At 42.3% G+C, this 69,234-nt stretch overlaps 2 protein-coding genes across 4 annotated transcripts in view; both read left to right on the forward strand.

Moving 5' to 3' along the window:
* Nucleotides 1–779, forward strand: part of LOC112974977 (gamma-aminobutyric acid receptor subunit rho-2) — a 43,713-nt gene extending 42,934 nt beyond the window's left edge. Inside the window, exon 9 of the mRNA XM_026084509.1 lies at nucleotides 471–779. Within this exon, the coding sequence (XP_025940294.1) occupies nucleotides 471–779 (309 nt within the window). The remainder of the gene's footprint in view (nucleotides 1–470) is intronic.
* Nucleotides 780–24,292: 23,513 nt separating this feature from the next.
* LOC112974973 (gamma-aminobutyric acid receptor subunit rho-1) lies at nucleotides 24,293–58,277 on the forward strand. Of its 3 annotated transcripts, XM_026084504.1 has the most exons (11): nucleotides 24,293–24,414; nucleotides 29,794–29,800; nucleotides 39,900–39,943; nucleotides 42,907–43,013; nucleotides 44,526–44,593; nucleotides 49,723–49,946; nucleotides 52,106–52,188; nucleotides 53,413–53,553; nucleotides 54,301–54,453; nucleotides 56,239–56,435; nucleotides 57,317–58,277. In XM_026084504.1, exons 1-11 carry the CDS (start codon nucleotides 24,293–24,295, stop codon nucleotides 57,602–57,604), a joined length of 1,434 nt encoding a protein of 477 aa, XP_025940289.1. In that variant the 3' UTR covers nucleotides 57,605–58,277. The 3 variants fall into 3 exon arrangements, with proteins under 3 accessions (XP_025940289.1, XP_025940288.1, XP_025940290.1); XM_026084503.1 differs by lacking the exon at nucleotides 29,794–29,800 and having other exon boundaries at nucleotides 39,890–39,943; XM_026084505.1 differs by lacking the exons at nucleotides 29,794–29,800; nucleotides 39,900–39,943.
* Nucleotides 58,278–69,234: the final 10,957 nt, after the last annotated feature.

The following is a 69,234-nucleotide window of genomic DNA, read 5'->3' on the forward strand; positions in this document are numbered from 1 at the left end:
GTCCTTTCTTTGGTTTAAAATCAGATTTACAAAGGAAATATGTACATCTATGAAATCAGAACCTGGCTCTTTTTTCCATAATATTTACTGAAAAAGCTGTTTCCACAGATATAACTGCATCTTGCCTTTGTATATTTTTTGAAACAAAGAATACGTAACAAGGCATTTCAAAATAGCCATCCTGAACAGAGCTAGCTAAAAAAAACCTTTTGGTTAGCTTTTATATCCACTAAAGCACTTTTATAATCACTTGTTCTGAATCAGCTTGTCCAAGCAGTGTAGCTAAGCTACATGTCTTTCTTTTGGAACACGAGCATAAAAATGGGAGTTTTGCTGAAAGAGAAACTTACTGAATCTCAGCTAAAATTTCAAGTTCTACTATTTACAAGCTGTCTGTAAAAAGAAGGCATCATTTTTATTGCTAATGTATTCTTCCAGTGTTCAGCTATATTTCTTGTTTGTGCTCCTAGTTTCCATGTACGTGTGGGATACCTCATTCAAAAACTATGATGCTGGATGGAAACTACAGTGAATCTGATGCCAACAGCCTGGCAGGTTCWACGAGAAGCCAGATGGTCCCAGAGGAAGAAAAACAAGAAAAGATGGTTGTGCACCTGACTATGAGCAATGAATCTAATTCATCAAGGAAGAGAGGCCTGAAGGGCCATATGGGCCTGCGCATCATCCAGAATGCTCATGCAATTGATAAATACTCAAGATTAATATTTCCAGGCACCTATATATTTTTTAATTTGATATATTGGTCTGTCTTTAGCTAGGCATGCTGTGGCAGCAGTGACTGAAGCAGAAAACATTTACAAAGCTCTCTTTTGTTGGTTCTTTTTAAACCCAGTTTGGATGGGAAGCTAGAAAACTGATCATTTTGCTACTTCTTTGAAAGGTAGAGTGGAAGACACAGCCTCCAGTGGGCTCCATGCACAGGCATCATGGAGAAACCTGCCATGCTGGTTGCTGTCCAGCCCTCACCCCAGCTCCAATTCGCTTTATGATACATGCTGTTTCTCATACTTGAACATATGCACTCACTGTTTGCCCAAAAGATGCTGGACATACATTTGGAGCTGGCAATGCTGCTGGTGCTTGCCGTGCAATGCAAAACTACAGATAATGCTCACCTGGGCTGTCCTGATGGATTAGACTTGGTTTATGAACATCATGTGTCTTTCCATTGGCTTAGGAACAAGACCTCTTTGCAGCATGCAAATTCTGCTCTCTGGACAGGACTTGCATTGATGTCAATAGGACTATTGACTGGACAGGATCAACAGGGCTGGTTACAGAGTGCAGGTGACATATTTGAGTCTGTGGTCATTTTTTTCCAAATTAGAAGTAGGGAGTGATGATAAAGCAAAGCAGAGAAAACCATGAACTCGCAGAGAATGGCTTCCAGGGTTCATGGATAATCAAAAAAGGAAGTTTAGACAGGTTTAGTTAGTGTTCTCCCTTTAAGTGGAGCACAGCATGTGATATGTAGCACCTGCCCTCTAAAATGAGGGGAAACTGGTGTGTGGCATGCAGTTATTGCACAGGARTGGGCAGTGTCTCTGGGATCATCACTTACTCATTTCACAGCTGAAAGCAGAAACCAGTGTTGTTGAGGGCAGCGCTAGTAGCTTTCAAGGACTTTCCTCATCCTTATGAGGAAAGTGCAGCCCACAGGGAAACTGTGTATCCTGATATGCCTCTCCAAATATACACATTGTCCTTCAGTTTAGGCATTTTGGATCAGGAGGGAGAGATGCCTTCCAGAACCTCTCTCTGCAGAAGTATAGGCATTTCAGAAATGAAAGTGGCCAAAAATAATACTATGGGATTCAATCACGCACAAGCCTCTGGCTCGAAGGCCAAAATAAGTCCTGTGAAGCTGCTGGAGAATATTGTAGCAAGCTTCTGTGCTTGGCATTTCATTCTCCATCCCATGATATCTTCCCTTCCTTTGCTAAAGATGCTGACAGCAAGACACAAACGTTCCTGCGTGATAGCAGCAAGACAATGATGGCTGGGTTTGCGTGCTCTTTACTTTTAAATAAACACCATGGTTTTGTGGGCTGTGGAGGAGATTACGTTTATCAAAACATTTGGTTATCAAGCTGAAACTCAGCAGTGTGGGAAGAGCTTGAAGCGCGAAGACCCAGTATGGAAGTTAGAAGCCAATTCAACAATATGCTTAAATCATCTGACTAGTGTTTTGGACAGGGAGATTCAAATAAATCACATGGGTAATGGTACAGGCATTAAATCTCTAGCAATACCCTTGCATATACCAGATGTAACATCCACACCCCCTTTACCAGAAAAGCAGACAAAAATACTAATAAAACTGTAACTATTGACCGGGCTTTTAAATCTTCTGCTGACTGTAGCAGTAGTACTTACATCTTAAATCTGAAGGGGATTTAGAAGCAGACTTGGAAGTGTCAGCTCCAGAATACCCAGAATTTACTTATTGCCTCAAATATTGCTGCCTAAGTTGAAGTCTATTTCAATGGTCATACCAGTTTAGTGGAAACAAAATTGATTGATTAGAGAAACTAAAATCAAGAACTGTGTCCCGCTTTCATCACTCATGTTAATAACTGACATAAACAGAGTTCTGTGTGGTTATAAAAGACAAAAGTACAGCCTGGAATTGCTAGAGAGAACAGAAGGGAAGCCATGAAAAGACAATATCTGGAAGGAAGGCTTGTCCTATATGCCAGCCTGCTGTTTCTTTCCCGTGCCATCAGACCAGTGTATTGACCACACATTACTCTTCTCAGAGCTGAAACCTGGATACCTCTCACATTTACCGGTGGAGGTAAAAATTAACTACTATAACGAGGCAAGAAATATTAAAGAAATAGCCTACTCAGCTTTTGAGAGGTTAAAACCCCTACATAACAAAATGCATTTCTTTAATATTAGCCCTTTTAAAACAAAAAAACACTGCCATGTTTAGAAAGCAAGAGGGAGCAAACTGAGGGGACTGTTCTTAGGCTGTCAGATGTAAGCTGGAAGAAGGTATCACAACAGTATGGTTAAATCACTGAGACAGGAAGTACGAAACTTGGTCTCATTTTGCCAGGATTTCTACATTGCCCTCAGCATGCCATTTAGCCTCTCAGTGCCTCAGCTTCTCCATCAGAGAAATGGGAAGCAATAATACTTACCTACCTCAGGAGTTGTCAGGAAGCTTAACTTACATACGTGTGAAGAATGATTGTGATTTCTGAACAGGAAACCTTGTGGGAGTCTGAAGTATTTTCTCTCAGTTACCAGTGAATTCTTCAGTTGTGTCCTCTGAATCAGTCCAGCTGGAAGAAATCAAAAAGATCTTATCAGATATAAACATGCACAAGATAAAATTGTTTCAGTTATATCAGCCATTTGGAAGAGTAAACAGGTCACTTTTAATTTGGGGGGAGGGAGTGGTATCTAAATATAGCCCAACAACCGAAAAATAAATATTTTCCATAAGTAATGCCTTCTGCCATACAAAAAAAGGTGTAGTGCTTTACTTTGCCATCTGTTTTTATTACGTCTCTTTTTCCCTTAAAATTTATGTGGTGACAGAGACAGTTTCTTATATCCTATCATCACCTTTTGCACTAGTGCTACCTATAGTTTGAATGCTACTTAATAAACCTGTTTTGAAGAGGCTACCTTACTCTTATATGCATGTATGCATAACTGATAGAGGTTGGTGTGTAACAAAATATCTGTGTTTGTTTCTACCAGACACAATTACACAGCCCATAAAATCCTCAAGGAGGGTTTTTGGGTTTTTTTTTAAGGGAAAAAGAAGTCTCTATCTTGGGCACTGCTTATGCTCATTGTTGGTTAAAACAATAGATAAAAAGCATAGATGCAAATACAGCAAAGACGCCTTCATCCTATAGCTTATGAATTGTATTTTCTTGCTTACTAGGAGGAGACTGGCCAGGCATGAAGCCAGAGCAAATAGCTGGAGTGTGATTACTGAGCGCGCATTTCACCTTTCATCTCTCCAGGGTTAGAAGAGGCTTCATTAGCACTGTTTAACTTCCAGTTGCTAGATCCAACCAATGTTTTGAGAAACAGTGCCTTAAGTTAGCCTCTGAACACTGTTGGATGGATGCAGCCCAATTCGGTGAAGCACTGAGCATCTGGACAATTAACTTACCACAGGACAGGATTTTCGGAAGTGCGTAAGGGATTTGGGTGTATTGGCCCATTGGTGAATGTACCATCTCTGAATAACCTAGTCCAACTGTGAAGAGAGAAAATGTCAGCCCAGCTCATTCTGTATCTGGCCAGATAGTACTTTTACTTACTTCTGTCTAACCAAATCATGTCTTTGAAAGAAAGCAACTATATATATGTTTGCATATGTATAATGTACATGCACATAACTTATAACAAAGGAAGACACTGGGATGTGTACCTATGTTAAATAGTGTACATACAAGAAATTGTAACATATTATATGTAAACTACCATCTATTATGCGCAGGAAAGCTTACAGACTATGTTGGACTGAAGAAAGGCTTTGAACTGGCCAGTCAAGGGCTAAGAAATGGGGCACTGGCGAGTTATTCCATAATTAAAAATTATGGGTTCTCTTAACCTTTTTCTTCTGAAGAAGGCTGTGTTGAGAAGTGTGCAAGGAAGGCTGATGCTAAATTGGTTGTACGGTTGGTACAATCTTGGTTATAAAATAACAAATGGAAAGGGTGTGGAAATGAGCCCATTACATTGTGTGAAGTTTAACACGTGACTTAAATTCTACATGGAGCTCTGTTAACTTAGAGTTAATGCCTACTGGTAAAGAATTTGAATAAACACATAATTTTTAACTGAATTTAAATAAAAATCAGTCTCAAAAGACAGAAGAAATTCAGTGGAGGTATGCAAGTACTTTTAAGTATGCCAGGCTCCTTGGCAAAACTGAGCCATTAATTATAGCTGTAAGCTGCAAAGACCTTTTGTAAAAACAGCAACCCACAATGGAAGAAATTTTAATAATTACTCCAGATTTAAGGGGACATTTTCAAAAGCCCAAATGGCAGGTAGATTTCTCAGTCTCCGTTTGACTATAAATGAGAACTGGTCATTTAATTCCTCCTTTGTGCCTCTGAAAAGATTGTCTCCACAATCACTAATGGAAGCTAAAACTGCTCTTAGATCCCAGCTGCCAGATCTTAGCTATTATGCCTACAGCAGATAATAAGACTAAAAAGAAATGCACACAGACTAGATTGATACCAGGACTACTGAATAATGGCTCTTGTCTATCAGATTTCCATGATGAAAAGATTACAGTAAGGCATGGTGTAGCAAAGTGAGATACTGCCCTGCTAAAATTTAAAAATAACAAGACTTCAGCATTATTAAAATTAAAATATCATTCAGTTTCACACTAAGCTGATAAATTCCTTTACAAAAATGATATTTAAAATACACTATCAGAGTCAGTACTTTCCTGGGTAGAGGAGTTACCATTTCAGATGAAGCAAGGATGGTGGAGAGAGAGGCCACACATGAGAAGGGCAGGGTGCTGCTCTCTACGTCTAGCTTTTGCAGAGGTGCAGGAGTGACCACGGGGCTCAGCAGCGCTTGCCGTGGGGGCTGAGGCTCAGGGGACCAGGGTTACGTTTTTCTGATTGCAGTGAGGTTGCTGGGGCAATTCTGGCACATCCTGTGGGTGCCGCTGCTGGGGTGAGTGCTGGGGTGCCTTTGGGACATTTCTGCCCAAGGTTTTGCCTTTGCTTGCTGCCTTTGCTCAGGCCCTGCTCCACAAGTCCACCAAGGGCCAGGGCCATATATTCCTCCAGAAGCATCCCTTGGCTCCCAGAAGACTCTCAGCTTTGAGGTGAGCATCTGTGGGAGCTGGGCTGGGGCCCTGCCGGGGCCTGAAGCAGAGGCACTGTGAAAGACAGGCACAATTTGCACCCCCAGACAGACCCCCACACAATTTTCTTCAAATAAACCGTGCCCTCATGCCGCCAGCTTTTGTTGGTAACCTGCATTGTGCCCATAAAAAAAGGCTACATTTGACCTTGTACATCAGCTGGTAAATTGAGGCTGGGACAATGCAATGCAGCCCTTCCCCATCTCGTCTTGGGACCATGTCCTGCTCCTTGGAGGTAGTCTTTTAGGAGTCAGAGAGGTAGAGACAGCCCAGTTTTCTTTCCTCAACGCCATCCCCATCCCCAGCGTGCTGGCCCAAGCAGGAGGGAGTCTAAAAGGTCGCAGGACAGAAGTTTTGGGGTAGAAAGTGACTGGCAGAGATGCAGGGAGCTGCACACACTGCCCAGTGTTGCCCATGGGGGCAGCACAGTGCTGAGGTGTGTAACCTCTTCCACCGCCTCTCTCTTCTGCCCCAGGAACAATTTGCTTTTGCAGCGCTGTTTTGCTGGGCTGCCATGAGGGACTCTGCTGCGTGGGCTTAGCTGGCCTCATGCCTGTCATGCTGGGCTGCCTGTGAAGCAGAAAAGGAGATTTATTTACCATGTAAGCAATGCTACGGCAGCCCTGGCTCCGCTGCAGTGGCTCCCTGGGAGCTGTTCCCTGAAGTAAGCTGCCGCTCACTAGCATGTCCTGCAGCCCAAAGCGCTGCGTAGTGCAACGAGACTGGGGTGAAAACAAAGTCACCCCCAGCTCGGGGTGCAGAATTGCAGCTAATGAGCAATATCTGGGCTGGAAGCAAGCCCACTGTGCCTGGCCACAATAGCTGCCACGGGCACTGTTTTGGCTACAGGTTATGGATCACTTCTGGCCCTGTGCAGCCGAACATGTGGTTAATTATCCTTTAGTGAGTGTTTGAGGCAGGAGCTGCTGGCATCCTGGAGGACCCCACACAGGAGAGTGGTGGAGGCTGCAGAGACGTGGTCTGCCATGCTGTAGCTGCTGGAGCCCCAGGTGGAGAAACCCCTGGGAGAAGTCTCTCTGGAGTGACAGAAAGCACAGTGAGTCCTGGACAGCCCCAAGGTTTCCCTCCAGCCTCCTGGCATGTCCTGCATGCCTCTGGAGAGGCAGGGCCACATTGTCTTCAGGTCGCGAAGACTATCCCCCACCCTCCCTTTGCAAGAGATTCATGAAACAGGACACCCCTGCTCCTCGGAGCAAGCAGCAAAGTCCTTAACAGACTATTGGAAGACCAATTCTTAAAATTTCCTGCCTTTGAGGAAATCCAGAAGACTTGTCTCGGCCAGTTTTCCAAATTGAATCTCTCCCCTGGGTCTTTTAGGGGGCTCCAAATGTTGTTCCGTGCACTTGGAACCATAGAAATTAGCTTAGGAAAAGTGCTTGAGAACTCAGTCCATGAAAAATGCATATAAATGATGTGGAAAAGAAAAAAGATTTTACTGCTCTACTTGTCACACAGGTTTATAGAAGAAAATTGCACGTTTAGCTTAGAGGGAATTCAGGGAGGGAAATGAAAGGGCAAGTTAATTGTAACAACAGTTTGAATTACTTGAACAAATATATTTTGGGAAATGGGACCGACCATTAAAGTTGTAAAACTCTCTAGCCTCCTAGGTCTTTCCATTTTATCTGGATTTTTAGTAGGGTCCAAATTCATTTCAAACAAGAAATTTTAAACCTTTTTCAGTAAGGTACATAATGACCAAATTTTTATATGGTACCATTGGAAAGAGACCTTCGATGCTGTGTGTGTGTTGCAATTACAATGTCATGCCATTTGCAACAGAGATTAGCCTTGGCATTTAATGCATACTGAGAGGTGCTCATATGGGGGCTGAGGAGGATTTTATAAGACTGTATGCAGAGGAAAGGAAACTCCTTACTGGAGACCATACCATCTCAGGGTGGTCAACCCACAGCCACATTGGTGACGCTGATGCACTCTGCCACCTGGGGGAAGGTGACAATGGACATTTCCTCCATGCTTGGACCTCAGGGGCTGAACAGTCTTTTCTGGGTCAGTATCTGCCTGCCCCCAAGGGCTCTCTAATCTGATCAACATTTTGCGCTGAACACTCCTCTTCCTTAGGGGGGCCTATCTGTATGATTTTTCTCCATGAAAGAGAGCGGGGCCCTGGTCTGCAGAAGTGACTGCCATTTGCAGGATTTTACGGTCAGACATCTGCCATGTCAGGCCTCCCAAAGATGGTCCATTGGAGGAGGAGGAGGAGGACAACAGCCCTTGCTCAAAGTGTTGGCTCATTTGGAGAGGCGCTGGCATAGAGACAAAGAAAGCAGAGGAAAGGATTGAAATGGGGGGGCCCTGCTCATTACTTTGGGCCCGGTGGTCTGCCCTGTGCTCTCAGGTGCTCTTTACTGTAGCTGACAGAGGACATGAAAACTGCAACTGAATTTTTAACTGAACCGTTAAATGGAAATGGAGCTTGCTGAGCTGCACAGAGCCCTCCCTGAAATTCATACAAAATCAGATTGAGACTGAAATGTGAAAGAGGAGCCTTTGTATTCTCTCCACACAACCCAGCAAAGAAGTGTTTTAATTAAATTCCTTAAAAAAAGAAAAAAAGGGAAAGGAAAAGAGGCAAGACAAGGAAAAAAATCCCAACCAAATGGAAGTAAGTATTTTTGTAATGGTGCCAAAACCAATATTTTGCCAAGCCATTAGCTGTTCCTCACTTTTTTAGCTTTTCTTTACTCACAGCTATAATGTTTGTGCTTTCTCTTCCTTAGTCCTCTGGGAGCTAACGTAAATAATACAGCCTGTCAATATTCTTCCCACGTCACAGCTGGTGACAAAAGCCATCAAAATCTGTGACTAAGAGCTCCAATGCAAAACACCTTTGTGCTGGTGCACTGCAGCTGTTTTCCAGGTATGAACCTTGTCTGTAGGGCCATTCCCTTACTGTGTGAATCCAATAAACCAATTAGTTTAACAATCTGTAACAGGGTAATTGGAAGGAGGTAAAACAGCCTGTTACGAATAGAAAAAATATTCTATTTGATTTCATACAGGGAGGAAACAGCCTCAGAATGAAGTCTAAGGCTTAAACTCAAGTGAGTTTAAGGTATCAAGCAATATCATAAAGGTATACTGCATTGCCAGATGCTGGACTATCTTTCCTGGGCTGATGAGGAATTTAGGCAGGTAGTTACTGAGCTTTTCATCCACTGACCAAGGGAAAAGCCATAAGAGAGGCCTGGCCCAGCTGGCTCTCAGGTTCAGGCCAGGGTGGCAGCCTGCCTGTGCTGCAAACAGTATTTGAGTGCTTGCAGGTGCAGGCTGTCCTCTGCTGCTAGACCCAGCAGTGTAATCAAGATGCCAGCAGCCACCCAGGGGGCGGTTTAAATCCAGAATTTCATTCCTCAGCTTCTCCTTGCCTKGCAACTGAGCTGCTGCCCAGCCCCTAGAAAGCCCACACTTACTCCAAGACATCTCTGTTTGCAGTATTGAGGCTCCCCAGAAGCCTGATGGTTGCTGCTAGACATGTTCCTGGTCTCTTGGCTCAGCCTGGACAGAGCTGAATACCCATCTCACGCAAATCCCATATCAGGATTCACAGACTACACTTGCTTCCATCTCCCTTGCCTTGTGCAGACTTGACCAGTATGCATTCCCAACACGTGCCAAACTGGTGGCTGCAAGAAGCACTCAGAGATGGAGAAATCTTAATCTATGTGGCTCAATAGTTAGAGCAGTCTCTCCTGAAATGAGCAACCTGGGTTCAATCCTCTTCAGTGTTTGAGAAGGTTGCAAGGCCACATGTGAGCTACTTGTACATTCAAGGCTCTGCAGTGCTGGAAAGAAAAGAAAGCCTCCTGCCAAAGCTTTTCCAGTTTGCATAGAACAATTTAATATAGATTAAGCCAAGGAAAGAAGAGGAGGGAGGAGAAGAAGAAAGAGAAGGGGGAACTTTGCTATGGCCTGGTACTCACCTGGGCAAGGGAAGAGAGAGAGTTCAGGCTCTGAGCCCATATTCGTGAGTGGAGGGGAGCAAACTAATCTAAAGCTAACTCAAGGGTTTGGATGCTGCAGCAGAACCTGGTGTCGGCACAGTTTTATGTGCCTTCCTCTCTCCACGGGTTTTATAGGGAGAATTCRGGCTGCTACAGCCTGCTGGCTATCTAGTTACGCTCAGTGCTGTGATGCCCAAACTGCCTTTGGTTCTCAGACTAGCCTTCCCCTCTGTCCACTCTAATTAAAGCAGATAACAAACTTGGAAGCGAAGATTTCACATGCATTTACTGTCGAGCAGCCAACCCTCTTCTGGTGTCTRCCATGATCAGTGCTGTTTGGGCCCTGCTGCATTTTCCATAGGGAAATGTTGCCGTCGGTGTCTACCCCTTGTTTCTTCTTCCCATGAGGTACAAGTGGGTTGTGAAGGAGAGCAGGAATGACCCACAAGCAGGCTAATGGTCGCCGTTGAGAAGGGAAAGACAAGCAGGACAGAGGGAGCAGGGAAGAGGCAGCTGCTACTGGCACGGTGTGGCGCAGCAAGGCCCAGCCAGGCTGCGCGCTCGCCTGGGCTCCTACACCAACGCCTTGCAGCCCAGTGCAAGGGCAGATGAGGGAGGTGGCCCTGCAACGGGAAACGGGCTGGTGTGCAGGGCTCTGCCACAGCAATCTTACAGAGAGTAGTTTGGCAGGGATGTCGAGAGGTCAGCTAGCCTGTTCCCTTGCCTGAAGGCAGGATCGACTGTACTTAAATCATTTCTGACAGATGCTTGTCCAGCCTGTTCTTAAAAACCTGCAATCCCACAACCTCCCCAGGCAGTTTATACTTGTGGTTAACCAGCATTAAAATTAGAAAGTGTTTACTGGGAGCCAAACTAAATCTCCCTTGCTGTAACTCAGGCCTGTTATTCCTTGTCCAACCTGCAGTGGATATGAAGGAAAGTTTTAATACTTTTTATGCATCTGCAGATATCTGTCAGGTTTCCTGTTGTTTTTCCCTCCTCTGGACCAAACAGCCTCCTCTCTGTCTGCATCCCTCTTCAAAGTGTCCCTAGCTTGTTTATAGAAAGGCCCTGCAAAAGCCTTGTTGCAATCAAGCTGTGCGCCCTCAACTAGCCTGCATCATTTCCTTCCATGCAAGAAGTAGCAGGGCAGGGTCTGGGGATGGGTATCAGCTTCTTAGATTGGTCTAACAGAACTTTGTGCATTTCTCTAGCTCCATCTGCTTTTCTGCTAAATAAGCTACAGCTCTGCCCACGTACCCTGTGTATTCATAACAGCCAGCGGTGCTGACACGGGCATCCTCTGCTGTGCTGTTACTCTTCTTTCGGCCCACAGGCAGCAGCACCCAGCACAGATGGGAATGATAACCAGCAAAGGAGAGACTGTGCACTTCTTTTGTGTTAAATCTCAATGACTAGCAAAAAGGATGAGGTTGCTGTGGTGAGCAGGCCGGTTTCTGATCCTATAGAGACTCTCCTGGAGCTGTGAAGGGAACAGATTTATTCTTTCACCCCACTTCCCTGCACAGAGCAGAAGACATCTTCACAGAGAGGGCTGACTCTCTGCACAAAGTTGGAAATAGTGGTTGAGGTTGAGGTTGGAATTTGATTTTTTTTTTGTGTATTTGGTTTTTGATCCATTTCATTAAATGTCATTATATTGCTTAGAGATGATAGCTCCTCCAGGAACAACACCCCATCTTTTTCATAAAACCTGCTAAGATTTTTTGGCAGCTCAAAAGTGTCTGCTTTTTGAACGTTTACAAAAACGTTATAGGGCAGAATAAACCCCTCACCTGACTTAACCATAAGCAAATTCATGCATCCCACAGATGCCTATAAGGGTTCTTCCACGCCTTCTGCATCGCAGCAAACTTTAGTTCCTGCTGTGGTGGCGAATAATGCCAAATCCCGCAGTATACTTCAAAGTGGGGTTTTCAAGAGACAGGCGGGTTTTCTCAGCTCTGCTTTCCAGTGGAGGCAAGTGAGGCAAGAGAGGTGGGAGCAGGGCTGGGCCCCCGGCCAGCTGGGTGCTTCTGTGTCCACCCTCACTCTCCTAGATCAGCGCACATGTGGGCGGACAGGCCGCAAGCCCATGTGTATCTCGGATATATATAAGTGCATTTTCATATCACATCTAATGTAGTAAGTCAGTTAAATGCCCCTAGTTCAGCAAGGCAGCATGTTAATAAATTGTCATTACCAGCAGTTGACAGCTGGTTAGCACAGATTAATTCCTAATGAAGAAAAAGACCTCTTTATGTAATGTAATGCTTTTGGCTGTGGATCGAAGGTTACAATCATCCACCCACAGCAGACCTTTAAATCCGGCTTTGTTCTGCAGGAAAAATAGACCAAAAAAAAAAATCCTCTTGTTTTTAAAGGTTATGATTCAGCCAGCCTAAGTCAGATCCTAATTCCAAGAGGACTGAATTTATTTCCTAAAGAGTACAAGATGTTAAATCATCTCCTGGTGATGCAGATGTGCTCCGCTCCTCTGCGGGCTTTGCGGAGGAGCCAGTGGCTGGTCGTGTGAGGCACTGCATGGGCCCCTGCGTCCAGGCTCTTGGACGACGTCAGTTTATCCCTGCCGCAGGATCTGTCCCGCAGTCCATCCCGGACACACAGCAAGCTAAATGACTGAAATTTGCCTCTCCGAATCCCCGCGTAACACCCACAGGCTTTCACTCTCACAGCCGTCAGGAGGCTCCTGGTACTTTTCTTTCCACTCAAAAGCAACTGCATTTAATAATGGCCCATTTAGTTTCCTTGTCCACCCTTAAGACATTCCTCGAGATGTGGCTTTAGGAGTTGACTTCTGGGCTCCTCTTGGCGGGGGGAAATACTTTGTTTTACTGCTTCTCCAGGCTCCCCTCTCAGGTGAGGACTTACAGAGGCATCTGTATCCCAGCCCAAGAGGCTGAGATACTCTCCTAAAAGCCTGAGATCAAAAGCAAAACTAACTGGAAAGCCAAATCCACAGAAATGTCAATAATAATCACTGGTGAAGAAGAAAAAGCATTATGTTTATCCCGTGAGCCTAGAATATTGATATAATAAAACTGACTCACATACTGGAAAGCAAGCATGACTTATACTTGTGAGTATTGGTTTTTATTACTATTTAATTTTGCTGATAACCTGATAGGAATCATCCTATTGAATTGCTGGTGATCTCATAGAAAACATTTGGAAAGAATTTAATATTATAGATTAAAGAAGAATTATTCCATTTTATTTCAGCATTTTAGATTTTACAGTATCTTGATTTACTCAAACTAAATACTCATAAAGCAGGAAAAAAACCCACAAAGCTGTACCATATATACAGGACAAACAAGGCTTCCCTGGGCTGGGCAGCAGCCTGAGTGCTGCTGAGTCTCAGCCGGGAAAATGAGAAAAGACTGGGACAGCCAGAATCTTGTTGACGTTGGCGTTTGCTTTCTTCTCTTTTCCGTTTCACCTCACTTTCCTCCAATGCTATCAAGCTGCAGAAAACAGATTAAACATGTAAGCATGAGAACAAAGTGTAAATATATTACTGTGAAAGTAATTTAATCCGTGTGGGCGCCTTGTGTTTCTACAAATCTCCGCCCCAGCGATTCATTCAAATTTTTGCCAGTTATTTGTATTATTGGGACCTGAAAAGAGCCTGCAGCCTATGGGCGTCCCTGGGGCACACACTTTCTCAGCACATTGCCAAACCCAACTTCTTTTTGCTCATGGCTGAGGCTACCTGTGCTGCAACAGGAATTACAGGCCACATTCACAGCTATCAGAAAATGTTGCTGCAGTAAAATAGAGTAATGAGATGAAAGCATTTGACTGTCACATCAGAGATGGAACAGACCCATTAGATCACCTTAATCATCTCTCAAAAATGCTGAACTGCTCTTTATATGTTTTCTAATGCTTTGTCTGCCCTGGAAAAGAAGTTGCTGTTAAAAGGATGCCAGCCTGGAGGCTGGTAATTGCCTTTCTGCACCTGGCACACTGGACAACGTACTGGATGTCAAGTGGAGAGAGGAGCTTTCTGATATAGCTGTGGAAGCCTTCACAAAAAGCAGGCATGCGTTAATGACTATCATTTTTTTATTTGSTCTGGCACTAGAGAAAGACAAAAAAGAACAGATAATATGTCAAAGAAATGCCAATACATTCCTGATTTGGGTGTTTCAAAATAAGCAGGTTCTAAAAAAAAMCAATATCTGTCTCAAAACACTCTGTTTCAGAAATGTTTACTTTGTAGTTTTTTTGTTTTTATTTCACTTCCTTGCTCAGTTTTGCTATTAAAAGAAGCTAAGAATGAAGGAAGAGAGGGGAAGGAGGGAAAAAAAAAATTGCAAGGTTTGCTGAAGTTATTTTCATGCAGGGTGGAAGAAGATTCTGGGTGTTTGGGGCTTTTTGCTCTCTTTAGGTGAAATTGCTGAGAAATACAGCCTCCTCATGGATCCGCTATAGGCGGTAATGCAGGAAATCACATGTGGCCAAACTGATCACCATCTACGTACTGGGGCATCATGGACCCACGGGGCAGTTAGTGTTCTGCACAGCGCTCTCATGTACTTGTCTATCACTACTTTTTTCTCTGCCAGAAATATGGTGATCCTACCTAGGCTCCACTGTGTACAGGGAGCTCTCAGTTTGTCCTTTAGGGAGTCCAGAAGGAAGCACATCTGTCTCTGCATCCTCAGAAATCATATGCGCAGAGGAGCAGAGTACCTTGGTAAGGCAGTATTCAGGCACTGAGGTGGGTAGGACCAACAAAACAGTGAAAGCACATCCCAAGACTCTTTGCCACACTTTGAAATATTACATATTTGAAAAAAAAAAAACCTCCACAACTTAATTTTCTACAGTGATTCCAGTTTTATAATCCATGGAAGAGTGTAATCATGTTATATTTCCATTTTTGGTCATGGAAATTCAACTTTCTCATTGAAATCAAAACCCAAGTCTGCTCTTAGAATCGTCTTTCTTTTGGCAAAGGCATGTTATTTTCCCAAGCATGTTATGCTTCATATATTCAGCACAAAACTCAGCCATCCTATTCCTACATACCAAGGGCTGAATTTCCTGAGGAGATTTCTGCTGTTCCTGACTATTTCTGGGCTGCAAAGCCACAAGCTTGCAATGATATAGGCCCATAGTCTTCATTTTGGGTTCTTGCCCAGAGCATCTCAAACCACTGTCTCCTCTTCTATTAGGCAGGTCTGCTCTGGGTTTCTCTCTGAAATAATTACATTATTTTCCTGTAATGATATAGCAATCTAATGCTGTTAGTATCAAGACTTCAATAACAAATTCATTTTTGCCAGGGAAAGGGAAGGGAAAGAGCTTGGCCTAAGAAATTAGAGACCATTTTCAGGTTTGAAAGAGTTCAGCGAAAACCCTGTTCACACCAAACCTGTAAACAAAAACATTAATGTTAAGCGGCTTTCTGCAAGGAGTGGTATCTTTTGAAGGAGGGGAGGGAAGAAAGATTTGATTTTTTTTCACATCTCTCTATGAATTTTAATGCACATGGAAGCTGCTATACTGGCTACCCTGAAGTCTGTTTATCCACATATTAGGATGGGTGGGGGACTGTAGCAACCTGAATTTTTTCTCATTGCCTTGCACTGGGCAGTTTTATGGGCCTTGAGGGATGGGCCTTTCTTATCCTCTCTCTTTCCTAGAGGGTACCCAGAAGGTGTTGTTTCCTTCCAGATGCAAATACACATCGGGTAACATTTGCTCCTTCATGCTAGGGTTAATTTGCCTAATATGCCAAATCACATGAGAGAGAACCTCTTAAGCCACAAGCTTACTAAAGAAGGGTCTCCTAGTCATGTTTCTGCATGAAAAAACGACCTCCCCCCTCCCTTGTGAGGGAGGTTTGCATTGCTTATCTGCCCCTTTCCCTTTTCCACTCCACTGCCACAAGTTGCCCAGGGCAGCCAACATGTGAATACCTCAGGCCTGCTCCACCCGAGCTGCTTCCAAGTCACCATCCATCTTCTCCCTGACCTCCCCTGGCCCCATGTCAGGTGCAGCTGGGGCTGGGCAGTATGGCAATGCTGAGAGCACCTATGTGAGGCTTTTATGCTTTCTGGGAGGGATGGACCTGTTTATCCAACTTATCGAAAAAAAAAAGAAAAAAGTTGGTGGATAAAGAAGGAAGCTGTTCCTGGACTGGAGGTCTCTCAGGAAGAGAAGTTCTGGCTTCAAGGCCAGGAGGTAAAGGCTGTCTGGCCTCTGGGCCGTGAGGTGAGCTGGCATGATGCAGGTGAGCATGTGTGGTGGCTGGGTGCAAGGACTGGTGGAAGAGAAGCTGGGATTGTGCGGCCACAAAAAGAGAAGGTGAGGGGGGATATACCTAACCAGCGTCTAAAGGAAAAGATGTGGCCAGAGTCTTCTCAGAGATGCTTGGCAAAAGGACAAGAGGCAACAGTCACAAGTTGTAGCAAGGGAAATTGCTACTAGATACAAGAAAAAAGCTGGAGTAGCCATGGAAACTTCATCCCTGGAGGTATCCAAAATTCAGCTGTACAGGGCCCTGAGAAACCCTGTCTAATTTGGATATCCCAGGTGTAAGAGCAGAAAGTATCATCAAGATTTTTTAGTAGATCATAAAGGAAAACAAACATTTTCTTCACTGTATGCTGATCAGAAAAGAAATGCAAACATTGAACTTCCTCTTATAGCTCAGTTTATACTTGTATAAAAGTTCGAATACCCTAGCAAACCAAAGGAAGAAATTAAAACCATGTCATGGGATAAATRCATCAGCTTTAGACAGTGGTTGTGTTATTAAAAAGTCTAGCTCTCAAAACCATCTCTTGAAATAGCAAGGAACCAGATACCGAGGCTGACAATCTCACGTCCAAACCCCGTTGTTTTATGACATTGATGTGAAAAGAGCCTATCAAATACTTCAGAAAGTCTCAATGGATAAATGATAATTTGCGCTGCAAAAGGAATGTCAAAATTCCACTATTAAAAGTTTGTAAATGATGTGAAGACTGAAATTAATAAAAGCTCTATTCAAAATATGAATCTGTGACACCACTAAGACTTGACAGTTAATAGCAGCTTCTGGCCACATAGTCTGGGAAATGACAGGATTAAAAGTCATGAGTCGTTGAGTCATGACTCAAATCAGTCCCTGAGAAATCTCAGCAGCCTCCATGCAGGCTCTGGGGGTAACACTTAGAGAAGAAAAAGAAGCTAAGCCAGGGAAGGAGGCACCTCCTAACACTGAGCAAGCTGCCCAACACCACAAATCCCACACTGGTGGTGTACCCAGAGTGGATAGCACTGCGCACATCACCTGTGACTGGACAGATCTGACCATAAGTGGGAACAGAYCTGGGCATCTAGTCCAGGTAGGGCTGTTATGCCCTACAGTCTTACCACCCGCTGTGTTTCATCAAGCACCACTTGCCATTTGCACACTTTTGAGGTCCTTTGAGAGGTTAGATGAGTTTCATCATGCAGCCCTCCTCTTCTGCAAACCAGGTGTGTTATCAGAAAAATTCGAATGATGCTACTAGTTTCTGGACTTTTCCCTATGTTATTCCATTTGCTCCTTGTCAGTGATCCCTCAGCTTTCCTGATCTTCTTTATGTCACCGTAGGCTTAGTCAGGAAACAGTTTCTGTTTTATCCTTGCTCATTGACAAGAACAGAACAAGAGAAAAAAACCATCTCCTTGGGGAGGTATATTCTTGGAAATATGCTGGAAACATATTCTCCTGATGAAGTTTTACCATTTACAGTCAAATCTGAGATGCATTTACCATCCAGTTTATAAATATTTTCATTATTTTATCTTCATATTGTATTCTTGCAATTGCTTAATCACAATGCCACATGGTGCAACACCAAATGCCTTACAGAAGGCATAATGCCTTACATTACATAGCTTCATCTCCTCTAGCAAACATATTTTAAATTAATCAAAAAAGGATTAGCTTGGAAAGAACTATTTTCTTTAAAGTCATGCTAATTAACATTAATTAAATTACCCTCTAACTCTTTATTTATTGAGTGTCATATCAGCCACTCTAGTAGTTTGCCTGGGATCAGTGTCAGGCTGACAGGGCTGTAATTACTCCAGTTGTTCATTTAATTACCCTCTAAATATTGGCAGAATAACCCTCTTATAAAGCACCACCTTCTCTGAATTACTATTGACAATTCTGTTACTGTTATTTATACTTGCATCATCTTTTGCCTTGAGATGGCCCTGTCGGGTTTCCTGTGTTCCTGTTGCAAGAATAGTTGACCCTCTCTTCTGCTGCATTTTGTTGCTGTCTTGTTAAAAGCATTTTGAATTCTTCCTCAGTAGACAGGCAGGGACATTTGGTGTGTTACTGATGAAATTCCCGACTGGGGTTATGCTGGCCCTTGAGAAGAGAAGAAGAAACTGAGAGACCCTTTTTGGCTGGAGATGTGCATATTGCAAAAAGGGGGAATTGAATGGGCTCGATAGGAGGGATGAAAAACAGAATCTAGTAGTCAGAGCAAAATTAGGGCCTAGTCAGGATGTGCAGAGTATAATTTCAATCCTGTGTGGATGCTTTGATCCCTTTTAGTTCCAGATCTTCCAGCTCAGCTCACACCCTTTAAGGAGCAGCCCCTCCTGGTAAAGGAGCGTATTGTGCTCAGCTCAAGGATTAGGACATATGGGGAATGTCAGGGGAGTCCTTAACACCCATAGCATCCCACATCCTCCTTCTCTAGTATACTTGCTAATAACAGACAAAAATACTTCCCAAAGGGTTGCAGTATGCACTAACGTGTGCATATTTCAATATTTTAACCCTCTTAAAACTGTTAAGAGTAGTTATATTCTATTCCAGTTTTAGTAGCAGAGGCTTGGTGCAAAAGGTCTAGTGCCTCACTGCTGAGTGCACACTAAACCGCCTAATCCAGCTAACACAGTGCTGGGAAATTGCGAAACGGGCTGAAGCAAAAGGATATGGCTCAGCACACAACGCACATAATCTCTCAGACAGAGTGTAAAACTACCTAAAGACACTTGCAAACTCAAATAAGTCTCCCTGGGCACAGCAACGCATTGTGTGGGGAGAATAGAAGCATTCAGTGCTGTCCACTGAGAAAAGAGCTCTAATGAAAACCGGAGTGGTATTAAAGACTTGCCTTGTTGTGGTGCTGTAACATTGTTATTCATTTAAGCAGTGAGGAATAGCATCCAAACGCATTAGTCCTGAACCACTGCAATTCACTGAAGCACATTGTTAGCTACAGCCTTYCAGCTTTCTGCCCACTGCAGGCTTGGCCTATTTCCCCTTCCTTTTATACAGTGTATAATCCATTTAGGGATTTATAGCGACTTAGAGGCACATGTCCTGTGCCTTGCCTCTATTTGGTTTTTATTCTGTGATAAGAAGGCTTGGGGTTATAGATTCTTTGGCATTTCTCTCCCCTCTGCCATTCATGCTGAATAGAAATCTAATTCATTTTTGTTTGTGATTTCTTGAGGTCCACTGAAGTGCTCATCACTCACAGGAGAAGTCCAAGTGTTTGTCACAAAGACCATGCAGACCTGCTCTGATGTGATGGTGTAAGCAAGAGAGACCAGAGAGGAGCAGAGGCATAAAGGAAAATATGATAATAAAGTGGTGGGGGGAAATCCCTGGCCAGTATAAAGTGACATGATTCCCATGCAGGTGCACACTAATGCCAGTTCATACACTGACTTTTAACACTTAAAAGTAAAATCTTCCTGCTAGGACATTCCCCCTCTGCCCTTTCCCAGCAGCTCTTGGTCTCCCACAAATGTAGCACTTCAGGTTACAGATCGGAGAATTTGTATTTGTATTTGCCTCTTGTGCCTGCAGAGGAAATATTCTTTCTCCTTCTGTCTAGCCTCCTTTAGTTTTAATCATTGCAATGCAAATGCATGTTTCCGTGCTTCACTCTGTCCACTCAGCTCCCTGCAAAGTTTGATTTTAAAGCATGTAAAGAACGGAGCTACGAAGGGAATGAACAGTCACCGGCACTGCTGACACCACCATAGTGAAATTCAGTGAATTTACCACTCATCCCCAGGTTGTTCAAATTTTACGTAGCATCCATGTTAATACCTCTTTGGAGATGGTTCTGTATACAAAAAATATGAAGTATCCAGCTGATGTATTTGCTTACACAGAGTGTATTGGAGGCTATGAACTTCCCAAAGAAGGTAAGTACACCTGTTAAAAAGGGACACAAGATTCAGAAACCCTACTAACTCTATATTAAGCCTGATTTTAAAAGTCTCCAACAACGCCCTGACCAAAAGCACTAATGGAGTAAAAAACAAGTACTCTGACAGTGTGCCCCAGAGGCACAGAGAACTGTTTCTGAAAGAAAAAGAGCTGCACAGGGTAAATAACTTTCCAGAAGCCAAAAAGCATTGTATCAATCAGGCAGGTACCCTTGTACTCCTCCAGCTATTGCAAACTTAAGTCACTGCACAGATGCAGTGACACATTCATCTTTGTTTGCATTAAAAGCCTTCAGATAAAGGCTGACACTCAAAMGGAAGAGGATAGAAAATGTAAACACTACTGGGTCTTTTATGTGTGGCTGCTGCAGTCTCATTATAGCTCCGGGTGTATTTATACTGTGTATACTGCGTATTATTGTGATATTTAAAGCTTTGGGTACTTACCTGAACAAGAGAAAGCCAGGTTCATGATTTGACTAGTTAGCTTTGTGGCAGACACACTACGTTGTGCCTTGCTTCCTGGGCACTGACAGTACTCCTGGTTCCTTAAAATTGCTGGTGGCTTGTATGACCATTCTCCAGACAAGATTTCTACTTCTGACAAGATCAGGATCTCACTATACAGCTGACTTAAAGACAAAAAAGAAAAACTTAATTTTTTTGTTCTGACTATGCTCTTATTTTGAAAACAGTCTACCTATAGACTGTCTGAGCAACCAGGTAGCTGGGAACCTACTCTAAAGATCGAAAACGTATTAATTTCTGTTTGAGTTCTGTTTTACCTTTTAATGTTCAGTTTTCATTTGTTTCAGCTGCCTGAAATATTTTCCTTTTTAGTGGATTATCATTTATATTCAGCTCCCACTGCAACCCAGATAAGCACGATATCTGACTTGAAGCACAAAAGTGTTTCAAGAAAGATAACTTCAGCCTTAAAAGGAAACAAATGGCCCTGCCTGTTGTGAAGCTCAAAATTGCTCGGTTGAGCAATTCATGTCTATAGTCTATCCCGACTTCCTGATCTGTTCCTGGATCAGATACTAACTGTCTAAGAGGGATCTGGCACAACCATTTCAGGCTCTGATGACCATCTCCTATCCAGAGAATTGGTGATATAGTTATCAAACTCAAGGGTATTGTAACTTTCAACTATATTTTAAAATTTGCTCTGAGATCATCCAGTGAATGTTGTCAGATGTGGGTGGAATGTAAGTGCTTAAATTATTACTAATGTGGAATCTGGAACGCAGATGGCATGTTTAATTTCATATTTGTGACCACTAGTTTGATGGATGAACAGGAAAAAAATGCCATGAGATTATCAACCCAAGTAAAACTAAATAGTTGTTCAAATTTACACTATTTTGTTATGAATTCCTAGGAAACAAAACAAAACAAAACAAAACAAAAATGTATCAGTCCATAAACTGAGGTAATGCAGCAATTTGGGGAAACCACAATCTGCTCACAGCTAATCTACAAGCTGTAAAATTAGATGAATTTGTTGAATACACTGTTCATTGCAAATTACTCATTCTGTTCTTCAGCGTCCACAGGGCTTTCTATCTACTGAATGAAAATAGTGCTATATCTTTTAATCGYTAGTTGTGGTTTTATGCCCCTCATAGTGAAAGCAGGTAAAATTAACTCTTCACCTACTAGTAAGATCAAGATTGAGCAGAATTTGAGGGCAATATTTAAAAATATATTTTGTTCAATTTTTCTTTTTTCTTTCATTTTTCTTGTATCAGTCACATAGTCAGCTGCTCTCTTTTCTGCTGATGTTTGAATTTTCCACCTTTGTTCTAATTTTAAGATACCAACTTCCCATCATTCTTCTTCTGGGAAAATCATAAAGAAATAATTCTGGAAGGGACCCTGAGAAGTAATTTAGTCTAGCCCTTTTTTCTAAGACAGGATCAACTATACCTGTCTTAATGACTTCTAGTGCTGGCAAGTACAAATCCTTCCCACATAATCTATGGCAAAGCTTCTATTGCTGTCCTTATTGTTAGAAAGTTTTCCTAGCATCTAATTTAATACCTAAACTCACTTTTCCCTTACAAAACTTTCAGCATATTACTCTTTGTTCTGTGTACCATGGCCACTTGAGACAGAGAATTTTTCTCTTTGCAATAACCTTTACATACCTGAAGACAGATACTGTGCCATTTCTACCCTTGCCAATTTTTCTCTTTGAATTAGGCATCCAGCTTGTTCACAGCTTCCTTGTACGTCATTTGCGAAATATGATACATTCTTGCATGCTGGCAGTGAGTCTCTGATAACTGCTCTCGAGGTACAGCTAGATAAACAAAGCTAAAGCCACCAAAGGTTTACCTACACCCTATACGTTTCATCAAGACCATGCTTCCCCGGCTTGCTTATGAGAACATGGTGAGAGATGGAGTTAAAAGTTTATCTAAATATACAGTTTCTCCTCAAACTACTAAACCTGTCATGGAAAGAAATTAAATTTGTGCAGCATGTTTGTCCTGGATGAGTCCATGCTGTCTATTCCTTATCCAGTTGTTTTCTTCTGGGAGTTGTCCAATGGTTTGTTCCAGAATTTTTCTATGARTTGCTCATATTCAAACTTTTCTGTGAAAAATGATGCAAAGAAAAGGGAATTGAACACATATTTTGGCCTTCTCAATATCTTCTCTGAGTACAATTCTTCTATTAATTGGAGAATKAAGGTTTCTGTTCTCTCATGTGTAACAGGGGACTACCAGCTTTTACTGGAAAGCTAAGTGAGTTCATCTTTATCCATTGCTTGTCAATCCCCATTGCTCCCAGGAGGCAGCCTGGTGCGGAAGCAAGGAACCAGCAAGTTTTAAAGATGTATACAAAGTTGCAGTAATCTATTCCAAAGAGAAGAAAAAGTTCCTTTTGATGAAAGACTTCATAAAACTTTTTATAGATTATTGCAAAGAAGACCAAGAAGAGATTTGATTTGAGTTTATCCACATATCATCACAGGTGAAAAAAACCCAGTTATTAAGGTACTTTTTATCCTCCTTGAGAAGGGCATGTGAAACAATGGACACCAAAACCAATAATTTTTGAAGATAAGATTGGTAGAACTTGTTTGAGCAGTAATAGCAATTAACCATTGGAACAAATTGCGGGCGACTGTTTTGGCATTTCTTGAGGCCTTCGCCATGTCCTGAAGCCTGCATAACTTTGTGTAGGAAATGTTTTAGCCCAGCAAATCACTAAATTGGATCTCAGAAGATGGAATGAAATCTCAGTGACTCTTGATGTGTTGTTTCTGTGGCTCCTGAGGCAGTGTTAATGCTCACTGAAGCCAATAAAGCTGAGGCTGTCTGGACCAGGTACAGATCTGCTCCCCAGAGTCTTCAGAAAGGTCTTTCCAAAAGAGAGCTTGTGGCTCCACCATACACTACTCTGCTTTGGCAGGATCTCTTCTAGACAGCTGTATTCAGTGAAGATAAATATCTCCCCCATGCTCATCCCTCTGTGTCCTCCCCTTGCTCTCCTGGATATTTTCCACAGACCTTGTGCACAGCCAAGCTGTGCGGCAGAGCAGCAAGGTATGTGACACAAGTCTTGAAAGCACCAGGAACTCCAGCCACAGTATTATTGTGTATTAAAGTAATGTAGAAAAATGCAGAAGATGAAAATACTATCCTGTACATCTAAATAGAAATGATGACTTTTTGGTGGAAGCTGATACATGGGGGTTTTTTGGTGGATACGTGCTTATTAACACTTTTTAATGTATTGGACTGCCTATGACAAATGTCACTACTATATAGATAATTTCAGCGATTAAAGAACTACTTATGACACCGGTCTGACCAACTACACTACTTTCGTTAACCAAACATAAATACATATATATGCCATTTTCCACGGGTACTTGAAAAGGGTTCAGTTTAAACCAATTTATAAAATAGCCTGTTTGGACAAAAAATAATTGTTCTCTGAGAATACATGAATCCAATCCTGCTAGAAAATCCCTGCCATCTGACGTAGAGGGATTTATAGGTTTAGTGGAAATTGCTTTCCCCACTGTCCAGATTAAATACTGCAGGATGATTTTTGGTATGAGTAAACATCCTTCCAATAACGATCAGACCAATAATGTCTTAAAAAGAGAAACAGAGTCTACGTTTTGGTTTTCTTCTTCCTGTATGGACTATTTCTGGATACAGAGTCTTAAAGTGTCATGTTGACTGTCCCTAAAATGCATTTTAGTATCATCTTGCTGTTGTGGGGATGGGTTTTATGCACTGAATGCAGAGACCACCAACAAGGAAAGGAAATACATGAGGTATACAAGAAAGGCAGGTGAGTCTCATTTTTTACAATGAGGTTTTGACAATTTAGACAAATGTAACGTTTCAGGTCACCATATAATGTCTAAGAGAAAGCTGGAGTTTGCATGTGCAGATTGTGATCTAAAATATTTTCTTTTGCTGTTTMTGTCAATGAATAAGTATTAATGCATTTTCTAGAGTGAAAACCATTTGTCCCCCAAAGTCTGGGTTTGTGAAGTCTTTCAAAGTTTGGAATGGTGCAAAAAGAAGCATTGGATTATATTTATTGTTAAATTGTGGTGGAGTATTTACATGAGAGTGGATAGGAAGCTTAGGTCAATAAGGATTGTTGTATTGACTGAGATTGACTGGGGAGCTGATATGAAAAGATTCAGAATTTGTTTTCTTATTCCCATATTGGTTGTTTTAGAGTGCTTTGAGAGGAAAAATGTCAGTCTTTCCGTAAACTTCAGGGCTATGGTCAGTTAGCAGAAGAAACAGAAAAAGGGCATTCAGAGTACTGAATGAAGATCATATATTCAGTCTATACTTCCCTTCCCTCTCTCTCTCTCACTCAAAAAGGCTATGTGAAAATTTTCCTCCCACTGTCTTGCAGATAGCCACTTTAGGAGGTTTTGATTTGAGAAAGATTTTTTGCTGCAGGAACTGTTTCATGTTGAGTTTTGATTATTTATATTCTATTTGGAGAATATTTGGAATTTTAAATGAGGATTTTTAAATTCAGGGACATCACAAGGTTTATCTGGAGGAAAARCTTTTTTTTTAAGCTGGCATATTTAGATGGAATCACTGTTTAAATGCTGTTTACTTCWGCTTGTCACAGACTGAAACTCTGTAGTTTCTGCTTTGCTATAGTCACTGTTTGTGTTATTTAATGACTTCAAATCGACATCAACACTGTAAAGTGCACTGCAATAGAAACACAAGAGTGTTTGCCTTCAGGAAAAATAATCAAAAGGTGGTAGGGAGGAGAGCATGGTGCCTGTATATTTTCCAGTAGCCTTTGTACCTATGGCTTAGAAAAGCAAGACAGGGCTATATTATAGAGCAATTACAGTGTCACGGTTAGCCCTTGGGGGTTCAAGAGCCATCTTGCATGTATGAAATGGCTTCAGTAATGACGCCACCTTAGTGGAGGTATAACTGGCTAAATGGATGCAGTTGCTCTGTTCCTGATCAGCCCCCAGGGGATGCATTACCACAGACGATATTGCTGTGAGATAGTCACGAAACTTTTATTTTCATTGAGGTTTCATGAGAGTGGCAGCGGAGGTGATATGCGGACTGTATCAAAATTAAGGGGTGAGGAGCAGGTACTACAGTTCAAACTGGAAAGTTTCCAGCACAAAAGAACACATACACACAGCCATTTTCTTATCTAGCATCTTCAACACAAGCTCCTCCTGCTCCAAACACTTTAAAGTGTTGGTGCAATTAAGTAGCAATATAATAAATCACAGCAGAAGGAAGTGTTAAAAATATACAAAAATGGGGAAAAAAATCATTCAATTCATATAGGAACTACCTACCCAGGTGCAGAAGCCTGTGCAGCTGTGTTCAGATCCTACCCTACAGTGATCCTGTCCGTCTATATGCAGATGGGAAATAAAAGATATTAGGTGACTCAGTTAGAATTGCTCTAATAACAAGACACACTGTGGTGGCCATGGCTCAGAGCCACTCCTGCAAAGGAAGATGACCTTGTCAGGCAGCCCTGAGGCATCCTGGCTCTGGGGAGCCAGGTCCATTGCCCTTCCCGTGCAATGCGCTGGCCTGGGAGGTCATTTCTGGCCTATTTCAGCCTTAGTGGCAGGCAGTACCTACAGTCGGGAGGGCTGATGGAGAGAGAGGAGCAGCTCTGGTGCCCAGCAGTAGCATCGTCCACCAGCAGTGTGGTGCCCGCTTTAGTGCTCACTTCACCCTGTGATGTGATAGGCCAAGACAGACCAATAATTTTACCAGTCTTAAACTTTTTAAGGTCAAAAAGGACCATTGTGGACATCTATCTGATTTCCTGCTTAACACAAGCAACAGTCTTCTACATAATTTGCACGCAGTACTGCTAACTTCTGACAATTATCCTCGATGTCAGATAGATTCAGAATAGGATCGAAAGTGTTTTTGTTTAACTTCAGCTTCCATCTATTTGGTCTTGTTTTCTGCTAGATTGTCTCTTCTCCATCCAAGTGCTTGTAGATGGATCAAGCCACCTCTTCATCTTCTCTTAGATATATTCATAAGATCAAGCTTCTTAAATTTCTCACTATAAAATGTTTCCCAAACATCCCTTTCTTTGACTCAGTCTTTTGCTTCTTTTCCTCAGTCCCATCATTGATTTGCCCAGTCAACAGCAGAACTGGGCACACTATTTCTATAGCACTCATGTAGGTGCTGTATACAGAGTAACTCCTGTTGGCCTCTTGGGACTGCATTCATAGTCTTCGTTGTAGCCCTGCAGTGGGAGATCATGTCTGCCCAGAATGACCAGGCATCCCTGTGCTGCAGGACATGGGCCCTCATCCTACAAGTACAGCCAATCCTCTTTGCTTTTACATGTAGGACTTTCACATGTAGGACCAGCATTAAGATGCTGATCACATGAGACAATTTTGAAGTAGGCAGGGTTCCTTTGAATTTCAGTCTTGCCTTTTTCCATTGCAAAATTAGATCCTGGGAGAAAAACAGGACAAGGGGGGATCCTATAAAACGTCAGAAGTAGAAGCTTGTAGTGAAGACTGCTCCAGAATATTTTGATGTTGACATCTCCTTTCTTCAAGACTCAGCCCTGAATATTCATTCTGCAGAAGTTACCATAATTTGCTGTGTTACTCTTCCCTGAGCACTATTATCTCTTATTCCATAAGGGTTGAGGCAAGGACCAAGAGGGTCCAATCCATCCCTTTACTGAAGCCTCTGTCTGTTGGCTAAAACTGTTTGAAGAAGCCACAAGGCTCACTTGGGGGCACAGAGAGGCCTGCATGCACATTAGCTACATGGGTTGATATGGAGAATCCATTCAAAGTGGAAAACATATTGGCCAGGCTGGCTCCACACCACAGCAGCATGCTCAGGGCTGGCTTAGTTTGCACCCATGGCCTTTTTAGCCTCCAGAAACCCTTTATGGACAGGAGACCATCCACTTGCCCAACTGCTAGAGCTCAAAGCCATCTACCAGTGCAGGTACCTGCTGTAGATACCTGCTGCCTTGGCTGTGCTGCTATTTTCCATCTGTCCTTAAGAGACGTGCCCAGCTTTGCTCCTGATTCTTGTGGTGTAGCTGTTGGAGGAAATACAATGGCATTAAGCTTGTTTCTTTTGATGGTGCCATTCCACTAGTGTTATGTTCTTCCAAGAAGACTCACAATTGCTCTGAACTCTGCTTTCAAATAAAAACTCACCATTTGCTCAGCAGTTTTCATCCCCAGGGCTTGCCCCTTCACCTGCCCAAATCCAACTGACCCCACAGCCTTCACAGCCCTGCTGATAGAGGGGGTCAATGGGGTCTGCAGGGTCAGACACCATCTCTGCCACAATTTTGGCACTGCAGGTACCCCAAAGTAGCTATTCTAGCATGAAACAGAATGACCTTGAAGAAGGATGGGCTGAGAGGCATGGTTTACCCCACCAGAGTTCACACATGCACATTGCCATTTGAGGTTGGTTTGGCATGACAGAAATTTTGCAAAAGGTCCTGAGTAATTCCTTAAATTAAAGGCTAATGAGGCTTTGGAACACAATGCAAAGTGTATTCAGACAATAGCAAATAAATGTTGGTCTGAGTATGTGTACAGTCACAGTGAAAGTGGCAATGTAGCTAGCTTTAATGCACAAGACTTACTAAAGAGCCCTCTAATATTGTAATTCATTGTTAAAAATGTCTGTGTGCCAGTCAAATAATCAGCTACTGAGTTTTGCTCATCTCCAGGACTAGTCACCTCAAAGGAATTCCACTTTAAAGAAGAGCAGTACAAAAATAAAACCTTTCTCATCTGGCAGACCTGTTCACAGTCTGCAATCAGCTGAGTACAGATCATGCAGCGTTTGCAAAGCTTTCTACTCCTGCTAACTCCACAGTGCCAAAACTCATACAGGAATGAGCTGAGACACAGGGCATCAGCAAGGCAGCTGTCTGCTGCTTTCCCAAATGTTCCATCTCTTGAAAAGCCACCAGGCTGCCCAGGGGGCAGCAGAAGGGTAGTCTAAAGGTCACAAGTCTTTCAACCAATCAAAAGGCCAAAGTCTGTATTGCTAATTAGACTTACAGAATCATTACCACTAGAGAGGATGAGCAATAGGAAAAGAACTCGCCTGGAGCTGAGCCCAGGTTGTTCTGCCAGAGCCAAGTGAAGAGGAAAAAAACTCTCTTTTAACTCTGAGATCTCCCCAGCCAGCATTATAACCACTATTCAGACAAACAACGCTCAATAGAAGAGGTTTCACTGTACAAGATTTATGGATCTTGTTTGTTTAATCTTAGCTAAGAGACTCACTTCTTGTTTTAAGTCATGTCCCTACCATTCTCTGCCCATGTTATAATCATTTTACCTCAATCTGTTCTCCAAATAGCAGCTGATTTTCTGCTCCTCTAGTGTTCCCTGTCCATGTTTCTGTCAGTAAGAGCTATCTTTTACAGTAGTTGAGTGACATCCTCTACAACAAGCTCTTGGCTTGGTATCAGAAGGTCTCTCTCATAGCAAAAGATCTTTCTCTTTACAACATTTTCAGATGTTATTACAATTAATGACACACTTCCTAACAGATGGGAGCTACTCTGCGTCATTATGGCCTTGGTTCCTTCCCAGTACTTTCTCAAAGGCTCAGAATCCTGCTGAACTTTTGCAACATTAAAATTAGATTCCCTTGCTTTTGTTAAATTCAGATAGGACTTCTGTATTATCAGGTCATCTGTACCTGGCCATGTTCTCTGCAAACTGTCTGCAGTCTGTACATCACACATGGCTATTCTGGTACCTTCACTGAAGCTGCCTCCTACATGTAGAGCAGGTTGTAACTTCTTGCCTTTCAAATGCCTTCTCTGGCCTTATAAATTCATCCTAGAGCCCTAAGAGGAATTCTTCCTTTACCTTCCAATAATCCTTTATTTGTTCTCTAGTCCTAGAGTTTTGCTCTTGTATCTTATGCTAAGGATTGATCCTGAAAGCATTTATTTGCATGAGGAAGACTTACTAATGCAARCTGTCTCTAGAGCAGATCTTCAGAGTGCTAGATAAGCCTGTGAAATGCCCCGTAAAAGCATTGCCCATATGAGCAACATTGTCAGCAGTAAGCCAGATCCAGTGGGGCACTGAGCACCCACAGCTCCCAAGCCACTGTTTTTTAAGATCAGCATGTGCATTGGCAGCACTGGTTATCACAAGAGCAGTAAGAGGCCCAGTGTAGGCTTGAGGACAGTGAAACTATGTTGTTTCCATCTCCTCTATCAGTAACTTGCTTTTTCCTTTCCTCCTTTCACCTCCATGTCTCCTTTCACCTCCATCTCCTTTCCTCCTTTTCTTCCCCCCATTCAAGTTTCCTCCTCTTCTACATCATGCTTGCTCTCGTTTTTGTCCCTGAGGGCTTCCTCTGCCCTCCTCTTCACCTGCCTCATTTATTTGCCCCCAGCCACATCCATTTCTCCTGTCACACAGCCAGGCTTCCCTGTCAGGATTTCTTCTGCTGCTTCTTACTCAATATTATTCCATAACTTCCTCCTCTCCTCTAGCAGTCATTTCTACAGGCTGTCTTACCTCTTCTTCCACTTGCCAGAAATCCTTTCCCTCTCTCCAGCAGTGCTCCTATCCTTTATCCTATTATACATTATCTTACTTTTTGTTTTTTCTTTGTTATTTCTCTCATTTTTTCTTTCCATTCCTGTTGTTCTTTCAAGTTACTTTAATCCTGCATAACATTCTTTAGAAATCCTGTGTCTTTTCTCACAACCCAATTACAAATCTCCCCTCTTTGCTTTTATTGCCATTGCAAGTGATGCTTCTGTAAGAATGATATATTCTGCTTTCCTCATTATCACTAGCCTCCTTTCATCCTTTCTAGAACTTACTTTGGGCCTACACTCTTCATGTAGTTTTCCATCTTTCTTCAAGTGATTCAAGTCAAAAGGTTGCCTCTACTTCTGTAGCTAAGTTCATAGACCCAAGTACCATTAAATTAGTGTACCACTGATAATAAAATCAGCAGGCAATGTTGCTACCACGTAACTTGCCTAGGATCAGAAACTTCATATTGTCTTCTAGCCTACCATTACTCCAGTGAAGTTTATGAGCTGGCATGAGGAGACATAACAGGCTCTAAAAAACTACCTGCAGCCAAGCAAAAAAAAAAAAAAAAAAAGGGCAAATCCAACAATACTGCAAGGCAGATTCTTCTGCAAATATGAGTATTTCTTAGCTTCTCTCTAAGAGTGGAATTGCTACAATACTGCATTTTTTGGTAGTGCAAGTAAATTCCTTAACTGTTGATATTTTTGATTGCCCTTATAAAGACAGAATGTTTTCATTACCATAAGGAAGGAACTAAAACAAGTGTACTACTTCTAATTAGCTATTTATTCCCTATTCTGTATTTGTACAACTATTTTTCTGTACTCCATGTAGTTGTTTGTTATCTTTTTTGCTGAAGTCCATCTTATTGATACCAGACCATTTCTCTAATGTGCTGAGGTTGCTTTGAATTCTGATCCTACTTCCCAAAGTGTCTGTATCCCCTTCAAGCATGCTGTTATTCACAAGTTTTATAGTACTGTCATCTGCATCACTATTGAACATATTGACTAGTAGTGAGTTCAGGATGAAATCTGTGAAACCTGGTTTAATAAGTCTTCCCAGCCTGACAGCAAAGTAATGGCAGTTACTCTAATCACAGCCTTTCAGCCATGCTCATTGTCACAGTTTCATCTAAACTGTATTTCACTAGTTTAGCAATGAAATCTACTTTTCCCCCTACTTATACTGAGGCAGACAGTTACACTGTCAAAAAGGATGTTAGACTGGTTTGACATAAATTATTACAAAGTTTCACACTGAGTGATCTTTATAATCTTGTTTTTCCTGGGGATGCTTACAAATGGATCATGAATTTTGGTCCAGTTTCTTTCCAAATATCAGAACACCAAGAGCCTTCTTTTGTCCCCYTTTTAAACCCAGGTTCTATATTTGCCTTCACCATTCCTCAGGGATATCACCCATCTATGACGAGTTCTCAGAGGTAATTGCTAATGGCTCAGAGATTGTATCAGCTGGTATGCTAGGTGCTCTTGGGGAAGAGTCATCAGGCTCTGTTGATTTAAATACATCCAATTTTTCTAACTGCTCCTTAAGATGTTTTTCCCTGATCTGCACTGTGCTGACACATTTAATTGGTCACAATTTAACTTTTCTTTGAAGACTGAGGCAGACATTAAACATTTCAGCACTTTCTGCATTAGCTGGTTAGTTGCTGCCCTTCCCTTCATCCATCTGTTTCTCCTATTTACATACTTCACTCCTGACACCATACCTGCTTACTCCTCCAGTTGGCAGAAGAGACCTCAGTAATGCTCCTTCAGCCCTCTCAGTCCCTTCCTTTCAATTTATATAACACAAAACTGAACAAACATGAACCCTCTGGATGCAATTTCTAGCGCATATGGGAAGGCTGAGCTTTTATTTGTACAACCTCGGGCACAGTACCAAGATCTCAGCTGGCATTACATTTCTGTGAATAATCAATATATATAGCTTTGTTTAAATGTTTTTCTTTTGTTAGTGCTCATGTCCAGATAAAAAAACAAAGGAAGTAAAGATTTAAACTACATATATATGTCTCCTGCCTTAGCTTATTTTGCATTCTAAGATTGCTTTATGTTTAAGTAATACTGGATTAAAATAGGCTTCTCATTGAATTTTCTGTATCATTCAAAAATAAGATGGTAGATCAGCTCTCATCTCACTATTTCTCAGATTTTGTAATCTGGATACAGAAACTAGCTCTCTCTCTCCATTTCTTTTCATAGATTTAACCACCTGCAGTAGCAAGGGGTGATCTTTCTTCACCAGCTTTAAACCTACCAAGCATAAGCATACATGACTGGACATAATTAGAAACAAATAAGAACTTGCCAAATGCCAAGATAAAGTGTATTCTGTGATTAATTTTCCCCAGTTTTGGATGGCTCACAAGCCATTCACAACTCACAAGCTTGTAAGTCTCCTAGTTTAAGTACAAATTAGTGAGTTTCCATCCTTTCCATCCTTGGAAATTAGTATTTTATACAGTGCATCCCACCTCTTGCTKTGTATGCTGCTGAATAAGGAAAGCTTCCTCTCATGGTGAGTTTGTTCTCTCCTCCCTCAGGTATGGGATATTTTTTCTCCCTGTTCCCCTACCTCACTTTTCCTCCTTCCTCAAAGCACTTGTTTAGACTCTGGATTACCTCCGAGTCTTCACTCAGACCCATCGCACTGCCTACACACTGGCATCTCCTGCATGCTGTTAAGGTCTTCCTAATTCATTTGCAAATCAAAGGGACATGTCATGGCAACTTTCTGTGGTCCCCCTGTCCTCAACCCCCTTTCCTTCATTTGGGGCAGAGAAGGGGAAAGCATTCCCTGGCTACGTCCGCCACACACAGTGCAAGGCAATGCAGAGAGTCTGGGCTCATTCCCAGCCAGCAGCCCGCACACCTGCACATGGGAGTGCTCGATAGCCCAGCGAGGACCCAGGGTGACACGTCACTTGTCCGTGGGCCAAGTGCCACGTCTGCCCCGCGCCACTCTCCAACGAGCAGGCACCCCTACTCACCCAGAGCAGCCTGGGTATCTCTGTACCACAGGACTTTCACTGTGCAATGAGGAGGCACCATCTGAGCCTGACCTCTCCTTTCTGCTAGTTTGACAACTTCCTCTCTGGCGTTACCCAGTGTTTCTCTCYGTCTCCATTTCCCCCATGCAGCCTCTTCCTTTCTCTTTAGTTTCACCTGGCTCATAGGCTCTTCTGCAGACTCAAGCTCTCTTTGCCCCTTCCTCTCTTTTTCTCTGCAGAAAYCTTCTGTATATTGGTGTAATACAACTACAAAACACGTCTCACCAAGCTCCTTCCCACCTCTTCTCTGTTTCCTTGCTTGACACCAGCCAGTGTGCTTTCTGCCTTAGCATGATGTTGATACATGAACCCAAGTCATTAACCAGTGATAAAACAGAGGGCAAATGAAAGCTAGTCAAATATTTAAGCATAACTCTTTATTAATAGTTAACTTAATCTGTTAATAATCTTGAACAATAATCACTTTTAAGGGTAAGTACTGTATTCATCATTGTCGTAACAATGTGTTTGGCCTGGGGCAGTCCTGAAAGGTCCATCTTTTCCCCTATCCCTGGATAAGAATGCCTTCCACAGCAAATAATTTTTTTTTTAAACCATGGAATACATTACATTTTGGCCTTTATACAAGGATCTGCTTCTGCATCTCTGCCTTTGCCATTAGCATGTCCTCCCCGTCAAGGCTCTGTCCTCTGCAGGAAGCTGGGTTATCTCCTCTGCTCTCTCCTGGAGCTCCTGCCTCATAGATATTTCTTCAATGCCTTGTCCAGCTGTGGTTTTACAGGGAAACTAAGAAGTAGGCAGCTCCTGCGGTCTCCCTACCTGGTGTGGCACAAGGTCTGTGCGATGAGAGGGGTGCAGGATCTGAGGCACTGCACAAGCTGCCCACCAGTGGTCTGTGCAGCGTGGACTGGCTGCTCCCTGAGGGACAGGGAGCCTGGAGTCAAGCATGATAACATGGCTGGCAGGGATGAGGGAATTTTCATTAATTTCATTCATTTCTTAATCAGTTTCTTCAGAAACCCCTTTCCAATAAAAAATGGCCACTAACTTCAGCAAAAGCGGGCTCAGCAAGCTCGACATCCTCCCTTACCTTGCATCAATGGTAGGATAGGCTGCAGATCATCTGCCCCGTAGCACAGTATGAGCTACAGAAATTACTACACCAGCTTATAATAGTAGAAGGCTTATATCTGACAAAATGAAGTACATGGTGGTGTCAGAGGATGGTTGGGGAGAGTGTACAGTCTTTCTGCACTGGAGAAGGGCTGGGGGCATCAACCATGCATGAGATGATAAGCTTCAGAGGGAACAGGCATCCTGGGTCTCTCTTTTCCAGGTGCTGGCTGCCGGGCTTTCCAGGGCAGCGGGTGCTTCCACTCCAGGCAGCAGGTTCAGGTTCAGTTGCTGCCCTTAGTCCATGGCCAAAATGTTGCAGTGACGCAAGTGACTGAGGGGCAGCAATCATGTCACTGTCACATATAAACAAAATTTCGGGCGACAGGATTGGATCTGACATCTCTTCTCTGGTCTGCCATCCTCTTAGCGGATGTAAGAGTACCATAAAGGGTGAGGAGGCCAGAGTGTCCCCAAATTTACTGTAATTTTCCTTTTTTTAATAAAAGGTGTTAATTGATTTGGGCAGTGCTGCATGTCTCCCATGTGGAGACCAGTGGAACCAAATCCTTCTGAAAACATCATCTGTAAAGACTTTGTTAATGATCTGTCAAGTGACACTCTTTGAGTTTGACGTATAAAGACCGCAAAGCATTTTGCGAGGTTGATAATAATACCACGCTGGATTGTTTCTAATTGTTGAATAGCGAGCTGATTTTTATTGTCCATAACCCACATTGCCCAACATGGACAAAAAGTTGTCCTGGAGCTGTGAGTCTCTATGTCAAAGGCATGTCCGCACACTGAAGGCTCCTCCCCACGTGCTGGCTAGCCCCTGGTTTCCCAGGCTAGTGCTAGCCTGACCTGATAAACCCGTCTGTACTGTTCCCTGAGGATATCCACCTTCAGACTCAGGAAAGGCCATGTGAATCTGGCTCCACTGCTTCCAAATCCAAGGTGGTCTGTGCAGAGCCAGCTCAGACATCTTCACTGCAGCAGGGACATCCTTCATAGAAGTACCTGAGGAACTTGCTTTGCCCCCATCACCCTGCCATCCTTGTGCCACAACCACTTCACAGTTGCCATCGTTATCCAAGGCATGTGGATATTACAAAGGTTATTCTTGATTCTATAGAAAGTTTGTAACAGAAGAGGAAATCCCTCCCACACTCTAGGCTAGTGGCCAAGTCACTGGCCACTCCTCTCTACTCCCTTGTAATACATCTCAGCAACTTACATCCACCCCTTTCTACAGGAAAATACCCCAAATCTTAGTTTTTCCTATCTTGATTTCATTCTTTGGGGAAGAAATGTTCTCAGATCCTCATAAGATTATCCTAATAAGATTGTAAGATAGGCCACAGTCTATAACCAGTATATTTCCTTCCATAGAGAAAATACAGAATATGATTTATAGATATGAAATATAAACTGTAAATCAAAATGCCAAAATGGGTAGTGACCTGTCTCATACTTGCATGGTTGCATTCAAAATGCTTTGAGTTCTCTGGCACACATTTCAAATGTGCACCTGACATTTCTCTGGCGCACATCCTGTGTAGCTGAACATTCACAAATGCTTGCTGAGGCCTTCAGATTTTATGTTTGGACTGTCTCTTTAAAAAATTAGACATGGTTATCCTAACTCTAGAGCCCTCTCTGCTAARTTGGAGGGACTATGAATGCCATAGTAAATCTCAGACTTCTTTAAAAAAGGATTAAATGTCTTTTGCTTTGTGTATACAGCTCTATGAAAATCTGGTCTTGGGTGAATGTTTTTTTCATAGTAATCATAATTTATGGTTAGCCCCCTACAACCAGTAAGTCTCAGCCTTTGGGACAGTGATAACACAAGATCCCTTGAAGCAGTGGGAGAATCAGAGGGAATAAACATGGCTTTGGAGAGTGCATCACCCCAGCTGTCATCAGGGGCCTGAGAGCTGCTCTAGCAATGCACAGAGAGAACTGCGAATAAATGCAAGTTTGCTCCAGTGATGTTTGTTGCTTTTTCATAAAGTGTCTCAGTGAGCTTCATGAGCCATGAAATGCCTTTTGGCACTGTAACTGTTAGGAGTTAAATATTGACACGGAAAAAAAGGGTTGTTCATTATTCACTGAATTTTACCTCAGGAGTTATTGGTTTATTTTAAAAACAACCTGTTATCCAAATGGAGGCAGGAGCAATCCCGCCATGGTGCATGACTGCATTGACAAGCAGTCACGCTGAGCAATCTGTGACCAATCTGCGGACCGAAACTCCTGACTGCAGGCTGTTTGGTGCAAGCACTTATGGACAGCAAATGCGTGGAGAGGAAGGCATAGCAACCTGCGACTGATTCACAGCCAGAACGGGCAGGCTAATTGGGTCCCATAATGTAGCTGCCATTGATCATTTAACCAGCAGAGCACTCTTCAGGAAGGGGAATAGAAAAGCTATTGAGCAGACAGAGACAGGGCTTCAAATCGCAGCAACTAGAGAAATGAGTGGCAACAGGTAAAAATATTTTGTTGCTGTAGAAGGAAGTAGAAAAGCAGGGGAAGCGCAATGACTTCAGAGCTATGAAAAGGTGAATAAGATTGGTAATAAGGTGCGAAGGTGCTGAATCAAAGCACAAATGAGCAGTCTCCTGCGGTGGCTGGAGCATGGTCATATTGTGCTGATCTGTGATAAGGAATAAAGCTTAGTTTAGAAGAAGTGGAGAATCACATAGAAGGAACAAGAGGTACCATGTGGGTTCGCCAGGTGTAGAGGAAGGGAGAATATTCAGCCATGAATTATAAGGCCATGCCTTGATGGCTCCTTTGACAGGATAGGTTCAGGGCCAATGTGAAGTGTTAGATAAGCTCTATAAAGAGAAATGGAAATCAGAAATAGCAAGAATGTGGCCTCCTTTCTCCCTGTTTGAATACCAACATTATTCCTAAACAGCCAGAAGTTTACTAGGGCACTTTGAAGTCATGTAAGTAGGTCAGATCTTTGCCAGAATCTGCTTACACTCAAAACATGTGAAAAGCTTCCTGACGGCCGAGTGATTAGAAGAGGGCAGGAGCGAGACGTGTCAGAGTGCAGCCCAAGTGTGTACCTGCAAGGCAGAAGACTCCAGTTTCCAATCTCGACCGCAGGTCTTGGGGCTTTTGTGCAGCCTAATTGCCCCATGTTAGTCTCCTCATGGGAGGAACCGGGGTGGCAGTCCCACACCTCTACGGGTAGCTGTGTGGGACTGCGAGGAGGAGGAGGAGGAGGAGGAGGAGGAGGCAATGACTGTATAATGATGGCTGGCAGGAGAGAGGGAGGTTTGCTGATTTGTGATCCTGAGTCGGAGGGAGGCTGTTAGGAAGTGTGAGGGGGCCCTGCAGTGCTGAGAGCCGCAGTACAGACCTGCCATTAGGAAGCAGAAGCTCTAGATTAAATTGGCATGGTAAGTGCTCAACGGCAGCACCTTTCTTTTTGGAAAAACAGCCTCAAAATCACAGCTGTCAAGCAAAATCAGCTACACCGGAATGATAAATGATGTAGGTTGGAAAAGAGTAAGAAATCTGCAAATTTTCACACCTTTCAAAACTCAGGGTTTGAGGGCAGGGTGAAATGTTTGCAAGCAATTATTAAGGCAAGAGCATTTTGCTGCATAGTATCTGGGGTGAAGCAGTGCAAAGGATCTGTTCCTGGGAATAGCAATGGTGCTGCATGGCCAAAGCTCTGGAAAATAGTCATCTGCATACAATTTTACTCCTAGCTCTCCTCAGGGAAACACAGAATGGATTCTGGAAAGAAACCAATTCCATTTGGCAAATGCTTCATTTGAGGGTGAGTCAACAGTACAGCTCAGTGTGCCCACCCCTAGTCTGGCCATATACAGAGTTTGTCTACTTCTCCTTAGCACCAGAAAGATTAATTTTCCCTATTGGTTTCAGGAGTTCTCAGCCCAGGGGAAATCCATCCTGCAGGGCCTGAGGTTTGGCCTCCACTCACCAAAGGAGTGATGGTGCTTGGATGGTAACAATCATTATTACAAAAGAAATTTTCCCTCTGTAAATCTCGAGAGCACGATTTGAAATATATGCTAATAGGCAAAAAGTCTCATTAGTAGAGTGGATTAGAGTTAGTGTTTGTTACAGAGATAAGCTAATTTCTTAAACTTTTAATTAAATGTGGCTTAGAAGTGTTAAATGTTTAAAATGTTGTTTTTACTCTTAAGCTAATACTTACATTGGTAAAAGTAATACTTTTTCCTTTAGTGATTAAATAAAATATTGGCCAAACACCTGAGAAGGGCAGGAACTTTCTTGACAGCCAGTTGAGAGACAATATGAAAATAGACACAAATATTTCTACAATTTCTCTTATTTTTTCCCCAGAGTATTTTGAAAATATTTACCTCTCATGAAAATAATGAATTACCTCTAACGAATAGATTCAATGCTATAAAGAGAACTGCTCACATATACTTTTTCCTATTCTTTTGTCACTTTGAGTACATTGTATTTCTATTTTGACAATGTATTGTCTTTGCTGGTGTGTGTACATTTATATAAGGCTTTCCCTACATGAGCAAAAGCAAAAGATTACCAGTTGAGGCTGCTGAAGTGCTACGCTCTTTTGTCAGTCATCAAGTCAGGATTTATATGCTTAAAGAGCTTGTTGCTTGTTTTGTCCCCACAAGAATGCCAACTAAAGCATGCCACCATACACCTTGTGACAGAGTCTGAAATTATCACACAGGGTTGCRTGCTCCTCCGGGTCAGAGGAGTTGCACGGTGCATCTCTGACACCAAGCAATCCTGAGACTGCGCAAGATGCAGAAGATGGCCATTGGCTAAGCAAAGACAGCCCCATCTGCCGAGATCCCACAGGGGCCTCGATGGGGTACGAACAGAGGTCATGGAGCCTCTAGGGTCAGGTGAGACCTTTGCTGGATTGCAGAGAAGGGTTTTTTGCAAGTCCAATGTGTTAGTCTGCCAACAGTAACCATATGGCAAATGCAGTAAGGCTAATTTGTGGCTGAAATACTGGTTATGATAACCAGCCTGCCATAGCATCCCCTTTTAAGCAACAGTTACCATGCAGGAGACTACAGAAGCTTGGCTGCAATGCACGGTTTCCCACGTGTCTGTCGGCTAAGACTGCGTGTTATTAAAGTGTGACTCATAGGAATGGCATGGACTGTGCACAGGGGCACGATGTTTTATGGAGGTATTAGTCTAAGGTGGGTGGACTTCTTAATAGCTGCATTCGTAGCTGCCGCAAAATCAGAAATTCCCTGGGATCTGGAAAGTAGACAAAAGAAAAGTTTTTGAGGAAATCAAAGCAAATCAGGTCTGTCACTGGATACGTTCCTCTTGAAGACTGAATAGGCCTTAAATAGAAAACTAGCCAGCATCACCCATGTCTGATTCCAGGTACACGTGACACAAGACAAGGTGGTCTGTGCTTCCCGCCCAGCCACCGCCATGTCTTTTCTTCCTGATATTGCTAAATGGCGTAATCTGGAAAGGTGACTGCTCTCTGTGACCGTTGTCTCATCTCTTTTTTTCCCTTTCCTTTCCTCTCCGCGCAGCCGGCTGCAGAGGCAGAGGCGGGAAGCCCACGGCGAGGCGCACAAGCAAGGCAGGTAGGCGAAGCCCTGCGCCGTGGCGCCGGGCCCTCGCTCTCCCCTAAAACTTCGGCGCTGGAGGGGACAGGTGGCCGGGCGGCGTTCGCAGGGATAAGAGGGGAGCTCAGGCCGGCTGCTCTYGGCACGGGAAGAGCCACCGGCTGGCGGCTGGCGGCAGGAGGGCTGGCAGCGGCGCGGGTGAGGGAGCTCACCCCTGCGGCAGGGGCCCCGCAGCGCCCTGCCTCTCCATTGCCACCGCAGTCTCCTCAGCACCGGCATTAAGCGGAGCCGAATTTAGAGAGCCGCAAGCGTAGGGCTGCCCAGTGGGGGCCGGTTGGCGTGGAAGCGCGATGGCGGCGCAGGCAAAGCCTCTTCCTCCCCCAAGGCAGCGGATCCCAAACCTCCCCGGCTCACCCCATGCTGTAGCTCCTGCTGGGACACTTCCCTTTTTGTGGTCCAAAAGGCAGAAGTGAAAAGCTCTCAATTACATCACTTTAGACAAAAAATGTCCTGTCCAAAAAAAACCCCCCAAAACCTTATTTTTAAACTAGCTTACCAGTTTTGTGAAAAATCCAGTTGTTTCACTGGAAAGATATTTTTACTTTTCAATATTCAATGAAGACTTTAAAAGCAAAATGAAAACAATCCTATTTATTTGTAATGGAAAAAAAATTTTGTATGGCTTTCATCTTCCAAAAGCAAAACACTTTAAACATTTTCTTTCGGCAGGCCGGAACTGATTTCACTCTTTATATTCTGATCGTATTTCTGTCCTCTTCATCAGCTTCAAAATGGAAAAATTTTAAAGAGAGTCAGTGAGAAAAAAGAAAATTAACCAGTTCTTTAAAAAGATTAAAAACTATTGTTTTAACGATTTTATTTAAAATAAAAAAGCATTTATTTCTTCTCCCATTTTTATCAGAAATTAATAAATAAAATCACTACTCAAGATAAAAATACATTTTAAATATCTTTATGTTTTTATGTATCATTTATACATATAATATATATTTTTTATTTTTAAAATTAGCCACTGTAATAAGGATATTTCAAAACAGGCAAAAATTAAGGCAAGCAAAAATGATCCCTATTGTCACAGATATTGTTTGAAACTGAGCAGCTGCATTCTGTGACAGGCAAAATAAATAAAAATCACCACAACCACAAAACATTTGAATAACAACTGAGAATGAAAAAGCCCTCTCATCATATGCCCTGAACAATGCCATTTCTATGATTATAAGATAAGACTTAAAAAAAAAAAAATTAAGAATAGAAATGTAGTTCTAAACCCTTCCCCCCATCTCCCCATATACTTTCAACTAAACTCTTTGTTAAGGAGGTTACAAAAGTGATAGACAAAGGCCAGAGTGTTGATATGGTAGAGTTAGGTGTCCATGAAATATTTGATTTAGACTTAGGAGACCTGTGAAAGTTAGTACCAGACAATATCATATAAATAGATAATGTATCCATAGTAAATAGATTAAAAACCAGTGAACTGGTACCTCAGATGCTCGTTGCAGATGGAGGATTGTTACTAAAGCACATTGTTTACAACAGGAATGTGAAGAAATCTATTATCTGCTGAGGGCTACTCAGTATCTTTTGTAATGAGCTGATAAAACACATGAAACAATTGCTAGTGAAGTTTATAAGAAACATAAAACTTAATGGAGAGGCAAATAATTGTCAGATTTTTGTCAATCCTACCAAGAAATCCAGATCCCAAGTTGCTTGAACAACATGCATTTTGATGGCTAAATGCAAGGTCATTAGGAGCAAGGCACATAGGTCCCAAAGGATGAGACCACACTTTGGAAGGGAGTTAACCCATGAAATTCATCATAGATGAGAACAAGCAAAAGCAGTGAGTAAGGAAGTATAAATATCACTGCCTATGATATTTGAGCAACTATGTTGAATCTCTAAAATCATAGGAAGGGAAGGGATCCCCTGAGTCTCCAGATTTCATCCCCGATGACTGCATGGACCATCTCTCTGACACAAACACAAGGAATATCCCCTCCAAACCTTGGTTTAGGAGAGCAGAACCTCACAGCTCTGTTGAGACAGAAACATTTTAATTTTGACCCTAGATTTATTCATTATTGCTTTGTACAGTTTAGTTTGTTCTTGTGCTAACGTTGTTTCATTTGACTAGTCCTTTCACTTTACCTTCATTCACCCCAATGTCATATGAGCAGACACATTCCCTCTCAGCTTTCCTTTTGCTAAACTAACCCCTCTCCCATCTCAGGCTCTGCATTGCACTGCTCATCCTTCCCTCTACCTGTTTCAGAGAGAGCTTTCATCAGTGATCAAATCTACTCACAAATCTCTAAGAACAAGCCAATGACCGGCTAAAAGCACTCCTGGGTCTCAGCTGAATATAAACCTTACCTAATACACGCTACAGCCACATGAGTCTTTTCACAGCTCAGAAGGTCTCTTTCTGATATTCCACTGGCCCCCTTTCTTCTCTGTCATTTCTAGACAGCTGTGGCTCATAGCCAAATATTTTGTTATTAAACACCAGGGGCATGGAAGTGCATTTTTGAATTACTTAACTGCACCCTATGCCTGCTACTTTACTCCTCAAGTTCACCTACTTCCTTCTAGATGTTGACAAAGAGGAAAAGACTCTGATAAGAGCTGTGAGAATGGTTCAATTTCTGGGACACATGCTTTTCATTGAGACAGGAAAGAAATGCAGTGAATTTTTTGTAGCAAAAATAGAGTTTAGAAACTGTTTTGTTTTGGCTTATAGACATCTGGCTTGTGAGGTCACTTCTATGTAACAAAATAGGGGCAAGATGCTGGGACAGAGGCTGAATTAAGTAAATCTAAAGCAATCACACAGTCATGGTTTAAGAGGCAAATGAGCAAGAATGGGCTCTAGTTTTAGGACTGCAGAGAAACAGCATATTTCTTACAGGCACTGATCAGGGCTCATAGCTGTGCTTCTCTTTTCCTGGTAGCCCAATTCTAAAACGAAGCCCCGACATCACCAAATCTCYGCTGACAAAGTCAGAGCAGCTGCTGCGAATAGATGACCATGACTTCAGCATGAGACCAGGTTTTGGAGGTATGAAATATGCCTATTTGTCAGTGGTATTCTTCACCATAGCTTTTTAATACTATAACACAAAGTTTTACCAACAAGCAGAACGACAAAGCAGAGCCTTTTCTATCTCTAATTTCTGTTATTTTGTGTTGTGGATTCATGACACATTTGGAGGGATAGGGTTGCAGTGAAATAGCCTTCCTCCTTGCCTGAACAAATATCTTTATCAAAGGCATGGAAATGTGAATAGAGGCAATTTAATATTCCTGGTATTCAGCAACACTTTCTTCTGACAAAATCAACTAGAACAGCTTACATTTATTCCTAGATGACAGGAATTCTAGGACTTTGTCTTACTATGACAATGTGTGTGCATAATCAAATGATGTACCATATTTACAGACCTGGCTATTTCATTTATAATAAAAAAGAAAATATTTTGACTGCTGTGTGTTGATACTTTGCTCACAGTTTTGTGGCTGTGTGCTACAGCAAGCTAAGCTTTTAGAGAAATAGATTAAGGAGAACATGCTTTCTTCAACCTATCGGATTAAAGAATGTTGTAATTTATCTACCCTTTCTGGCTGACAGATGGTCATTCAAATCCAGGATACCATTATATTCTCTGATAGAAGAAGATTTTATTGCTAAATGCTCAATATACAAAATACCAGCACGTTCAATTATTTTAAAATGGTTTCAGTTTCATAGCAGTCCACTAATGTGAACATTATTTGTCTTGAAAGATCTCCTGTGCTCTAATTGCCAGAGGTATGGAGGGGCTAGTCAAAGTCTAGAGGAGAAAGAAAAAGCAAAAGCCCTGTTATGTCCCATCATAGCCTGATCCTTCCCCTCAGGAACTCCAGACCCAGTGGCACACGCCTGTGTCGTGTAACACGGCCTCTCCTTCATAGGCAGCCCTCATGCCTTCTCATCCACAGCCAAACAGTGAATGATGTAAAAGCAAAATACTTGGAGTAGCTCTCAGGAATCTTATTAGTCTGAGAGGAGAGCAGAGGAAGTGAGGGGAAAATTATGACTAATTCTCCCACATCCTTTTAACTGCTCCTCCATGGCTCTGTGTATGAGTGGGATGTGCTGGAGGACTGTCAGCCCTTGACTTAAGCACTAGAGACATTATTTTTAAATTTTGAAAGGACAGGTGTAGAAAGAAGGTCACATCCTATACTGAGAATCAGGCAGGTAGACCCAAGTGCTGCAGCTCCACCAAGATTTTCTGYGTTTTGAATGCATTGCAAAGCATATTATAGCCTAAGAAATGTGTATGTTGATTGTTAGAAAATGTAACAGTAAAAAGCAAYATAGTGGAGAGGAAGTCAGTAATAGGTCAGTCTAATTGCTGATTTTCATTGCTATTAAGAAGTTTTTATTATGAATTCCAGTCACTGCTACCATCAGTTAGTTTATTATTGTTTCTTTTCTAGACTGTACACCAATTTTTATCTTTAAGATATGAAAACCAGGTGGTTACTTTGTCTCACCAAGTTTATATTTTCTCAACTTTTTCTCCAGGCCCTGCAATTCCTGTTGGGGTAGATGTCCAAGTTGAAAGTCTGGATAGTATTTCTGAAGTGGATATGGTAAGAATCACAGTATTGTTGAGGTGGGAAGGCACCTCTAGAGATCCTCTAGTCCAACCCCCCTACTCAAGCAGGGTCAGCTAGAGCAGGTTCCCCAGGACCATGTCCAGTCAGATTTTGAATATCTCCAATGATGGAGACTCCACAACCTCTCTGGGCAATCTGTTTGACCAGAATCTGCCAACCACTGACCTTAAACTACCATTTTATCTCTCTAAATGTCTCGAAGCAAAAGGAAGAAAAGTTAATCTGACCTATTTTCTCTAGGACAAAATGATATAGTACTGCCAAAACTGCCCCAAAGGATTTGGGGTTTTATGTTTTGTTAAGAAGTGGTAAAATTTGAAAGGTCTGAGGAGAGGAGAACAATTAATGTATTAGTTTCATTACACTTTGTGTGACACATTGCAGGCGCAGTCTTGGTCCATCCGTGTACTGAGCTGGTCAGGGGCAAGCTAGCTCCAAACCAGAAGCCATGTAGCTACCATTAGAGCAACGCTGGTTCAGACTGGTAAGTCCTGCTCTCTGCAAGGCAGCTAGAATGAGCAACAGCCTATACACAACAGTGACAACATACCTGTCATGTGACAGCACTGCTGTGAGAACAGAAATGTTTGCCATTTAAATGTCACCTCAAAAGACAGGCTCTCTCTTCAGTCAAATTACTCATTCCACTGGGAAGTGCATGGTCACAAGAGGCTGAAAGTTTTCTAAGGGCAGAAGTTTCTCTAGAATCTGCCTTCAGTTCATTAGCAGTTGTATCACCCCTGTTGCGTACAGAGGACCAATATAAGGCTCTGTAGGACCTTCCTTAATCTTTGTGCTGATGGTAAAGAAGGATTTCAGGGGCACACAGGACTGATGGTGGCATTCTGCACCGGCTAAATTCATTACTGAGTCTTTCTCCTTCATTTCCTATCCACCATGCAATTAGGAATGTGAAAACTGCCAATTTTCAAATACTCTGAAAGTGCTGTGGATTTTGGCCTTTATGATTTTTGCTTGAGAAGCTTTTTTCATCACAAAACACCACTGAAAGTAGGGTGTGATTTCTGGAAGAGATTCTTCTTGGAAATATTTTGCATACATGCATAACATAACCAGCCATGCAGGAGAGCAGGAACACAGAAGGAGAATGGGAGATGGCCTGCCATATACACTGCAAGATTTACACCAGTTTTATAAATCCTTTCAAAACCCAGTGCTTTTCAGACTGACCCTGTTAGATCATTTCTGGAGTCTCAAAATGTCTCAGTTTTTGCTTTGTAAGAAAAAAAAATTCACAACCCAACACAAAATACTTTTCAAAATTTTTCGCTATTCCAACAAATGTATTAACAGTTCTGATGATTTCACAGAAAGCCCAGACTTCTCTGTATTCTTAATTAACGACTACTATAGGGCTAGAAAGCTCTCATCTGACCTCTTCCCGTGTCTAAACCAGGAATACAGTTTTGTGGCAGCACAGTCAGTGTTTCTCATTTGACTGCATCCAGGTTGTTGCTCACTGGGTGTAGTGTCCCTGCTCTGTGGTCTGTGGCCAGCCAAGCTCCTCTTACCTCAACAGCAGAGTCCCACTGATGTCCGTGGTTTCAGTGCTGGTCCCATGCCAGCAATTTCTGAGAAAGCTGACGTAAAAGTGCAGTGTGTGGGATGAGTGGGGGATCAGTGAGGTGAGAGAGAGCCTTTGTCTCTCCCTTGGTCTGACAGAAAAAAAAAGAATCATTCAGCCATTTGGTGGGAATGTTTCACCCACCAAGGTTTCTAATCCTTCACGGGAGGCTTCTGAGTATATTGAGTTATTTCCAATTGACTTCTCTTACCATGTGGTTGAACTAAACACTCCTGCCTCAGCGCTGTTGACCTATATGATTCAAAATTTGTGAGTCAGGCTCTGCTGAAGGTCAGCGAATGTTTATTCTTGCCCCATATGGCATAGAAGTAGCCAAGTAGCCATTATCAGTAACTCCTTCCCAGATGAGAGGCAGTAACTGAGAGGAGGCAGCTCTGTGCTGGGGTGTGTGTGTGTGTGTGTGTGTGTGTGTGTGTGTGCGAGCACGCACACACACGCACATCCTACTCACATTCAGGGCTGAACCAAACAGGACAGCTTACAGCACTGACAACAGTGCAGGTTCACCCACCTGACTTTGCCCTGCCATGGGCGAGAAATCCTTGTACAGACAGGATATCATATTACATCATGTCTATCCAGCATCAAACATACACTTTGCTGGGGGATTATAACCCTGGTCCTGTCCCTCCACCATGTAATTTTAGCTTTTGTGTGGGCTGGAATATTTGCATTCGGCTTGGACTTCAACCACTCACAAGGTGCGGTAGGGTTACAAAGCTGAGGCACATCAGGATGCATCTGGAGGCTACACAGAGTCTGTCTGTGTGCACATATTTCCCCAACTCATTTGAAGGCCTCCAGCCACCTCCTGTGTTTCTAGTGCTCTTTGCGCCCTGACCTTGAGACATGGGAGCTCTCAGCTTTTGCCTCTCCTAGCGTGTTCCCAGCCCTGGTGGTTGCGGAGAAAGTTTGTGAAGGTGGCCAGAGAGCCTCCAAAAGGCTTGAACACTCAAAGGCAAACAGAAAGAACTCAACATTCATGATTTCAAAATTAAAAAAAAAAAGCTCAGTTTTTAAGCAAGCATTATGATTTTGAGGGATTTCCACTGGTTTTTGAATGCTGCCGCTGCTTCTCACAGTGTCCCCCACTCCCTTCCTGTGGCTCAAAGGAGGAAACATGAGCCTTTCCCATCTGTCCCAACCAGACTGCTGCTGCATGGCCAGCCAGTGCCACCTAGATGGCCAACATTCCTAAAACACCTTTCTCCCTGCTGGTGCTGTAGATAACATCATGCTACAACACCCAGTCACATGGGAAAAGTACTTTACAGCCTTAGGGAAAAAAACATTCATAGTCAATTTTGGCTGTTAGCAAAACAGCGATGAGAAAGACTTTGAATGTCAGAATGAATTCATTTTAACTCATGCAGCTTTATATAAAAAGGCCATAGTGCTTTGCAAGATCATTGCTTGTTTGCTTTTTGAATGAACATACATCAATTACAGAGTTCTTCACTGTGTACTAAATTTCAGTTTGCCGAGTTAAATATATCAAGTTTTCCTTTTCTCCTACTTTCTGACTATTCACAAGAAAGTAATAAAGTAATAGATGACATTTGAAAACTTCCTTAGGATGTCAAAAATCAGATAATTTTTGTCCAATTCATTTTAAAATTTGTAACAATCTATTATGGGCAATTGACTCTGAAATTAACAGCTTTTGTGGGCTGTGCGGGGCAGCCGTTTTATCTGGAGGAAAGATAAGAAGAAGAAAAAAAATCAAATTGTTACCCCAACATTGTATGTTTGTTTGCAAAAATAATGGGAAAGTAAATAGTGTCTCTGAGAAATGAACCAAAAGAAGAATGAGAATTTACTCAGTTGTTGGTTGGGAAAATTTCAGATGACACATTATAAAATATTGTGGTTCCCAGTTTAATAGCAGAAAACCAGGATTGATATAACATTTCTAGTGAGAGCTGAAAATACTTGACTTTTCCACAGCAACCATAAATGCAAATGTTTATGCAAGAAAGTGGGGCTTCTCTTAATTTATTACTGTTTGAAGGAGATATTAACCAATTAGGAGTCAATGAAAAAGATTTTCCTGAACGATTTTCTTTAAACCTGTATACAGGATAAAAATCTTAAAGAATGCTATAGAATGGACCCAAAGAAAAGAAAGAAATGACATGGTCGGTGGCTTCGGGGTGCTTCAGATGGATGCAGTGTAAAACATTTCCAGGAATTATATTGGCCTCCAGTGTAATACTAGCATAGCTGGGATTAATAAATCACTTCTGCAAACAAACTGCAAAAAAACATATTTCAAAGGGATTGGAAAGTGTTGTGGAAAAAATCAAAATGACAAATAATTTAAAAAAATAGCCCAAACCCATCTGACTTCCCTGACTCAGATACCATGGCAGACAGGCCAGTCTTAGACACTTCCCTCTGCTTATGGGCAGTATATTATGTTACACTGTAAGACCCCATGCTTRTAGACACTTATGCATGAGCTTAATGCATCAGCTACGTGAGGGGATCCTTTGAAATGAGGAAGAAGGCAAACACAAGCATATGTGCTTTTGGGGTCAGACCCGGAAAATACAATGGAGCTAAAAGAGAAGGAACATACATCAGATCTAACAGTACAACTTGTGGGGAGAAAGAGCAAAAAGACTCCCCAAATTTCAGCCAAATACAGACAGCCTACCTAGGTCAAGAGAAAAGGAAAAAAATAAAGCATTAATAAAAAGATTTAACAAATGACAGAGTTTGGGCCTGGTCTCTCCTGTTATAAATCAGTCAGATCAAAAGAGTTGTGCCAGTTTATGTCATGTGGAGATCTGCCTCCAGCTACGATAACCTCAAATGAGAGGAGAGAAAAATCATGTCCCAGGARAGCCTGAAAGCTCTGGGTTTCTGTGGGCTTCAAACACCAGCTCCTCTCTGTGCAAATCTCACCTAGAAAATCCTCACATAAGTCTCATGCCCGTTGTTAGGACCTTGGCTGAGATGCCATGGTTTCTTTGTATAACCCTACGTTGATAGACTTGTGCCCTTGTTGTCGCTGTGATGGAGGAAGAGCTCCCACATTTCAGTGACTTCCTCTGGCTGTCCAGGTGAAGACAGTTGCTGGAGGGGCAGTGGGGGCAGCTCAGGTAGCAAACGCTTGCTCCTTTACTGTCAGCTCCAGAAATGCATCTTCATAGGGTTGGGGAATTAAGTGGTTGGTAGCTCTCAGCACCTACCACTGCCTTGGCCTATCTGCCCTCTGGTCCTTGGAGGTGCTCGCAGACAGGAAAACACAGTGTTTGATCTGACATCTGGAGGGCCTCCAATTTCTGAACCAAGTCATTCTGACCTGAGGAGCAAGCAAGCTACAGCTGATCTTGACTGCTGCAGCTTGGGATGTGTCTTCAGGAACGGTGCTTTATAACTTGCTGTTTGTACCAGGGGAGAGAAGTCATTGCAGGCAGATGGGGAGAAGATCTCTAAACTTGCCCATGGCAATAAGATGTAAGTTGTAATACAAACCTGTTTCTTTCAGGACTTCACCATGACCCTTTACCTGAGGCACTACTGGAAAGATGAAAGGCTGTCCTTCCCGAGCACCAACAACCAAAGCATGACATTCGATGGCAGGCTCGTGAAGAAGATCTGGGTTCCCGACATGTTCTTCGTCCACTCCAAGCGTTCCTTCATCCAYGACACCACCACTGATAATGTCATGCTGCGAGTCCAGCCAGATGGGAAGGTACTTTATAGTCTCAGGTAAAATTGCATTCAGTCAGTGCTAGTTATTAGTGAAATGAGAGAGAAAGCATGGCTTCATGCTAAAAATAACTAGCTAACTAAATTTGATGTACTGACTAGCCACTGTGATCAGAAGGAAAAGTCCCCTTCCCTTACCATAATAAAAATGCACAAGTGTACAGGGAGGCCATCTGGGCCAGTATTATATAAATAGAATGAGAATCAGGACTGAAACTTCATTCATAGGAAACAGTTTGTGTCACCTTCCTCCAGCCAGTTTCTGTCCCCCCAGCTCACCTGCCTCGAGAGCAGGATTTCCTAACCACTTGCCCCGTGTAACTTCTCTATCTCCTTTGCAGCCCCCAACACGCCRTATTTCCATTGCCTGCTGAACCTCACTAGCCTAGGGCCAGTGGGAAGGAAAATCTGGGTCTCTCTGGCAGTAACCCATGCTAGTTCATTAAGTGCCCTTTGCAGGAAGTGATTTTCCTGGTTCCTGCCATCAATGCCTCTTTGCCTTGCATGTGTGATTAACCAGCCACAGACTGCAGTTCCTAGAGGGAGCTCACCTTGGAAAAGCAAGTTGTTATCACTGCAAGGCATTGCAGAAGAGATAAGGCACAATCTAAGGAAAAGGGCAATGTCTTATAATAAACAGAAGTCCAAAGCAATTATATTTATCCACTTTACTTTATAACAGAATCTCAGGGTCTGGTGAAATGTACAATTACTGTTTGTACAGGTAATTACGAAGAGATATAAATTACACTGAATACAACTTCACCTTTACGTTAAGCAAGAAAACAGACAACATCCTTAATCACACAAAGTAACAAGCTTCACCAACAAGGGTATATAGCTCCTAGTGACTCACATGTACAGCTAGAGCAGCTCAAACACTGTACTAACTTTAGACCCTTTGTGCTTTTTGCGCGATATCCGTTTCATGTGAAATGCATGAACGCTCCTTGAAGAGAGTGTGGGAACAAGTAAGAGTTGTGACATCTCGTTTAAGGGTTGATGCTAACCCTGTCTGACTTTCTCCCTTATTTTCTGCCTGGTGGAACATCTTTGAAAGAAACATATTTTTCCATCCAGAATAATCCAGCTGTGGGAGCACTCTCCAGAGTGATGTGGTGTGGAGCCTGCTATGAAGGGAACTGAGTGTAAATCCACATGTTCCCCAATGCATGGCAATTCTCTGATCACTGAGTAGTCAAGCTGGCAAGGTGGGGGGGTCTGTCAGAAGCAAGGAGGTGATTAAAAAAAAGTAGAGGTTCCCACAGACTGCTCTCACTCATCCTCTGAGACCCTCACCATCACAAACTCCCCATGTGAAATAGGCAGGACAGACTCAGCCTGTGAAACCTGGTGGGTGTTAGGTGTAAACTGAACCACTCAGTCCTGCCCGCGTGGAGACCCTACCGGGAACATGCAGGACCAGACACCAGGCACCTGGGGATGCCTGTGCTGCAAACAGAGGCATTGCTGAGCTGTCGGTGTCAGGGGAGCTGCAAAGTGTGAGGCAGTGGGTGGGGGCAGTTGTTCAGGATTGCTGCTTGCACCTTAGGCACCTGAATTCCCCACTGAGTCCTGGATGAACTGAACTTGCCTCATCTCTTCTCCTCAATCCTCAAGCCAGTTGGATCAAGATTTATGGATGCTCCCAGCGCAAATACAAAGTTATATTATTAAAAATGAGACGATTAGACTAGAGGAAGACCAGACTTTTTGTTTTATAGTGCTCAGCATTTCAGTGGTCGTGGGTTTGGACCAGCTTCAGTTCTAACTCTAGGTACTGTCCGTGCCCTCTAGTGGCTGATATCAAGCATGATTGCCAAGTTTTGAATAAGTAGCTGAGTATTCAAGCAATGCAGAAAAAACTACAAAGGGTAAAAAGTTTCTTCTTTGCCCTTTCCCGTTTTCTTCCCCAATTTTTTTTTCATTTAGTAGGAGTTTATGGTGGTCTTTCTAGTCATCTATTCTAACACTAGTTTGCTGAGAAGAAGAAAGGGCTTTAGCTTAAGTGGAATGACTTTAGCTCAATGGAAGGGGGTTTTTCAGTGAACTGTCACTGGCCAGGTAGTTATTTAATAACAAAACAAACTTGCAGCTTTACTATTTTTCAATCACATAAGAAGTCTAGTTTTTAATGCACTGGTTTTTATTATTCCTAGAGTTACAGTAACAGCAATGTGCAACATGGATTTCAGTCGCTTTCCCCTGGACACACAAACGTGTTCCCTGGAGATTGAGAGCTGTAAGTACAAGGGAGGTGTGTGTAAGCCAAGGAGTTCAAACTGCGACCACCTATAATTATAAAATAAGCAGATGGTAAACAAACTGGAGGTCTAACCCAAGTGAGCAACCTTCAAAACTGAGAAAAAAATCCTTGCCCTTAAATATTTTTGCTAGAATTCTTTTAGATGGTGTTTGCAACAAGAAAATATACTTTAAGCACCATCTGCAAATGCTGTCTTGTCAGTGTCCCCCTCAAAAGTCAGCTGGACTGCCCCATGCTTCTGCCCCATCTCCAGAGGTTCAAGGGCGGTTTGCCTGCATGTCAGCAGTCCCCAGCAGCATCCATTTGCCCCAGGTAYCTCCCCCCACCAATAGCTCTTAAACATATAAAAAAAAAGTTCTTAATCCCTTCACGTGCATCCACTGCTTATTCATGGTATATAAACCATGATGCAGCAGCAACATAATCACCTTGCCTCTTATATTTCTTACACCTATGTGAGATAAACTCAGTTTATATCCCCATGTAGCTGTGTTGTCCAAAGTACGATTTACATATGAATTTCCTGGATTTCATACAGATACATTTTAAACTTTTAGCTTTTTAGAGTCTTTTTATCTTTCTTAAGTTTACAATAAGTAATTGTAATCTTAATTCCATTTTAATAAAGTTATGTGCAATTTTTTTCTCTCTGTTGAAAAATAGCTGTTATTAAACCCATCTGAAAGCATTAACATTACTATATTTTCACATGTATTAAAAATACAAGACATGTAACATTCATGTGTGCATCACAGGCAGAAACTTTGTCTGAGAGTTTGTTCTCCCACATGCCTCAAACCACTGATAGTCTGTTCCTCCTGTTACCCCAAGCAGCCTCTTTCTTCTAAGTCTCCCTTCCTTTGCTTCTGATTTTAGGTGGATTATGAGGGACATTATTTCAAGTTCTGGTGCTGTGGGCTACCTGATGCACAGATTATGCATGTGAAAATATGCTTAGAGGAAAAAAAGAGGGTTACAAAACATATCAGTCGTCAAGACCGAGGGCTGTGACCATCAACTGGCCCTTCCCTTTCCATAGCCGTACCCATCACCTACGTGGCTGTCAGCCAGCTGGTGGCATTTGGCCCTTTTACTCAGGACCTTACATTTAGCTTGGAATATGCATTGGCATGTGCTGAGCTGTAGGTGCAATAATGGCTGTTTCAGTGCGTTGCACCAAGGTTTGCTGTGCTCCCCTAGATGCCTACACTGAGGATGACCTCATGCTGTACTGGAAGAAAGGGAATGATTCCCTAAAAACAGACGAGAGGATATCTCTGTCCCAGTTCCTGATCCAGGAGTTCCACACCACCACAAAGCTTGCCTTTTACAGCAGCACAGGTGAGTAACGGAGTGCCTGGCGGAGGGTGGGCCACAGGAAAGGAGTTGGGCCCAGCCCTCTTGCCCTTCGTTGTAGAGGATTATCCCACTGGGAGGTCCCAGGGGTGCCCATCAGACTGATCTTGGCACTGCAAAAGGTACCAGCTATCCCCAGCTCAGACTTCATGATTTGCTCACTGTGCTGCTGCCTGCACTGTGCTGTCCCTTCCATGTTAATAGTTACAAAATTATCAGATGCATTTTTATTTAGAAAGGCATACAAAAACAGGACCCTGATGTTCTAAGACCTTTGCACCCTGAAGTCCTCTAAGAACTGACTTGCACAGAGGATTTGCAAAAGTTGACTAGCACTTGCCAAAAGGGAAAGTTGCTTCGGACTGACTATTTTCAATTAATTTGATGTTCCTCTTCTGGAATGAGGAGTGCCTTATTCTGAATGCACTTAATCTCTCTAGTTAGAAAATCTGGAAAGGCTATTCTTCCTCAAGATCACACTAGGCCTTAATGTGAATTAAATGGCCTGGGTGCACGGGTTATGTTATCTTCTCTGGAAGATCTGCTCATGAGAGATATTTAGACTACCATAGTCAGTTCAATAAAGATTTTCTGTAAACTGCAACATCTATGGTCACTGCTTGTGTTTTCCAAAAACCAAATGTGGCACTGTTTCACTGATGTACCATCACCTTGTCTGAAAGTAGTTTGACTTTGGTGTGACTTCTCTGTTTTCTTCTCTCTGTTATACAGGATGGTACAATCGCCTGTACATAAACTTCACCTTGCGCCGACACATCTTCTTCTTCTTGCTCCAAACTTACTTCCCTGCCACTCTCATGGTTATGCTGTCCTGGGTCTCTTTCTGGATCGATCGCCGAGCAGTACCTGCCAGAGTCCCTTTAGGTAAAAATGATCTTGTAGTCAGCAGACCTAAGAGACAGTGCATGCAAGGCCCTGACTATGAAGACAAATCAGGGAGCAAATGCCAAACTCTGCTTTTATTGCTTTTAACAGATACATAGCACATACAGAACTGAAGTCTCAATATCCTTCAGAAACTTTAGTGAGCAAGAACGTGAAAATCAATATTAGCAACACTAGCAAACCTTCGGTTTATTGAATTTTTCTAGAGGAGGGAGGGTGGAGGTAACACAGTAAGCTGAGCTGCATTGTTCAAATTGTTAAATAAGATTTTACTGCAGTGTGAGGGATTTAGCTTCCACTTCTACATTGTCCTTCAAACAGATGAAACCACACATCACAGGATTTGCCATAGGAGCAGAACTGTGCTATGGATGTGAATCTTCTTTTAAAGTGGATGCTTTTTCCTTAATGAAGTACTATTTGTGTTTCTACAGACTTTGAGCCCAAGCTTCCTTCCATTTACTCCAGGGAACACATTTCAGGACTTTATTTACTGTTAAAATTATGTTCCTCAGGGGAGAGCATATATACAGCCCTAAGGGAGATGGCAATGGGGAATGTCCATGTCCATGTTTGGAAGCAGTATCCAGTGCCTTGAGAAGTCATTGAACAGGAGCACAAATGTCTGGGCCTAGGCGCTTCAAGAGACATAGGCACTGCCTTTAGAAGCAGTTAGTCACTTAGATATTCCTGTGAATTCAGTCCTTTATGCATATATACATCATTTCAACTTTTGAATGGATTATTAATGTGAAATAATTAGTCTTTGTAATAAGAGGGCCACAGACAGCCTCCCTCAGAGACAGGCTAACACTGATCTATGGAGACTCCTGTCCTTGTTGGTGTGTTTGTCACACTCACCTACGGGATAATGCGGGACAGGATTTCCCCTCACTGGGCCTCATTAGTTCCTTCTGTAATAAGAGAGGAACTTAAGGATTGTGCCCTTAAGGAGAGCTGTGATATAGCTAGGAGGATCACTTGCACATAGTGCACATGCTGTATGGGACCCTCTGCCAAGAGATGGCCTGCAGGGACCAAAGGAGGTGCACAGGGAAGAGGCAGCTCCTCTGCAAGGGAGCTGGCTGGCAGCTGGGTCTTACATTTGCATTTAGTATGCATTTAGTCTTCCCCGAGGCAAAAGCCTAGCCTGCAAGTCTCCTTCTCCACTGGCTCCTGGAGGTTTCCCAACCTGGTTGCAGAGGGGGAAGCTGCTTGCTGCTCCCTGAGAGCCTGCTGGGCTTCCTGCTGCCAGGGAGGTGACCTGATGCCTGGGTACTGTGGAAGCGCAGCTGCAGGGATGGGGCACCCCAGGCAAGGTGCGGTTGGAAAATACAGGCCTGGGGAACCTGGCGGATGTAGCAGCAGCGGACTTGCTCTGCTCACATCCATGTCGCTGAAATATTGAAGTAGAAGCTCAGATATTCTTAGCCCTCAGGGAACTGCCCTGTGCCTGCTGATGGTCCCAGCTAGCGCAGGGGCAAAGCGCTGCTGCCTTGCAATGAGAGGTAGTGGACAGGAACCAGCTTAGGAACACACTCAAATCAGAATTAGCATTAACCTCACAGAAAAGATAGGAAAACCCCGGTTAGAAATCAGGGCTGTCTAGACCCTTCTCAGGCAATGAAACCCTTCACTTAAATATGAAAAATAATGGAGTCAGGTAAACTCAGACGTCAGGAAATTATATCTGCCTCTGGTGTTTGTGACAAAGGGTCTGGTTAGAACATGCCTTACGGGCTCTCTGTCTTGGTATATTCTCAGGGATCACCACCGTGCTGACCATGTCTACAATCATCACAGGAGTGAACGCCTCCATGCCCCGTGTTTCCTACATCAAAGCGGTGGACATCTACCTATGGATCAGTTTTGTGTTTGTCTTCCTCTCGGTGCTGGAATATGCGGCAGTGAATTACCTGACTACAGTGCAAGAGCGGAAGGAGAGGAAATTCCGGGACAAGGTGAGGTTTTCAGTCTCCAATGCTGTTCTTTTTGCCACTGGGAAAAGGTGCATCAAATGTCTGAGAACTATCTAAAGTTTGCAACTACAGTGTTTTGCTTTCTGCTGCCTTGGGAGAATGCAATGCCTGCAAAAAGTCATCAGTAAAGTATTGCTAGTTATAAAGATTAGCTACAGACATCTGCCACCCAAGCTCACCTGTGTTTCTTCAGTGTGTGAAGGCAGGGGCATCCCCCCACATATAGCCCTCCACTGCCTGTGTAAATGGAATAGGTTTTAGTATTTTACCTTTAAATATGTTGTTATTTTGAAGATGCAAATACAAACCTGTGAATTGCACAGATGGATATTGTGTTTTGGGTGTCAGATAACATGGCAGATTTCCTCATTTTTTCCCCAGGCAGTGCCTGGACTTATACATAATGGTCCAGAGTTCCCCCTTTTTGCCTTTTAGGTAAATTATATACATAAAATTATAACCACCCCAAAATCTCAGCCTCAGCTCTTCTCTTCAAGTTGGGCAAGCCTAATGCATCCCTTCTTGCAGTTCCCTCTGCCCTTTTTTCTGGTTTTCTCAGCTTCAGGGTACTGGCTCAACCTTCATTTACATCTCAATACCTGTGCTTTAGCCAAATGAACTTTTTCACAGCTAGTCACAGCTGTGCTAGAGCATAGCTGCTCTTTGCACAGCTCTGAGTTGTCTTGCAGATGTGAAACTGGAGAAGGAAAAAAGCTGCTGCCCAGCTCCATCCTCGCCGCTGTTCTCGTTCTCCCTTTTGTGTCCCAGAAGCCTGAATCCACAGGCTTTTCTTCCCTCTGCCTTTGTAAGGAGAACATGGCTCTGTATATATATCTGGACATAATTCACAACTGTGTCCACAGCTTCCTTGTGCGTGCAGCCTGCCTCAGCCGCGGCCCATGATGATGGATGGCAGTTATAACGATGGTGACGTGAATGAATTGGGGCACTGCATGTCTGAGAATGGAGACAAACAAGACAGAATGATGGTGCAGCTGGCGCTGGGGTCTGAAAGGGGCTCAGGCAGGAGGAAAAATCAGAGATACGTCAGCATGCGGATCGACACTCATGCCATTGACAAATACTCCAGGATAATATTCCCTGGTGCATACATTCTATTTAATTTGATATACTGGTCCATTTTTTCATAAACATACATAACTTCTGTATTCACAGAGCTTTGCATCATTATATGAAAGTACAGTCTCACAGGCTAACAGAAAGAAAATAGTAAATGTATTAATTTGAAGAAAAATATGATTGTTTTCAGGATTTCTAATTTTTTTTTTACTACATATGTCTCATCTGTGGTATAAATATCTCTGTGCAAGTTTCACATTTGAGCTAAATATAGGATATACAATCTAACATTTTATACTTAAAGCTGTGCTATGTTCCTTCTTGTGCCTCACAGGCCACTGTAAACTATTTTAACAAGTGACAGTAATTGCCAGTTGCTTATATACAGTGCATCCTCCATTTCATGACCCTGAAAGTACTTGAGTGCATGCATACATTTCTGGACTCAGCAGACCTATCGCATTCAATACCAGCATATACAAAGAATATGCAAATGCACATTTGTTTGCAGGATGAAATGATTATCAGAAGCACAAATTGTCCAGTACCAGGAAACACTTTGGCAAGGTTATTGATAGTCGAAGCGTGCTTCCACTGTTTAATACATGCTGTGCTAGCAGTACTGAACTGACAGGTCCAAGTGGTAATACATTTTAGAACTGAGCTCTGTCTTGAGCACACTTAAAAGTAAAGTAATCTTTCCAGGGTGTTTTGACTATCCTTTTAAAATTACTTACAGTGTACACTTACTAAGGAATCCACTCGAGCTGGACAAAAGTCAGATTTTCCTCAATGATAACCAAATCACAGGAGCTCTCCTTGGATTTGCTTACTTGGGTCAGTGGGAATTTTGCTGTTGAGTTTCCTGGGAGAGGGAACAGGGTTTTCTACAAAATGTTCCACCGAAGACAAACAGGAATACAACCCCCCCACCCATTACAGAACAAACCACTGCTATCTGAGATTGTCTAGGTGTTACTGGTTAGTAACAGAGAGTTGCAGCTTGTTGTAAATTCTTGTTCCCGCTAAAGCCATTGATAATTGCACTCCCTTCCAGGAAGAACCTAGTCCGTGTTTAGTAAAAACATAATAGAATGATGCTCAACAGGTGACAAAACAGTTGTAAGGACTTTATATCTGAGTTACTAAAGATACTATGCTGAAAGCTTTGGAATGAAATAAAAGGAGTTTCCATTTGCAGACCCAGGTGCCTCTGACCAACTCTGCTTTGATGCTGCATCCACTATGCCAGCACCCCACTGCCCCCCATGCCCATGCTTCCCGGGTAGAAGCAAGGAGACACAGTGGAAACTGAGGACACTTGGCATTTACTTAAATCCCAACTCTCCATCACAGTTTCTGCAGAACAACTAGCCAGCCTAACTATTCTATATGGAAAAGGCAAAATCTGTAATGTAGAAGTAGTAAACATATAAATTTCAGGAAAATAAGAATTTGCTGAATAGAGTCAGGGGCCCTTACAGTAACATCATAACTGAAGATTTCTCAAAGAAAGTTGGGTTGTTCAGTCAGTCTGCCATCATGTGTTCTCTGTCTATATCCATATGGCCAAATGATGGTGGTGGGTGGCAGAATTTTAAACACATGCACACCTTTGCACATAATTGTAAAATTCTTCACATGCACAGGAACAACATTATTTCCAGCAGAGCAGATGCTATTGTCTTTTACACATGTAGCTGCTCTAAGGATCAGATCAAAGAAGTGGCATCTCCAAAAGGCAAATGAATCTTCTCACATGGCATCTGCTCTGGACCAACTGATCTGCTACTCTGTGCATTGTGTTAGACATAATGCACAGACACTGAAATTGTTTGAACACTGCTGAATCTTCCTTTAATTTCATATATAAATAAATTTAATGTAAAAACACTCAGCATTTCTTAAAACCGCTGAAATCATGACCTGCAAAAGTAACTGCACTGCATACTGCACTTACAGCCTACAATCCGTAGGCAAGGCAATGAAATCACAAAAGTTAAAATCATTAAAAGACACACTCAGCCATAAGATAATTTTACTATTAATTTCTACATAGTTTTTTTTCACATACACATATGATCTGAGCTTTGTCTTACCAAGTTTCCTTCATATCGTATCATTCTCTAGTGAGTTTTTCCAAGAGATGAAAATATATATATTTTCTTAAACCATAAACATTTCAGTCAGACGAAGATGACTGGCAAAAGCAAATGAAAGGCTAACCATGAGGTTTGGTCACCCTCCCTCAATCTGAAGCACGTTTTAGTCCACAAATAGCTCCAAGATTTTTTGGGGATGGCTTGCATAGGAATGTATTCAGGTTCTCAGCATTACAAGAACACATTCACTTTCACAATTATAAGAATAGCACAAACAGGAGTGCCAGACTTTGTAATAAGCTGCCCAGATATTACATTTGTGAACTGCATTGTAAGAAGCCTAATGCTATGTAGTTTGCTGCATCAATACTTAACATTTCCTTATAGGCTCATTGACTTTATATTACAAACATTCTTTGACCTCTGACTAGCATATTAAGGGAGATTTTGAAGATACAACTGGCAGCTGGACTTTCAAGTTCCCTGACTTTCAATGGGAGACTGGTTTCTAACTGCTTGTAGGATTTTGAAAGTTTTTCTTCTGATATGTCTTCCTAAATGGACTCCCCAGCCTCCATGTTTGGATTTACAGTGTTAATTTTTGTGTTTTACTTTGAAAACTCTAGTGCCTTTTCAATCTTATATATATGTGTATATACATGTATTCTATAACAACAGGATATGTCATATACAGCCAGTGTTTGCTATCAAGGACTGTAATCATTAAACATACTTACATACACAGTTTGGGGGATTTTAAGCTTCCAGCATATGGTTTTGTATCCAATCATTAACATTCCACTCCTTTTCATTTCTGCAATAAATCTGAGTGATTTATTTGTTTTGGCTTCTTTCTAGAAACACTCAAAACCACAATAAAAATTCACATTTGTACAGCACTGTGTGTTCTCTACCTTCAAAAGAATTATCTCCATGAGTTTCTCAATGCACATAAGACCTTTTTGCTCATGACCTGATCCTGTCAAATACCAGATGTCCTTAAATTCTGTGGCACTGCTGTCGAGGGATGCTACAAGGACTGCTGCCTCSRSRWTRYRGSYRCKSCTMCKGSYCRGCTGCTGGCCCCTGCAGCTGCTGCCCRGGCCCACGGGCACGATGACACATGTGGCCAGTGCAGAGGCCCTCTCCCCCTTGCTTGGCCCTCCAGGGTGGTCTGCAGGCCACGCAGGTTCCTGGCCCTGGGCCCCTGCGGCTGACACCAAGACCCTCGCCTGCACTGGCTGCCAACACCAGGACTCCCACGCAGCCAGCTGCCGGCACCACAGACACGGCCACCATCGCCCACGGTCTGGCTCCAGGTATTCATCTGAACTCCCTCACTCCTGTCTCTCCAGTTGCTGGTGCCTGGTGCTTACAGCACTTGCACTCGGGGCATAGAGTGAGATGACACAGAAAGATGGTTAAGAAAAGATTTAATGAGAAGATAGGACAGACTGAGGTGATCAGGCGCAGGGCTTGCTCAGACAAGTGTGCTGACCAGCGCTCCTTATACTCAACGTCTCCTCTTAYATCCCCTCCTATATATTCTCCCTCCTTGTTCCTCCCCAACCCCTTCCCCCAAATATTCCTTAGAAAGTTTTACATAGTCCCACAGGCCCCCCCTCCTATCTAAAAATCCTCATGTTCATCTTGTTTCTCTGCTCTTATCCGTTACAGAGTCCAGGTTGGCTGTATTTGCAGTTTTGTACTGGACCATCGATGAATGACTCAAGGATTTTCTCTTTGTCATCATCTTCATTACTGCTTGCCTACGAGGTTTTGTGTCTCTGTGTGTCTTCTTTATTGCTTCTTCCTTTCCTTATTGTCCCCTTTGCACTGAAATGGTCCTTGAACTGATAACCTCATTCATGAAGACACTCTCGCATTGCACACATCCTTACACCAGATAGGATGGGGAGCTCTGAGGTTTCACAGGCAGGACTCGGATAAGAAGCCTGCATGCAAATTCTAAATCACAGGGAAGACTACACTAAGCTTCTTTCCCCCTAGACTGTTTATATGTTCCAATCCTCATTTTTCTTGTTTAGGATGATATTTCATGATATAATTAAGACCAAATTCTTGGAGGCTTATTGAAACCCCCATTTGGGATGATGATAACAATCCTGTTTTGTTGATTTTAGAGGCTGAAGTGTATTGGCAGGTCTCTGTGGGTTATGGTTAGACACTCATGAGTTTTGTCTGTCAGCATGTTGTGACACACTAATAGAGGGGTGTCTGGGATACACCTATCACATGCCTAGATTAAAAACCCTGGACAATGAAGCCTTTAATAGTCTTTAATGATGATGATAATTACTGATAAGATGAAGTAGTAAGGAGAGTCAATAGGAAAATTCAGTCAGAAGCAGGTAGAATAAGAAGCCAGGAAGAAAGACTGATGATCTCTTTTTCCCATTGAAAGGATATTCTCATAACCATCATATCATTAGATATCCCTTTCTCTACCTGTTTCATGCCTGAACAAGTGATTCTCCCCATACAAAACAGATCCAAATTCCTTGCAAGCCCTGAGGAACAGGTAGACATCCCTGGGACTTCCTTCTCTTACACTTGCTCATATGGCAATACGGTGTTTGATGGAGGACTGAAGAACAAGCAATGAGGAATGAAAAGCACCTGTGAGACCATCTCTATTGCATGTTCCACAATTGGACATTACCAGTTCAGCGGCCACACAGTGAATGAGGGCTGTTCAGATACTGAATGTGGAAGCTGAACAAATTGTAGRTTGTGAGGAATGCTTCAGTCTCCAAGAACTGAAAGTATATATAAACAGGTGAAACTATGGAAATTACAACTACTGATGAATTTTAAGTACCTATCGAATGGTTATGGTGAAATAAGACTCCAGCAACTTAATTCTGATGAACAGATGTACTGCATTTGTGGATTTTTTTTATCCTTTGATAAGATCTTGAGATCTCAGATATCTATCAATCAAGTGGATTGATCCATTATTACATTTGCTGGTTACCTTTGAGACTAAACAGCTGAAAGGATAAGTTTGTATAGGTACTCTAGAACAATCATAAATGATAGTACTGCATAACAGTGTATAACATATGGCTGTTAAACAGGCTATTCTCACTCCTTGCTTCTCACTATTTTTAAATAAGTAAGTTCACATACAGTTGTGGCTGAGAAAAAACCTTGACCAGTTTGTCAGATACTCTTGGCTTCTATACGTGCCTAAAGAAATCTAACACGGCAGCAGTCTTACCCAACCTTGGCCTAGTAGAGAATTTTGGTAGGAGCTCTTAAGAGGGACACACTTTTATTCCCTACATAAAACCACCTAAATCTTGCACAGCAGTTCTGAGACAGTGGCACACTGCTACACGACAGGCTTGCCAGGCTCGGGAGTAGAGGTGAGGAAAAAGCACTATCAAAAAGTGGCATGGGTACCAGCAGCAATGAAGTAGGCAGGCTGGCAGACAAAGACTCTGCAGAGGACTGCTACTTTCAGGACTAGGAAATGTTAAGCCTTAGAGAAAGCCAGGCAAACATGTAGACTGATTTTTTTGTTTGTTTTAAGATGAGTTAATCCTAAATGCTTTGCTTGAACAAAAAGTTGGCCTTGGGGATGCCATTACAGTCATGAGAAGATCATGCTTAATGAATGCTAGACAAAGGATTATTTCGGCAGCTAATATGTAATGATACTTATTAAGAGGAGCATACAATCTTTCTCTTGATGACTACAATGTAAAAGGGTACAGAACCTCAGACATCGGGGGGTATGAACAAAAAATTTTATTCTCTAGTAATGTCTGGATTACAGGAGAATTTATGCGCTTTGTACTATGGATTGTACAGATCCCAGGAACAGGCAATGAACAAACAGTATCTGTGATCTTCAGATTAACTTTTCTATTTATCATACTGTTGATCAAGTACACCTCAGAGGATGTGGCCTTCCTCACGATAATTGTGTCCATGTGAAGTAGAAATTCTTGTGGGACTGAATAATAACCTCACTGGAAAATGTATTATTCTTACCCTCTGGAAAGATGCTAAAAGGAGTATGTATCTTCTCGGACACTGGTCCAGCTGCACAAGTAGTTCATTTCTACTAAACCAACTTCCCAGAAAGCTGGGTGATCCAAGGCTTTCAACTTAATATTTCATGGAAAAACCTCAACATTGGCATTCCTGGATAAAGTGATGCAGAAAGCCCTATTGCTCATATTTTCTCCTGAGAGCAGGATGTCTGCATGTCACAAAGCAGAGGCTTTGTGGCAGAGGCCAAGCTCTAAATTTAGCAAGTTATTCAAAGTAATAGTTATTCAGCAATAACTGTTGTTCTCTGTCAATGGCTACAACTCTTTCTGCCCATTCCCATTTATTTGGTGTAGAAGGCTTGTAACTCTTCTGGATAAAAGGCAATTCATAAAAACTCTTTCATAGTTTATTTCTTAATCTGTAACAGCTATAAAGCTAATAATTTCATCACTGTGACCATTTCCTTGGCAAGTATTTATATTTCACAAGAAATCTTTTATTTATGGATACTGTCACACTTCGATAAAAAGGAGGGTTTCTTGATATTAAAACTCAGCTTGGGAATCTGAGGTATACATTCATGCCTCAGGACTAGTATATAAAGCTCTGTGGAAATCAAAGTTTTAAGGAAATGCTGTCAGTGTTTCAGCGTAGTGAAAGAACCTGTGGGCTGCAAAATATCTCTATCTTAAAAAAAAAGTAAGCTCTGAACTTCTCTACAACTATTGCTTTGCCTTTGTTATTAGTAAAGACAAGGTGAATATGACACTGTCTTAAACAACTTAAGAAACCGTTTATAATTCTTTACTTATATTCATCTCTTATTTTTGAGGAATGCATCCCTCCTACAAACATGTAAATTTTGAAGGCATCAACTGTAAAGATATTTCAAAAAACAGTTATTAGCAATTTTGTATTAACTTACCAAGAACTAGCACTGTTTTCTGATTTTTGATACCACCTGCTCCCAACCTCATGTTTGTTGGCACCTCTTTTCCTTCATCTTGTTCAGTGGGACCTCCAGTCCCTCAGAGACATGTTCCTCCACTGCTAGATCATACTTGTGGGTGATGCTGATGTTCTGGACCTTGTTCTCAGGCAACAGCCTGGTGTCATGGTTTACGTCAGGACAGACTAAACACACTCATGAATTACTACGCAATAACTGGATTTATGTGAAGGAGCTGGGATGCTTATTGTCTCTATGAAGGAGGCAATGTTCTAGGCATTATTAATGCACAGAACAATACAAAATTATAAAAACATGGTTATCTCTACTTCCCTTTGCTTGCTGCCGGGAGCAGTGGTTGTCAGCAGTCAGGAGGAGCAGGGTGTTGAGTGTGGTGGTTCCAGCTGCACAAGCTTGGTCCCAGGCATCCCCAGAGGCTCTTCACAGTCAGGCATCTCTAAAGGTAGAGTCATGCCATCCCCCCTTCAATCTGAGGTGGATGAGCTTTATGAGATGGAAAACATCTTCTGGATCCTTTGATCTTTACTGGTTGTTGGACCACTCCAAGCTGTTGCTCGCTAACTGGTGTAGGCAAATATTTGTCAGGTAAATATTCTTGTGTAAGTTTAGTTCTGCTGTTCTTGCAAGTTGCATGGTTTTTTTTCATAACAATTGTCTAGTTGTGCTTTGTCTAATAAAGTTACTTCTGTATCAACTACCTAGTAACATATACAAGGTCAAATTGTGAACTTTGAATATTAGCCTAACTACTCAAGTTATTTCAGCTCAGTAGGCCAAGACACCTGGCTAACACCTTGGATTTGTTCCAGCATCTCAAAAAGGCAGACAGATTGGGAGGTGACAATTTCCTTCCTCTCATACTTGTCGCCTTAAAGACTTTAGGATGCAAATGAATCCCTTGAATGTAATGGGAGAAGCATGAAAAAAGCATGTTGGAACTCATCTGTGCTATGCAKATTTCAAAAACACATGCCACCTTCTTTTGTGCTTTGCTGGCTTCCAGGGGCAGTGTCACTAGCCAGTCTACTTGGAGGTTTTGTTATAGTGTCTGCACCTTTGCTCACAATGTTCAAAAGCAGCTGCCTGCATGGAGGAGGTGCATTAAGTTGTAAGACAGGTCACATATCATCTTTTGGGAGAGATTCCCCTTCTCTCAAAACCCATCCTACCTGGCATCTTGCTCATGGAAGTGGCTTACAGGTCTACAACACATCCTGCACTGGGGCAAGTTCTAGGAGGGAAACTGCAGCACATCTGAACCCTTTATATTAAAACACTTACTAATGAGTATGCATGTTTAATTATATCTAGCTAGTTTAATTAGTTGCTATGAGAACTGGGCATAGGGTTTGAAAAACTGAATGGCACTGTAATCCTTATAGCACTATGGTATCAGAAAGTATATAGCTGTTTGATCTACACTAGGAAATTAAGCACGGCAGGGAAGGTTCCCAGGCACTGTAAATTAACTGACTTTAAGATTCTAAAATAATCTTTAGCACAGTTCTGGCCAGGCCAATACAACCAACACTCTCCTAAATAATTCCCAGGCATAGAATTAGCACAAGCCATGCACCATTCCCTACAGTCAGCTCAGATGCACCATCCTGCCTGGAAAGGTAGATGTGTTTAATGGCATGGATGCAAGTCATTCTGGACCATGTCTTCAATACCCAGCCATATTTAATTTATTAATCTACTAGTATAGACACAGCCAGCTAATTCCCATAACTTTAAAGAAAAATGACTATTGTATATTCCTGTAAATCTCTAATTTAAAGGAACAGCTCCTATCTTACCTGAGCTGAAACTCTGTTCTCTTCAAAAGGACTTAGCAGCTTTAATTTTCTACCTAGTATGATTCAGCACATAGGAAGCTGAAAAAATAAGTAAACTCCAGGAACTTAAAGTCAGTTAAACAGATTAACAGGCATTTAACACCCATACTTATTATGAGTAGTTTTTAGATAGAAGTTAAGATATGAATTCCTTTCAAAAACTTGACTTTGTATTCTCAGAAGCATACTGCCAGAACAGTAGAATGACTAGTGTCAAATCAGAGCAAGTCTATTCTAAAAAAGCCTGCAGTCCATACCCAGTGATGTGAAGGAGACAAAGTGTCCTCAGGACACTTCTAGCACTGGATGCTTAAGCATTTTGTATGCCTTCAGATTCATAATTGTGAAGTGCCATTCTACACACGCACACGAACATCTACACAAAGTACTCCATGCACACCTGGACACTCTGCTGTGAAGAAAACTGAAGTCTCAGGCAAATGAGAGATTAGAAATGAGATCTGATACAGGATTTCATAACTTGCAAATGTGAGCAATCCAGGATATTACTTAAACAAGGAATCCTAAGAAGAGCCAGGGCTAGGAAGAAAAAAAAAGTGAAAGAGCACAGAATTCTTCTTTCTCCAAGTAAGACTTGAGGTGTTTGAAAGCAGATCCCCTATACACTATCCCATATGTACAAACTGATAGGAGCTGAAAACACATGTCAATATTAGACCTGTCTGCCTTGGTTCAACTCAGGCTCTAATAGCAGACTCAACATCAGTAATCCTTAGCAGGCCTTTGGAGTTGCTTACATCCCAACATTGCATTCTTCAGTCAGCCAGTAATCAGAATTCATAAATTAATTCTCACTGGTCACCTGCTATCTTTGCCAGTCCTAAGAAATGGATCTACAAAAAGTCCAAGGACTGAGGTCACTAAATAGGACCTTCCTTCTTACAGTTTACAGGGAAGGGTGTGTCCTCATGAAGTGGCAGGAGGCTCTTAGGTTCCAAAGCCTGTTAATGAGTAGAAGCATTTATGCCCTGGAAGAGGGAATGCCTGGAAGAGAAAGGTGTCTTCCTCATGAGCCACTGGCCCCATGTCCTGCTACTAACTGGTGGAGGGGAGGAGGGGAAGGAGGAAATGTACACAGTTCCTCCCTCCCATTAAACTGCCAAGGGAAATGTTATTACCCTAAATTTAAAAAAACACTCAGCCAGATGACTATGCAAGTAGTCTTTCCTTTGGCTGTATACCTGTCTTCTAATACAAGGCTTCTTTGCAATCCTGGTAAGGACAAAGGCAGTCCATGTATTTATGTATCGATACATTAAAGTGCATGAATTCCTCCGCTAGGCTCTGCATCAGTACAGGGAGAGCATGGGTCTGGTTCTGAGCCCCTACACAAGTCCTACTATGTTATGCCTCAGAGCAAGATAGTCTTCACACTGCTGTTTTGTACCTCGTCCTGTCCCTGGCTCCCCACTACATAGTGAGGGATGTACTTAGCAGTATATTTTTACAGAGCCCTTTACTGTGTGAACTACAGAGACAACATTTGTTTTTATTTTTTGTGTCCATCAGCTCCAAGCATCCCAAGATGTATGCACAGGAGGCTATGAAGGATACTTCTTGAATAAAACTCTTCTCCTCATGAGGCCCCTGGATAACGACACAGGCAGCTAAGGGCTGCAACACTCATCTGGTCAAAGTCGCATGGTCTGCCAAAGCAAGAACAGGAAACAGGATATCTGACACTCCACTTCCTGAGATAGTACCTAAGGCATCTTCAAGTAAAGTAAATAACTGCAAACTGCCACTGCCATTAAGCAAGCAAATCTTCTTACACTGAAGTTTTCAACAACTTCATGCATCAACACATTTATTGAACAAGGACTAAATGATTACAGAATATTGATTCCCTAGAACACAAGGCTACTCCCCATTTAGTGTTTGAAGAAAGGCCTGCTGAACCCTTGCTGTTGTAGGGAAATAAAAGATGTGCAGTATTTGAATGAGGAATACTTTTCTTTTTTCTGTCTCACATCTATAGGGTACAGGCAACTTTACATTTTTTCTACCTACCTTCAACACATTCAGCTTAGACCATAGAAAAGTCACAGCATAAGAGCTTGAAGTTACCTTGTRACATCTACGCTTCATCAAGAAGTTACACCCATTACTACTGAGGCCATGTGATAATGCGAAATACAAGGATGTCTGGGCAGCAATGCAATGAAGTGGCTCAAATAACAAGTTTTCAGAGTAACCACTTTGGATGTCCTTAAGCATCTTTGCTCTATGATCAGATTATAAAAATGTGAAAGGCCCAAACCATCTGCATGTTGAACTTGCCCTGAAAAACATTATTTCAAAGTTAGTGCATTATTATTGTAGAGTAGGAAGCTCATAAAAAGTTCATATAACCTTTACAAATGAAAAGCTTAAAAAAAGCCTGCTACTTACATAATCGTATCAAACTAGAAAAATCAAACATGGTGTTCAAATGAAGTCATGAAGCAATGTAACAGCAGAAAAGGTCACTATTATGAATTTGTAGCGCAATGAAGAGTGCCACCAACTGAAACAGGTTCCCTATTTATGAACATGATTGAGGTAGAGAAACATAAAGCTTAAGCAGTTACCAGTGCCAGAAGGGAGACACACCAAGGAATAAGCTGCAGAAAAGCACAGTAAGGGATATAATTAATCCCAAAGTTTACCATTATATTTGCAATCAATTAAAACCAATGTTTTAACAGAATATAACCAGTCATTTCAGAAGTTTAACGCGTTACAACATATCTATAGGCTAGAGA

Source organism: Apteryx rowi, unplaced genomic scaffold (assembly GCF_003343035.1).
Source record: "Apteryx rowi isolate R43461 unplaced genomic scaffold, aptRow1 scaffold_643, whole genome shotgun sequence".
Taxonomy (NCBI): domain Eukaryota; kingdom Metazoa; phylum Chordata; class Aves; order Apterygiformes; family Apterygidae; genus Apteryx; species Apteryx rowi.